At 36.1% G+C, this 62,013-nt stretch overlaps 2 protein-coding genes across 4 annotated transcripts; one reads left to right on the top strand and one right to left on the bottom strand.

The window, feature by feature from the left end:
* Positions 1-5,826: 5,826 nt before the first annotated feature.
* PROSER1 (proline and serine rich 1) lies at positions 5,827-33,491 on the bottom strand. 3 transcript variants are annotated; one of them, XM_063102446.1, is made up of 13 exons: positions 32,681-33,491; positions 29,808-29,873; positions 27,456-27,524; positions 25,257-25,351; positions 23,776-23,869; positions 21,789-21,899; positions 20,054-20,137; positions 18,607-18,685; positions 17,883-17,978; positions 13,509-13,553; positions 8,408-10,193; positions 7,765-7,915; positions 5,827-7,092 (listed from the first exon to the last, which is right to left on the bottom strand). In XM_063102446.1, the coding sequence occupies exons 1-13, from the start codon at positions 32,723-32,725 to the stop codon at positions 6,970-6,972; spliced, it is 2,844 nt and encodes a 947-aa protein (XP_062958516.1). In that variant the 5' UTR covers positions 32,726-33,491; the 3' UTR covers positions 5,827-6,969. The 3 variants fall into 3 exon arrangements, with proteins under 3 accessions (XP_062958516.1, XP_062958517.1, XP_062958518.1); XM_063102447.1 differs by lacking the exons at positions 29,808-29,873; positions 32,681-33,491 and adding an exon at positions 25,968-26,004 and having other exon boundaries at positions 27,456-27,526; XM_063102448.1 differs by lacking the exons at positions 25,257-25,351; positions 27,456-27,524; positions 32,681-33,491 and having other exon boundaries at positions 29,808-29,848.
* Positions 33,492-33,831: 340 nt separating this feature from the next.
* Positions 33,832-44,294, top strand: NHLRC3 (NHL repeat containing 3). The gene is made up of 7 exons (XM_063103335.1): positions 33,832-34,176; positions 34,595-34,747; positions 35,026-35,173; positions 37,473-37,673; positions 39,344-39,435; positions 42,789-42,901; positions 43,490-44,294. The coding sequence occupies exons 1-7, from the start codon at positions 34,093-34,095 to the stop codon at positions 43,740-43,742; spliced, it is 1,044 nt and encodes a 347-aa protein (XP_062959405.1). The 5' UTR covers positions 33,832-34,092; the 3' UTR covers positions 43,743-44,294.
* The last annotated feature ends 17,719 nt before the right edge of the window (positions 44,295-62,013 follow it).

Genomic DNA, 62,013 nt, shown 5'->3' with positions numbered 1-62,013 from the left:
AGAAGGTTCAAAACAACAAAAAACAGTAATTGTTCCCTTGAGGAAGCTGGAAAGAGCCTCAGGGGTGCTCCCTACAAATATGTCCCCTTGGAAGATGACTAAACAACTGTTTTTGTTCTTCCTGCAAAATGTTCCAAATATCTCAGCCTAGAATGCAAGAATGGCTTCAGCAAGTAATGAATACCTTTAATAAGCCGTGTCTGCACAGCTGGGCCTTGAGAAATGAATGAGGCAGGAGCCAGTTTTCAAAGTTTCCTCTGCCTTTGTCTACAAAATATGAACTATCAGGCCCAGATGATGAATTCTCACCATCTGTGGGCCACATTAAAGGAATTTCCTCTCCTTTATCATGGAGGAGTGAAGTTGGTGGAATCGCTGGAAGGCGCTCCAGATGATGATTTTTTCTGGTGTTTCTACAATTTTATTCTATCAATTCCTGCACTAGTGAAAGTCCTGAAATGTGGACAGCTGTGTCTTTAAAAGCTCTAATTCTAGTCTCACTCTTGATATACAGGACATCCAACCTTAAGTGCTTATATTTACTTTTCCATGAATGTTCCTCTTAGAGCACAAACCCTCTCGCCAGACTATCCATTCTAGCCTAGAACTTTTTCCTTTCCTAAGCCTCTGGTTTCAGGAACACTCTTCAACTAGACCTCTTCCACCACCATTTTTTGCTAAGATGCACACACGTGTTCCAGGACATTTGCTGCTCTCTCAGGAAAACATTCCCTTTTCTTTAAATGAAGGGGTTCTCTAATTTTATTAACTTTTTACACACACATCATTCGTTCTATCTTATTTATCCTCATTCATACAATTCTTGAATTCTTACATTTTTAAATAAAAAATTCAGTCCCCGGATCTGGAAGGATAGTTGCAGTTTGGGATATTTATATCTACTCTGGCCTAGACCACATCTCTACATAAATGTCTTCCCAATTAAATATTGTATAGGTTAGAAAGTGATCTGCTGAATAGACATTCTCATTATGGAAATTTTATTGATGTATGTGAAATAATATATACAATGTATGTATGTATATCTACTATGTGTGTGTATATATTTATTGAATAAAATAAACAATCATGAATAAACTACCCAACTTCACAACTAGAACATTACCAATATAACTGAAACTGAAGCTACTTGAGTAATCCTCTCAGTGCTCGTATCCACCTTTCCATAACCACAATCCATGATTTTGTTGATTATTCTCTTGCTTTCAAAATATAGTTTATTACATATCGTATTTCTAAGTATTATTTAACTTTATTTGCTTTTGGCATGTGTAAAAATACTCATGCAGTCAGTCTTGTGATTGCTTTTACCACTCCATATTGTGTTTCTAAGACTCATCCACATTGCTGCATGAAGGCACTGCTTGTTAATTTTCAGTGCCACTTAATATATCATAGTGTAAATAGGCCACCATTCATCTACTTAAAAATATTTTTAGGTTTTTGTCATTACAAATAATGCTACTGTGAATGTTTTTATACATATCTCCTGGCACCTATACATGCAAGAGTTTCTCTAGGCCATAAGATCAGGGTGTATATATCCAGAAATGGGATTGCAAGATTTTAAGTTCAACTTTACAGGACTGTCATAAACGATTTTGCAAAATTATTTTCCACAGTGGTTTGTTGGCATTAATTTAATCTCATTTACAGGGTACAAGTATTCCCTTTGTTCCACATCACTGATGCCACTTGATACTGTTAGGCCTTTTAATATTTGACCATCTAGTGGGTGTGAAATAGTACTTCATTATCTGAATTTAGATTTTCCTAAATTTTAATGAGGCTGAACAACTTCCACATGGCTGTCTACAATTCATGTTTTCTCCTTGGTGAATTGCATATACATGTCTTTTGCTCATTTTGGGGGCGGCATTTTTCCTACTAATCTATAGGTAGTTTTTATATATACTTGACATATATAATATGCATATATATATATATACACGTATATGCAATGGGTGTATATACATACATGTACTTTATACATTATACATACTTATGTGTATGTGATACTTGACAGCTATGTGAGTGGCAAATATATTTTCCCAGTTGTGGCTAATCTTTTCACCTTTTTTTTATAATGTATTTAATATTAAATATATAAAGCTTCAATATTTTTAGTACTTGGTGTGTCTTGGTTAAAAATCCTTCTTTTCCTAAAGTCTTAAAGATCTCAAAGACCTAAATATCAAGTCTTGATATGTGGTAGAGCAGGTCCCTCCACCATTGTCTTCAGAAATGTTTTTATTTTTCATTCTTTGGTTGTTCACATAGATTTTAGAATAAGCTTGTAAAACTTACTGAAAACTCTATTGGGGTTTTGACTGGAATTCCATTTAATTCAGAGATTAAATTGAGAGATATGGCAGCCTAAGGATACCTATTGAATTCATAAGTATGATCATTGCGAATTCCCCATTTAAATAGGTTTTCTTTAATGATTCTCATAGTTTTTTAAAAAAAATTCTCCATAAAGTTGTTATTCATCTTTTGTTGGATATATTCCTAGGTAACATGTCACCATTTTCTCTTTTTGAAAAGAACATTCTGTCAATCATGTTTGAAAATACAATGAACTTTGAATAGAATTAATTAATTCTATTAATTTGTCACCTCTGAATATCATTAGTTTATTGTATTTTTAAATTTTTTTATTGAAACAATTGATTATACATATTTGTGTGATGCAATCACAATACTTGTGTACAATATATGATGGATAATTAGTTTACTTATCATTACATTATGTAACCATTCTTTGTGTCCACTAGTCAATTTCTCACTGTCCCTCCTCCACGTCCCCCTTTTCCACTTCTAGTCAGTTCTGTTCTCTCCTACTGAAAGTTCAAGTTATTATTGATTGTTGTCTCTTTCCTTCTTATTTTCTCTCTTTCTCTTTCCTCCCTTTCTCGTTTTCTTTCTTTCTCTTTAAGTTTTAGCTCCCACTTATTTCTCTTTCTGTACCTGGTTTATTTCACTTATAATTTTTTCCAAGCGCATCCATGTTGCTGCAAATGGCAGAATTCCATTTTTTTTTTATGGCCGAGTAGTATTCCATTATGTATATATACCACATTTTTCTTATCCAGTTGTCTGTTGATGGACATTTAGGTTGGTACCGACTCTTGGCTACTGTAAATAGAGTCGCAATAAATATGGGAGTGCACGTATCCCTTCAACATGATTTCCATTCTTTGGATATATACCCAGTAGCTGAATTGCTGGAATGTATGGCAGTTCTATTTGTAGTCTGAGAAACCTCCCTACTGTTTTCCATAATGGCTGTACTAATTTGCAGTCCCCTTTCTTTGCATCCGTGCCAGCATTTGTTATTCTGTGGTTTTGATAATAGCCAGTATAACTGGAGTGAGATGATATCTTAAAGTGGTTTTGATTTGCATTTCCCTGATATGGAGCATTTTTTCATATCCTGTTTATATATTTCCTTCCAACTTTTACATTTTTTTATTTTTTGTATCTCACTGCACTAGTTAGGATGTCTAGTACAATATGCTGAATTCCTTTCCTTGATCAATCTCTGATTTTAAAGGGGTATTTCTAACACTTTATAATTAAAAATAAAAGTACTTCTATAGATTTCGTTTACTTAATAGTTTCTTTCTTTACCTAGTTGGCTATTTTTTTTGTAATCATTATGGTGGTTGAATTTTAAGAAATGTTTTTTATCCTTAGACTGAGAATATGATTTTCCTCCATTTGTTAATGTAGTTAATTGTACTTTTAGAGTTCCTATTTTATCCTTGCACTCCTGATATAAAACCAACTTGATTACGGGTATCACTCTTAAAAAAAAAAAAAAAAAAAAGCTCTGTATTGCTAATAATTTGAGTTTTTACTATTCTCTTAAGTTTGATTTGTATTTTTGATTTTTCATACTATTCTGAATTTTGGTATTGTGGTTAAACTGATCTTTAAGAACATTTGACTGGAGGAGTGCTATCTCATTCTGTTCTCTTGGAAGTTTATATGTCCTTGAAATGACCCACCCCTCAAAGTTCAGTAGTATGAGACTGAAAAACCTGAGATTGCTGCTTGCCTTCCATCTGTGATTACTGATACTCACACACAGGGAAGTCTAGCTAACGTCTTTCTTACCGTGTGCTTTTTATGTCTTCTTTCTGTGCCTTTCTTCTTTCTTGCCTTCTTTTGGATGTTTCTTCTTATTCCAATTTCCTTCTTTACCATTTAGGGGTTATAAATATCACTTTTTAGCTCTCACTATGAAATTTTACGAGGGATATTTAAATTTAAAAATTAGTATCATAATGTCTCATCTGAATATGAGAACTTTAGAAACATTTTAATTTTGATAACTCTTCTCAACTTACTTGCTAATGTTCAATATTTAATCATGTAACTGATCAAATTAGACATCGTTTACCAGTATGTTGTGTCACCTTTAAATACAACAGAGGCTCATTAAATTTGACTTGAAGTAAAGTCTTTCCTAACATTTTGACACCAACTATATTTTATAAGTATACCGACTAAACTCATCTGGCAAATCAAATGAGGCAGCTTAAAATTAAGGTTAATCAATTACATGAATTAACAGCTTTGGGGAATCCTATACTATCAGGCTTCATGAAAAGGGAATAGAGAGCAACATTCTATTCCCTTTCCATAATGCCAATTCTTACTCTCTTCATTTTCGGATTTCCACAATATCCATCCAGTTTACTACCTCTAATCCAACCTGCAGCCTACGTGTTTCTTTCTGAAGAGTTTTCTACTAAATTTCCAAACTGCTAACCACGGAACAAATTCCCAACTCCTCTGCATGGTTTACAAGGTCTTTCATGATTAGGGCCCTCTCTTGCTTTTCATTCAAACTACCTACTATGCTATATCCAGTTATATAATTATATTACTATGCTATTCGGTCACACTTTGTGCCTCTGTAAAGTATGTTAATTCTTATGCATCCTTTAAGAATTTAAAGTCACTGAGAAATCTTTCTGTATTCCCTTAGGTAGTAACGTACTTCCTCCACTCCTTGCCAATGTTTTCTTACCACTTAGTAGTACAAGTAGCCTGGTATTCACAGTAAATGCGTGGTTCAAATTTACCACTTATGCATTGCCTGACTTACATTTTGGCTTCTTTATCTACTTAATTAGGTTACTAGTACTTATTTCACAGGGTTGTGAAATAGATACATAAAACTAGTTCCCAGTAACTAGTCCAAGTATTCCAAAAATGTTCTCGTTACTTCTACATAAACCTTTGAGTGCCCAATATGTGCAAGATGCCAGGAATACATCTAAAACATAAACAGGATATAGTTCTGCTGAGGGGAATCATAGGATAGCAGAAAGTAGCATCCCACTGTATAAAAATTACTCATCCAATAACTTTTTAAAATAAATGATCAACATATATAAGCAATACAATATAATCTTAAAGTTTTATGAGTAGAGACTTAAAAAGAACAAATGAAAACTTCTAACAACTGGTATCAGATTGACTATAGGTTACAATCTGTGTTCAAAGATAATTAAAGGCATAAATCAGTCTGTTTCAAGTGTTGGTTATAATATGACTTTTGTATATTATTTAAACAAATGTGGAATCAGTAGTATAAACTGGGTTTCAACTAAATTCAGACAAAAACATTCAATATATTAGCTCTAGCACATATAAAAAATTAAAAAGGCTATCCAAACATTTAATAAAACACTTATAAAATATTTATCATATCCATAAAGTTTATTTTAAAAAATTGTTAAAAACCATACAGGAATATTTATTAATATACTTAAAAAGTTTGTTCCCCATGTTGAAGGAAAATACATTAGCAACATCTTCCAGACACAATCTTTATAAAAGTAAAACTTCTAGATGCTGAAATGTACTACAGTAGATTCTCTAGTTTACACTTTTAATCACACAGGATTGGAATTCATTCTCCCTACTCCACCCCTCCCACAAATGTGGCAGTTCTTATTCTTAAATAATTGACATTCAATCATATGATACTATCTTAGACCCTTGAATACAGTAAACACTGCATATATACTAACAGAGGAAGTCTTCTTATTTGTTGCCACATAGTTATTTCAGATAAGCATTTCACTTTAAGTACAAATAGAAATACTACATCTCATGATTGTAAACATTCACCAAGAACTTCCAGAGTTCAACGAGTAATAGAGCTGGCCCAAGAGTCAGACAAATGTTCCTCACTCATTTGGATACTGCTGAGATTTGGAAACATGTTTTGAAGGCAAATTATCATAAGCCTTCCTTGTATTTCTGTAAGAATGCAGTTCTGGATATGTATTTTTAGTCAAAAACACCTGAAAGTCATCCTAAAGACTACATTAAGCACCATTTTCACTTACCTGAAATATATTGAGTTAAACTCAGCAGTATGATAGGTGATATCAGAAATTTAAAATTACTGTGGGTTTCAAGTCCCTTTTGTGGACACATACGGAGTACTGAGTTCCAGCTGATGCTAATAGGAACCATTCATGAAAACCAAGGGTAGTAACTCCCTCAGGGCCACATGTAACCCATAAGTCTGAGGCACAACTATTACCTCTGTCAATGGATGCTATACAAATAGATTTAAGGCTATATTCGGCTATAAAGAGTTCAATCTCCTCTTTAATATTTTTTCTACATAAATCACATACACAATTCAAAATTTCATTGGATGGGAGGTGAAAAATCCCAAACACTTTTTAAATACTATTCTCCATACAATTTACTGTCAGCAAATTTACATAGGGGAGTGTTCATACTTAAAATCATTTTAAAAAACGCAACCAGGACTTTTAAACTTCCGTCACAATTTCACCAGGATTATCCTCATACTCATTTTCTGACTGTTGGCCAACTTCACATTTGTCAGATTGTTCACTGCAGTCCTAGGCAATTCTGATGTTGCTCCGAAAAATAAAAATTAAAATATATTCACTGCCACCCACTTTGGGACAGGCCTGGTTGCAAAGAAAATGGTGTTCCTGGTGCTGAAGGGTAACTAGGAAACCCATCGGGCTGAGCTGGATAGTTTTCCAGAGCTGAAGCTGAATGAACCTGAGAGAAAGACGAACATGTAGTTTAGCAGAGTGCCAAATTCAATCAAGTCTTGTTTTTGTCCATGCCACACTATAGATATTCAGAACAGAAAAGAAAGTAAAAACTTTGGCACAAGATAAAGTCTACTGGGTCTCCTAAACTTTTTCTTTTCTTTTTTTTTTTTGGTGGCTGGACGGTACGGGGATCCGAGAGTCTCTTCGATATTTTAAGAAATGTTCAAACTTCCTCAGGTGGAGAAGACACATAGAAATGCCATCAAAGTATTCAGTATTCTTACAAAGAAAACTCAGTAGGTTTTCTAGAGACAATTTGCTTTAATGGTCCATTATTTTAGTTTAAATCTTAGAAGACAAGTGAAAATTTAAAACTGTCATGAATAAAGGTTCCATTTTATTAAGTAAAATCCCCAAACTGAGATTTTTAAATTCTATAAGCAGGAAAAACAATTCATACAGATGACTATATCCTACCACCTTTTTTACTCTTCTGAAAGAAGACAGGCATAACTTGCAAATTTGGGGAGAACTAATTATCAAAGCCCCAGACATTCTGCAAAAAGAGACATTTCTTGCCAATGTTAGGATATCACAATTGGTATCGCAATGCTATTGCTACAGAAGTCACTTAGACGTGTTGCCATCTTACTCACGCCAGACACTGTCTGCTTACCTGCTGTAACAAAGCAGACTGTGCAGCCGCATTATGCTGTAATTCTTGTAAGGATGATTGTGACGGAGTCTGGGAAAACCCAGGGATACCTGGGAGGGACAGAAGACCTGGAAAAACAGAACCGCCTGCAGCTTGAAGTCCAGATGACAAACTAAAACAATCAATAGAAAAACAGGTCAAAATGCAAATAAGACATAAAAACCACTGCTTCCATATTGGTCAAATACTTATTTTAACATGTTAAAAACAAAGCAAAACAAAAAAACTTAGAATTTATTCCTCTGTTGGAGGAAACCATAAGTCAGCCAGCCATTCACTAATGTAAAACTTACTTTCTATTTTAAAGTACATTATTCAGAATTCAATGTCTGTTTTGCATATAATGCTTTCTGCTATTTTACAAGCAAGTTAAATTACCAAATACGAATTCAAAAATCATGTGACCAGGCATTAATATTTTATATATTTATCTTAACACAGTTTAAGAAGCATAAAATATTTGTGAGCACTGAAGTCTTGGCCCAGAAAAAAAAAAAATTAGCACCATCAAATTAGATTTTGACATTCATCTGAATGACTTAAGACTATTAACCACAAGTTTGGTGAAAAATGCCTTCACCCTATTTGCAAACTATTCATATACCTGGCTTGTGCAACGAGAGCAGAGTTGAAATTAGAACTAAATGCTGAAGCGAATCCTGGGAGGACGGGAGCCGGTGATGGGGCTGTGGCAGCCACAGGTAGTGGTGTGACAGCTGCAACTGTAGAGGGCGCCTGCAGCCCCGGGAATGAAGGGAGAGCAGGAGTGACGCTTGGGGTATTAGAGACAGAAAAGCCAGGGTAGGAGGGGTTTGAAGATGGCAGGGGTCCTTGGGTGACTGAAAAAAGCGAGGGGACAGCTGTAGACAAGTTGAGGGGAAAAGGCGCTGCTGAGACTGGTGCTGAGGCAGAAAGCCCTGAGAGAACAGCTGCTGTAGAGCTGGGATGAGGGAGAGATGTGGAGGTGACAGTGGTAGATGAGGTGACTATTAATGACCCTGGAAGAGACACAGGGGGATTAAGAGAGGGTTTGCCAGTTAAAGGAAAATTATTGGTCAAAGAAGTAAAAGGAGGAAGAGCAGTGAATACCGGAGCGATAGGAGTGGAGGAACCATGTGGTGGAAGGGAAATAGAAGAAAGGGGATTGGAACCATTTAAGGGAGTACTCAAACCGGAGAGACCTGATAATGTAGGATTAAGGCAGGTAGATAAACTGATGGGCACTGATGTTGAAGTATATGCACGGCCCAATGTCCCTGACAAACCTAAAGTGCCATGAGAGGGATTCACTGAATGAGATGGGCCTTTGAAAGCTGAGGGAGTAGGACTGGTGGGCTCAGTTTTGATCATGACAGGAAGAGTTGTTACAGCAGGAGTAGATGAAACATGCAGGTCGGAGGTACCCAGGTGGGGGCCGTGCAAAAGGGCAGCTGAGGAGCCACAGCTAACTGGCACTGATGTTGAAGCTGACGTAGGAGTAGCTAAAGGAGACTGTACAGGCAAAGTCGGGGGAGTGGACGTTGAGTTAGCCACAGGAGATGGCAGGCCGGGGAACATGGCCAGCCCTGGAGTGGAAGACCGTTGTGCGGTGGAAATGGCTGATGGGGCATAGCACTTGTTAGGGGCTGAAGCAGGAGAATCAGAGTTTTGATTAGTAAGGGAAGATAATGAAGCCAGCCCACTTGTAACAGCAGAGGAGAAAGCAGAGGAGTTGATTAAATTGGTGTCATTTGATGTCAGAAAGCCTTTTAAAGCAGACAGAAGAGGACTGTTTACACCAAGTGGACCAGCAACGCCGGGAGCAGAACCACCAGCAATTACAGAAGGAGTAGGGTTGGAGACACCTTGGGATGCTGGTGTTAAAGGCAAAGGGAGACCTGCAAATACTGATGACAATGAAGTAGAATTTGGGTTGTTGGCAGAAGCAGCAGTAGAGTTGGCCGAAAAGGGGAGGCTAGTGAAAGGAGTGGAAGTAGAAGCAAATGTTTCATTGGAAGCAAGAGTGGTCCGAGGTGTAGATGTAGCCTGAGGGGCTGGGGTAGGAGTAGCAGAAACACCTGGCAGTGGTACTAGGCCAGAAAAAACAGAAGGAACAGCAGTGGATGTTGTACTGTGAACGGAAGTAACAGCTGCAGTAGGCAATGAAGGCATTCTGATAACTGTTGGGTTTGGCATTGAAGGCTGAGGTGCATGAATGGCTGAGGAGACCTGTCCTGGGAACACAGGGAGGACAGTATTCAGCATGTTCATTCCAGAAACAGTGCCAGCTGCTGATGCTGATGGATGATTTACTGCCTTCACTGGTGATGCAGTAGGAACGTGAGGTGCAGCAGGTGTTGAAGGATTAGAACCATGAGGAGAAAACAGTTGACTTGCTGAAGTGGAAAATGCTGCAGGAGGGGGGGAAAAAAGGCAAGAATTTATCATCATGCGGAAATGTCAAATTTTAACTCAAGAGAAATACATAATAATTTTTGTAATATTTAACAAATTCCAAAGAAGACCTATGATGGGTACTACAGGCTCTTGCAATGTTTAAACTGCTGGATTCCATTTCCCTGATCTTCACTCTGGAGCCTGTCAGATCCAGTTTTATTGCAGGCCCTGCTCAGAACAGCCTCCAATTCAGGGAGAAAATCTTAAGACGCTCGCAAACAAACTTTCCTTTAATGTATTTCCATGTTATTAAAATTCAAAGAATTTACCTTAATTGTGATTAGCATTGATGCACTGACTTTACCTCTAATTCTTTCAAACCACTTTCTAGAGTACTAATCACAGGTCAGTCCACCTCTTAGAGCTTTCAGAACATCACTCCCCATTTAGGGGCATACGAGGCCTTTCAGGATTCATGCCCATCTCTCTAGTACTGTCTGTTACCACTCTGTGAGCTGAATTTAATATTCCAGAGTATTAATCTGTGCAGTTCGCCCCCCGCCCCATGCATTGGTTCACACTGACCACTCTATACTACACTAACACCATCTTTACCTGGCTAGTCCTGGGAACTCTTTTAGGGACAGAAGCTGTGTCTAATTCATCTCTACAGTCTCAGCACCCAACACAGAGCAGGGCACCTGCATATTCAGTGTTTCCTGCACTGGACACATCACAATTACCTCAAAATACAGTTCCCAAACCCAACTGAGGACTATCCTCAACACTATTTCTAGAATTTGCTACGATATTTTTATTCTGATAAACTCTACAAATAATTAATATAAGCATTTTTGGAGATGACTTGGGTTCCTCCCTGTATGGATTCAATGACTATGTCTGCCCGTGATAATCTTTATGGTACCAAATAGAAAGCATGACTTAGCTAACGCATAATGACAACTATCATCCGATACTGCCCTCACATCAAATTCTGTTTCAGTTGTAAAAGAGAATGTTCCATTGCAGTGATAATCAAGTGACAGACATTCTCACATACTAAGATATTTTTAAATCTATGCACAATCAAGATTCTTTCGACATAAGGAAGCTGACATGGTCAATAAATTAATGCACTATGTTAATGATGGGTGGGAAAGGGGCAATAGAAAAAGAATAGAGATAAATGATGTATACATCTTTAATTGTATTAAATGAAGGCCAAAGGGTGCCACATCGGGCTAAACAATTTTTTTTTTTTTTTTTTTTTTAAAAGGTGACCGGTAAGGGGATCTTAACCCTTGACTTGGTGTTGTCAGCACCACGCTCAGCCAGTGAGCAAACCAGCCATCCCTATATGGGATCCGAACCCATGGCCTTTGTGTTATCAGCACCACACTCTCCCGAGTGAGCCACGGGCTGGCCCCGGGGCTGAACAAATTTTGCAGTTGTTTTAGAAAAGAAATATGGTAGGAAAACTGACAAACAGTAATATATAAATATATAAACTGCAAACTCAAAAGGCCTAAAGTCTATACCATATTCATGTGGTAAGGAGTGATTTAGTTTCCAGAAAATAAGATTAGCTATCATTTTAAATTTAGAGTGTCTATGAGAATGGATTTGTATGTTTTTTGTATTTAGTTTGTTTTATAAGAACTAGAAGCATAAGGAATATATACCCAATTTTATTGGTAAATAATGTAAATAATATAAGAACTAGAAGCATAAGGATTATATACCTAATTTTGTGTTTGTAAATACTTTTTCAAAAAAAGTATTTAAGTCCACAGTGGTCAGAAAACATCTGAGAATTCATTATCTTATTTAACTACATGCTGAAGACAATGCAGTTAATGACCAATCTCAAAGTAAAACTGAGCTCTCCTAGAGTGCTGTGTGTAACAGCCTCTGTTGGAAATCGTTTTATATAATAAAGCCAAAAAAAAAAAAAAAAAAAAAGAAAAACAAAATCAAACCTAGAAAACCCCAACCACAAACCATGATAAACATCACTTTTCTGTCATTTAATTTGGTTATTAATCATAAAATACTACCTGTCAGAACCTGTACTAAGTACTTTATGTCCATCATGTCATTTGTCCTCACAAAAGTCCTCTAAGATAGATACTAACACCCTCATTTTGTAGTTGGGCAATCTGAGGCTTGGTGTGGCTAAGCAACTTGCTAAAAGATCATGTAGCTATTAAGTGGCAGAGCCATGATTTGACCCAGGTCTATCAGACCGATGTTCTTAACCACTATACTAGTTTGTCTTTACTTTTATTTCTTAATATGGTTCAAAAAGGAAAAAAAAATCTTAATCATGCTAACATAATATAGGAAAACTGAGAATGCTATTACTACTAATGGTCTTTAGGATATTTAACCTGATTACTCCCTTCAAAAACAGATCTATTATTGAAGTTGAATGTAAAGCCTGAAATTCTTTCAATCTCATCTTCATAGAAATTAAAGACTTGCTCAAGGTCACAAAGCTAGGTGGTGCCAGAGCCAGGATAAGAGACTGGATGAACCGGACATCTCACTTAGAGTTCTTTCCACCCACCAATGCTACCTCCTTTAGAAACCAACTCAAAAGCACCCATCAGGCAACTTCTCAGGAAACAGAGTTCTCTCCCTAAGACTCCTAACAATGTGCCATAATAGTTAGATTCATGAGCTACTTTGCTACACAAGAACTGATGCCAATTTTTGTCTCATACCAGAAAGCATTTCCTTCCTGACTACACAGGTCCTCCACTCGGGGAAGAAAACAATGTCACAGTGCTGCTGCCATCTGGAGGCACCATGTAGGCCATGTTTTATCTTCATTTTCAATTCCATTTTCTGCTTTGGCGCCTCTATTTTCTCCATTGTTATGCTTAATAATACTTACTGAAATAATTAAATCTAAAAGTAGAATCTAACATAGCATTTGTAAAAAAGGATTTTTATCATCCTTTTTTATCCTTTATAAACACCCATGTGTTTATAGCAAAAAAGAAACAAGGCTTCAAATATCACAGAATGTCAAGCGAATGTGGACATAATGCTACACAGCACTTAGATTACATTGCAGATTTGCAAATAGGACATGAAGTCATAAGGTTAATTTCAAGTTTAATAAACACGTGCATTTAATGTGTAAATAAAATGTATCATTAAGCCACTTTTAGCAAGTATTAATTAATTACCTTCTTTAATCAAGAACTTTTCCTAAAACATAAAAAATTCCAAATACACTGAACTCCAATTGTTCTCAGTGAGTAACAGAGCAGACAACCATGACAGACATCAGTCATCTCTGGATCAAATTTGGTACTTACTTTGATTCTGTGTAGATTTTGACTGATTAGAAAGGTCTTCATTTTCTATATAAAAAATAAATAAAAGTTGATTTCAAGCTTTAATCAAATTATTCACCACTAAAATAATCAGAAATTGAGGTTAAAAAAAAAAAACCCCAGAATATAAATATATATAAGCATATTGTATTAGAAAACACAGTGTATGTATATGGAAAAAAGAAAGGAAATGAATAAAAATAGTAGTAATCATATGAAGATTGAGAGGATTATGAGCAATTGCTCTTTTCCTCCCACCCCTTGGCTTTAGCTTGTCAGGTTTTAAATACTCATTGCTATTTCATAGATATATTTAAGAAACTGTAGCACACCGCTAGATTACACAGAGGACCACTGCCTACAGGAGCAGGAACACTGGAAAGTGAGAGGTGGCTGCTAGGTGAATGAGTGCAGAATCTACTGCCATCTGAAGGGGCCCAATCTCACCAGCCAAGTGGATCACTCAAGCCAAAAGAAAGAAACTGCCCAGCCCACTTTGCTGTACTCAGCTCTGGGAAAGGCCATATGCTAGGAGCTGTCATGGAGGACTAGCCTAGCTGAGGCTGCCTGTGAAAGTGAAAACCTAAAGCACGCTCCTCCTCACCCTCCAAGGGAAAGGACCTGTCCAACCAGCTCATTAGCGGAGGATACAAAGAAGGAAAAAAGTTACCCTCTCATGGCTTGACAATAACTGCCCAAAAAACCAACACTGTGACAGGCATAAGGTGCAAAGGGAACCCACAAGCACTGACAAGGTAAGCAAAGAAAAAACCTAGCTCGTTTAAGGGACTTACTAGTTTGACCAAGGGAACAACAAATAACAACCAGAACAATGCAGATTCAATTAAAGAAAGAAAAATAACTTCTAAAACCTATAATACAAATTAAGAACACACACACACACACACACACACACACACACACACACACACACACACACACACACACTACTTACTGCAAGGAAATAAACAGAGAAGGTGAAGGCTTTTAGATACAAAAATCTGATTACAAGTTAGTGCAAAGAATGGTGAAGAGTAGAAAAAAATACTACTAAAAGCTAAACTCCTTAGCTGGAAACAAGAAACAAACAAATCCCACTTGAAGTGCCAAAAGTACTAACAAAAAAAAAAAAAAGATGGCATAAACGCATAGGTAAGGGCTTAGAAGGCAAATAAAGAAAATCTAATAAATTCAAGATAAGAGTACCAGAAGGAGAAAAAAGGGCTGGCCAGTTAGCTTAGTTGGTTAGAGCACAATGCTGATAACACCAAGGTCCAGGGTTCAATCCCCGTATCAGCAAGCTGCCAGAAAAAAAAAAAAATTCCCAGAAGGAGAAAAAAGAAGAGATGAAAATACAACAACTAAAGGAACAATAAACACAAAATTTTCCTAAGATTCAAAGATTTGAATTTTCACATCCAAAGGGCTCACGCCTAGACATCCTGGTGAAAATTCTGAAATCCAAAGATAAGAAATCTTTTCTCTGTAAGCATACAAAAAGAGACCAATTTTCTAATAAAGAAAATTAACTGAAACTGGAAAGTGAGAGGTGGCTGCTAGGTGAATGAGTGCAGAATCTACTGCCATCTGAAGGGGCCCAATCTCCAACTCTACACATGTGCCCTTTCCAAAGAAAATTCTTAGACATTTTCTACCAAAAAAAAATTAGAACAAACATATCAGTACAAGAAATCAAAGAACAGAAGAAACAGTAACAAGTCATGATTAGAGACAATTTTAAAGAAAAACTAAATATCAGAAGAAAAAATGTATACTATTCCAACAAAACACACAAATTGATGAAAATGGAGAAAGTATAAAAGTAAAATGGTGGAGTATAGAGTAGTTTTTTTAGTTTTTGTATACTAACAACCATTAAGAATATGAGGGTAATCACTAGTAATACTAAAGATAAAATTTCTAAGTTTGGGCAGGGACAAGGAGAGAACAGCTGTTATTAAAAAATAAAATGGCAATTTGATCAATCAAATTAAGCAAAGGTAAGAAAAATAAAAACTGGAATAAAAAATAAATATAAAACAAAATGGAAGGACTAAGAGCAAATGTGTGATTTTATGATTACTGGAAATTCCTATTAGACGTCTCTCCCACTGGTTTAAAAATAGAAATTCAGCTGTATTTAATTCACAAAACCAACCAACCAACCAAACAAATAAAACCCTGGAATAAAAGTTGAAAATAAATCTACAAGCAAAATATTTTACAAAAATAAAAAGAAGGACAACATTATTGCTCAATAAGGCCTAGGAAAAAAAGAAAATTTTTATAATAAGAATATAACTCAGGTGATATTATTTGATACCTACAAAACTCAAAAGACAGGTCATTAGTAATATGCCGCTAGAAATGAAGCATTCCATTTACAATTGTAACAAAAAATACCTCTAAAATCCATTGAGACAAACTAAAGGCACAGAATCTATAAAATAGAAAACCACGATATTCTTGAAAGGGATAAAATAAACCCTGGGGAAGAAAATGCCAGCGACTTGACATGACATAAAGACATACACATGATTGAATGCTGAAACTTTAATATCATAAAAATGTCAATTATCCCAAAATTACTATATTAATCCCTCCACCTATGCGTATATATTCAACTGTTATTTTTAATTGCATAAAATGATCTTAAAGTTTGGATGGAAAAATAAATTTCTATAAATAGATAAGAAAATATAAAAATATATGAGAGGGAGCTAAGAAAAATGTGAAAATATGAGGGGGAGCTTGCCTTATCAAATATTACAACACACTATACATCTGCTAATCAAATCAATATGGTTTAAACATAAAATAAAATAAGTATACTGGAACAGAATAAAGAACCCAAAGTTATAACCGTGTGTGTAAGAAAAGAAAAATGTGCTATTTCAAATGAGCAGGGAAAATAGATTAGTTAACAAATGGTGTTGGCACAACTGGCTACCATCTGGAAAAAAGTTTAGATGAACCTCTACTTCATGCTCTGTATGAAAATAAATTCCAGATGGAGTAGGAGCCTACAAGATTTAGAATACCTGGGCTACCTACAGATAAGACTATCTCAACCAAGAAAACTTGGTTCTGTCTTTTCTTTCATGGTCTGTATTTGTCTATATAAAAATGTAAAATTCCAAGGGCAAAAGATATGATAAAAAAGGTCAAGAAACAGAATAACCACAAAAGTTCCTTGTACTATTTAAGTCAAAGTGAACAGATATGATGTGGGGGGAAGGGGGAGGAGAGGAACGGGTAAAGGGGCATGAAAATCAACTGATGTATATTGAGAAGTAAAATAAAAATACATATTAAAAAAAATAATAATAATAAATTTTAAAATTTTAAAAATTAAAAAATTTAAAAAAAGATCAAGAAACAAAACAATGTATTTTGGAAAAAATGTTTTGCAACTGTCATCAGTCAGACTACTCAACAGAATCCACTCTGGACTAGTAAAAGATAAAAAGAATTTATTAAACATTGTCAAGTAACTTAGAGTCTCTGGGAAGGGCAGAAAAAATAACTAAGTTCTAGTCCTACCCCACACATGTACAAAAATATATATAAATGATAAATGGATTAAAAGCTATATATTAAAAAAGAATCACTATAAAAATAATTAGAGAATATACACTTATATGATATTTTCATACTGTTTAGTGGGGGAAGAGTTTCCTAAGACACAAAATGAGTCAAAAAATCAATAACTGATCTGAATAAAAATTAAACTTTCACTAAAAAAACACAAAAACATAAGCTAAATTAGTCTATTAGATAGCCGAAGTTAAAAAACTGGTAACGTCCCATGTTGAAACGGTGTGAAGAAACTGTAAGTTCATATACTCTAATGGACAGGTATAAATTGTTGGAGGGATTTTGGAGAATAGTTTGGCAATATATGACAAAATACTTATTCTTAGCCCATGTTCCCAGCAGACACAGAGAAAAAGGCTGGACTAGCAGATGCTGGGGAGTTTTAGCCCTTCTCACAGACCACCTTCTTATAAGCTGTTCCTCCACACATAGGAAGTAGTAATTTGCCCAAATGGTGGCATTCATTGAGTCAATTTTACTTCTCCATAGCTCGTCAAAGTTTATCGCTCATGTCATTAAAAAGTGAATGGGGAGACAACCACGCCAAGTGGCAGTGGAACTCAGGCTACAGCGGGCTAGATTCTAGCCCTCTCCCTGCAGATTATGAAAACTGCCCAGTGTTACCAAGCATTCACTCCCAGATGCATTAGCCTCTGAAGCTTGTGCTCTTTCTGTTAGACACACCATGTCCCCTCAAAGTGCGCATCTCTGTATGAATAAGTTAGTTACTTTTAACACCCCATAATAACATGACTTTACCTGTTGCTAGTGGATTAGGAGTATACGGAGGTGGAGGGGGTACACCTGGTGCTATGACATTGGCTAATGGTACCAGACCTGCATTGTTATAAGCACCTAAAATAAAAATATAACAAAAAATACAAATAGAATTTAGTATCATTCTGTGGCCAGGAGTTCAAACTATATTAATGCAGCTATCCAATTTATTTTTAAAACTGTTATATAATAGAGTTGCATCTTACATGAAGGTTTTGTCTAAGGTTACATGAAAATTGAGACCAAACAAGACAACCGGAGATTCCTATATCCCACTGCATGCTCATTCCAGGCATAATCTCACTGAATGTCATGGCAGGCAGAACCTGCTGTACTTAAATTATTTTTCTCTTCTGAGAAAATATATATATATATTTTCTCTATATATATTTGACTTTTTTAAGTTAAATGCCTTAATGATGCCTCTGAACACCAATTACCAAAAAGAATTTTACCAAAGTGAAAACCATAATAATATAGAATGATTAAACATAATCTGTAATTAATTTATCAAAAGGAAAATATCCTAAATAAACTCTGCCTGCTACAGTATTGTAGACCAGGACTCCAGTAGCTATGGGTAAAACTAAATTCATCGTAACATTTCATAAGTGCTGCAGATTTCCCAAGCACACAGACCAGCACTTACTGTTAATAAAAAAATAGCAAGAAAGAAAAACAAGTAAAAAATAAAAGAACCCCTTACTTGGTGCAATAGTTGCATGTGGCCTGCATGGAGGTATTGGATAAGGAACAGGTTTATGTGGATTATATGTTGAAGGAGGCTAGATGAGGAGGAAAAGTACAGCAGTTAGGAAAAAACCAAGTAAGCTATCTCCTGGCAAAATAAAATCCACTTATCTTTCAAAATATTTAGTCCTAATGGGCTAAAATTGCCCCAGCATATCAAATGCTACTGAACTAAAACATGGCACAAATGGGGGACTTTTCTTTGCCTTAATAAATGTGGTTCCTATTAAATTCCAAAGGTAAACTCTGCCAAAAATGGCGGTGGAGGTATTTATTTTTTATTTCAGTACTAAATTATCTCCAATAAAGGATCAGACTTTATCTGAAATAGCAAACTCCTCTCTGATCCAGCCTAGGTGAATCCAAGAATTCCTATCTCTTCCTACATTAAGTCACATAAGAAGTCTGCCAGGTTCTGGATCTCAGCTTAGCAACACAAGAACCCTCAATCGCAACATCTTCCTAACTCACTGGAAATTCGTCCTGTCATTTCCAATCTCTTTCCTTCTTCTGGAAGAAAAAAGCATTCGGCATTCTGACAACTTTTCTTTAGCAATGGGCATTCTGACAACTCTAGTAGAATGTAGACTGGAATGAGGAATTCAATATTCCAGTTGTTTTGCCTTTTAAAACCCATAAATCCACAAATACTTTATTTTACAGTTGATGGAATTTATACAAGTAAAAAAGAGCATTCAAAGAATTAAGTCTTTAGGGAGCTAAAGTATCCAAAGTTAAGCCAAATGCTGTACTTTTACCTAGAGAGAGAGGGAGAGAGAATGTGCCTGTGAGTCGGGAGAGGAGATCCACTGGTGGTAAGGGACCCAGACTCTTTCTAGCTCTCATAATGGTGGCACTACCTGAAGCACTAGTCTTGTACAAGGACTATGATCTGTGTGTCATAAACAACTGCCACTGGAGTTCTTGTCACGTGGATGGATAGGGACTGCAAGGTGGCTATGTGTAGGCCTCTAGTACTTCAACCCCAACAATCCTTCAACCCACAGGCTTGTCTTCCCTTGTCCAGTTTACATTCCAATCACTATAATCACTCCCTTGAAAATACTCTCAACCTCCTGGCTCCATACTTGTTTCACGAATACTAATTCAGCCAAATCACAACCTTAATTAAAGCAAATTCTCCACACTCCATAACTCCAACTGAACAGCTGAATGTGTCTAGAGAAAAATACAAAAGCAATTTGGTCTCACTTTAAAATAAAATGCTTAATCTCAAAGGGACCTTAACACTTATATTTCCTTAGACAATTCACTCTCCCACTCCCCTAGAATTTCTAGCCTATTTTTAAACTTTGCGACACAAACGTTAAACTTATGCTTTGAATAGACAGAAAACTACATGTAGAAGTTGACTTGTTTCATTATTTATTTTCGAAACATACAGGTTTGGATGGTCCAAGAATCCGTGCAGCTATTCCTTTGCCTTCATTAGCACATTCTTCACCATCTTTTTTCAAAGGGGTTCCCTATTCAACAACAAAAAAAAAGGTAATTGAGACTTAAAAAAAAAAATCCAAACCAAAAACAACAACAAACAATTTCACTGAAGAGAAGGACCTGAAGAAAAGGACTTGGTAAGAGTGTAAAGACTTGGATTCCAGAAACAATTTTGCCCTGGCTATCTGCATGACCTTGACAAGGTCTCAATCCTCCTGCGCTATGGAACCCTCATAACATGTACAAAGTTACTCAGCAGTAAACACACAATACATAGAGGGGATAACAGAAGGGGAAAATAAGTCTGTTCTAATTTTTTTTTTTCCACCACGAAAAGGAGCAACCAGAAATAGATTTCTGATGCCACAGTATGTATAACGCTCAAAATCAAAAAGAGTACCTGTATTACAGTTGAAAATAGAAGTGAAAAAACAGTGTTCTTTATAACCATTAACTGTCAAAGGTAAATGAGACCTCATTCAAGACTGCTGTAATTAACAGATCAGAATAAGCTAATAAATTAGTGTCTCTAACAGTATGTCCCTAAATAATATACAATAGTATGAAAGATAAGTTCCAAAATGGTGTCCACTGATCCTCCCCTCCCACATGCCCTTGTCCAGTTCTATTGGGATGAGAAAGGCTGATCCGTTTAACAAATAGGATACTGAAGAAATGGTGGCATTTGACTCCCAAGGCTAAGTTATACGAGACACTGCAGCTTCTACCTGCCCTCTCCCAGATTACTTGCTCTGGTGGAAGCCAGCTGCCATAAAATGAGGATATTTACATAGCACCATGGAAGAGTCCTTGTGGTGAGGATCAAAGGTCCCTGTCGACCACCAACACTGACTTGTCAGGTAAGTGAGCCACTAAAGAGCATATTCTTGAGTTCCAATCAAGCTTTCAGATGAATGTAACCTCATGAGAAACTCTGAGCCAGAATTACCCAGTTAAGCCACTCCCAGATTCCTGACACATAGAAATTATGTGAGATAATAAATATTTATTGTTTTAATCCACTAAGCTTTTGGGTTATTTATTACACAGCAATAGAAATATAATATTCTTTGAAACAGTTAATTTACAAAGAAGTTTGAGAAACAGTGGGTGATATTAAAAAAACAAGTTTCGAGGCTGGCTGGTTAGCTCACTTGTTTACAGCATGCTGCTGACAACACCAAGGTCAAGGGTTTGGATCCCTGTACTGGCCAGCGGCCAAAACAAAAACAAGTAAAAAACAAAACAAAACAAGTGTCTTTCTTACAGGACTTCTCAGAGCCTTTGTTATGCAACATGATTCTCCAGGAAGGAAACATTGCATGTAGAGTTTCCCAAATGTGCTTAGCTATAAAACTGTCTGAAGAATACTGAGAATCTGAGAAACATTCCTTTACCAATTATAAGTCAGTGCTTCTAGAATACTTGGAAAAATAAAATAAACCAAAATCATCTTCTTTTCTCTTTTGCTTGCTCTGTAGATTTTACACATACTATAATGGACTTTATACATAAACTTTTTCAATCAGTGGTGAATCTATGAATTAAGTTGCTAACATCAAAAAATTCCTCTCCTCTGAAGAAGCATCAACTGGCAATTTCTTTAAATGTCATTAACATATGCTATATTTCATACTTAACCTTGAGAAGTTTCATATACCACCATAAAAGTATGCTTACTGGGAAAATTCCATTTATGCGACTAGGTTTTCCTTTGGGATATGGATTTCCTGGGATCGTTCCACAAGAAGATATCATAGCATGAGGAGCTTTGCAGCCCCCCTTGAAAGCCTGTGATATAAAAAAGAAGAAGGTGGTAAAAATAAATAAATAAATAAATTCATAAAGTTAAGTATTCTGGATATTGGGAAGCCCAGCTAAAAAACTTAAAAGAATTACAGATTGAATGTGAATTACAGAACAGATCACATCAGTCAGCATTTACAGTGGTGAACATCACCAAAAGTAATAATAAAATCACTTTATTTAAATGAAATTATTAAAATGTTAACATAGTAATGTTAATGTTGCAAGAAACAGACTCTCATACAATCTTTACAGTGGATTTTATAAATGATGTGCAAAAAAAGCCTATTTATTATTCAATCTGTCCCACTTTTCCAACCATCAACACATGACAGTCTAAATCTATAAACACCAAGCTCATGCTACAGTCAAAGCAAGGAGGACACAAAGATAAAGAGCCAAAGCTCTGCTCTAAAGAAGTTTACAACCTAGTGGAGAAAACACAAACAAATGACATTGGACACTGGGTGTCCAAAGATCTATACTGTCGAAAAAGCAAGTTATTTGGACACACACTGTTCAATATAATGTGACATAATTATGAAATATAGTGAGGGAAGGGATTTGTGGTCTAGACTGTTTATTACTGCATCCCCTAGCATCTAAAATGATGCCTCTCACATACTGAGTTGGTGCTCAACAAATATTATTAAATGAATGAAAAACACTATATTAGGCAACATTAGATCCAATGCATCTATAATGAATTATAGCAACATCCAGTTATCTACCTATCTATCTTTTACAAATCTATGTGATGTTATATATTTTGTGTGAGTTACATTAATTTTTTTAATTAATTCACAACACATATAATTTCATTAGTTTTATAACCCAGCCCCTTACTAAACACCCTAACTCTAAAAATCCTCTCAATTTTTGGCTATTATAAATAGTACTGGGATGATGTTCTTATATATGAATTTGTGTATTTCTACTTATTTCCTTAGAATAAATTCCTAGAAGTATAACTTTTGGGGCAAAAGGTAAGAACATTTTAAAGGCTCCTCAAGTTTAACTTCCAGAAAAGTTGTACTAATTTACATTGACCAGAGGGTCTACTCCACAGAACATTCAGGCCCCAGAATATTTCTGAGAAGGAAAGTGACATGTGTAAGAAAGAAAAACTACAGCAGTTATATACATGATGCCTTAAAGATTTTAGTCAGGAAAACCAATGACAAAGTTATTAAAGTAAGGAAATGTAGGCTCAGATCTTGCCTCTGCTACAATAATGTATGATTAAGGCAAAGCTGCCTACCCTCCCTGAGCTTAGAGGAGGTTGTGATGATTAAACACGACTGAGCTGCAAGGCCCTAGGAGAGTAATCACATCTTCCTCAAGCAGGTTTCTAATTATTAATTCATTTTCCAGCCATTACAATACTAGGAAATAAATGACAAATCAAGTGTTCTACGCTTGAACAAGTACTACTTCTCCTCCTCTCTTAGGTTTTAAACTAATAAACTAGAATTTTGCTTCAAAATTCATCTCTTATGAATTTGATTAACATAAATCTAATAACAAGGCAAATCTGAAAAGTTAAGACCCTAAATACATAAAGTCAAAAGCTTGGAGCCATGTCAAAGTTATCAAGGAGAAAGACACAAACGCCCAGTGAGGCTCAAGCTGAGTGGCCAACTGACTTCTCACTTTCAAGCCATCTCTTCCCCCTCCCGTTTTGCCTTCAACCAGCTCTACTTCTGCTTCATAGACTGCAAGGATGTTTATGTTTAATCCATCGCATAAAGCATTCAGGTTATTCATCAAAGTTAACATAGGAAGAAGATAGGTACATTTTTCTTCATCAACATTCAGAAAAACCAGCCTACCATTTACAGAGCAATCTTGAGAAAATTACCTGTTCAAGTACTCTCTTGCACCGTTTCTTCTCAGACATATTTATTCTGAATAAATCTTCAATGGCACGAGAATTCTGTGCATCCACAATGTTTCTACCAAGGAAACGCAATTTAGGTTTTCATTTAAGAAACTGGACATAAAGACGCTCCTCAATTTCCGATGGGGTTATGTCCTAACAAACTCATCATAAGTTGAAACTATGGTAAGTAGAAAATGGGTGTTTTGTAGACATCATGGTATGCAAAAACACAAAATGCAATATCCAAAAAACGCTGCCAACACAGTACACTGTAGAGTATCAGTTGTTTATCCTCGTGATTGTGTGGCTGACTGAAAGCTGTGATTGCTGCCACTGCTCAGCATCATGAGAGCACCATACTGCATATAGCTAGCCCAGGAAAAGATCAAAATTCAAAGCCCAATTTCTACTGAATGCTTATTGCTTTTGCACTATCATAAAATAAAAAAATCACAAGCTGAAAAATTTTAAGTAGAACCATCCTAAGTCAGGGCCCATTCTGTATATACAAAGATCAGCAATCTTTACTGCACAAACCTATCAGAGTAAGCTTTCACCATGACATAGGAGAAAAGTGTGATTAATCATTTATTCTTAAAATGTCAATTCAAATAACATGTTTATACAAAAATGATAAATATGATAACTGAACTGAGGTTTATCTAACCGATTACTGGAAAATAACAAAGTAATACTACAAATAAAAATAATTATTCTGAGATTTTTGAAAATACATCCTCTTCAATGAGTGTTAAGAGAGTTATGGCAATAGAACCAACCCATGTGTTAAATGCACAAAAATCATGGTTGATCTAAAAATGAAGTTTTGCTTATGTTTTATTTTAACTTTGTATTTTTTGAACATCTATAAATACATAAGGGACTTACAAATGCATGTGCTATAAATAAACAACAACTTACATGCTCTTCAATTATGCAGAGGTGTAGGTTCCTTTTCTTTTTGAGCTTACATTCATTATGATCATCTATCAAATGCTGTGCTAGGTGCCTTCACATACCCTACAGTATTTAAGGTTCATATACTCTACTAAGTAGGTGGGATCCTTATTTTAACTATTGAGGGAATAAGGCTCAGAAACCTTGCCAAAAAAATATGTTGCATCAATAAATGGTAGAACCTCTGTTTAACTCTTAAAGTCCTACATCTTTACTAACATGCCTTGAAAGGTACTCAGAGTACGAAGGCAAAGCAAGTTACTGAAATACAGAAAAAATCAAATTAATCTTTATAAGCCCCATTATTTTGTAAGTTACAACACTAGATATTTATTTTACATGAAGAAATCTGAATCCATCACTATGCTTTCATAGACTATACTTTATTAAGAGTTCCATTTACTAATATAATTGACACATTAACACATACTAATGAGTTAAAAGATTGTTAAAAGGCTTCCAAATTTTTCTCCAATGAAGGAAAAAGAAAAAGAAATACTTACGAAGCTAACAGTTCAAGAGCAACTAATTTGTCTTTACTGAAGGTGAAACAGTTAAGTATATTGACCACTTCTGCTGGGTGAACAGCCACCATTTTCTATTAATATAAAAAACAATTTTATTTTCAGCATGTGAAATTTTCATGCCAGAAACTGCCCTTTTTGGGAAATACAGTTAAATACTTTTAATATAAATATTTTAGGTAAAATATTTCACATTTTAATTAATACTTCACATTTTAGGTGAAAACTATTTGAACAATAGTAAGACTAAGGAACTCAAAAGGAAGTTCTAAAAATATGTGAATTATACTTACACTCTTTCAATGTAACTACTTCAGTTGAAGATCTAAGTTCTCCTATAAAGTCTTTTTTTAATCCACATATCTCAACTTGTTCATTTACAGAATAAATAAAAAATGTACAAGTCTCCTTTCCTTAGAAATGTTACATTAAAAGATATTTATACATACAGGTCATTAAATTGCTCAAGAAGTGAGAAAAAAATTATCATATTCCCCAGTTAGCGGGGATAGGTATGCTCTAGATCAGTGCTTCTCAAAGAATAGTACATGGTACTAAATAGTATTACACACACAAGAGTACACTAGCCATGTAAGTTAGAAAAAACTGGGTTAAACAGGTTTCTTCACTGCAAAATTATCTTAAGGGTCTTATGTTAATGTGTATTGTGACACTCCAAGACTAGGGTACCTTCAATTTTGAAGAGCATCCAGAAGATTTGGCCAATCTATAGATGTTAATAGTGAAGGAAATTCAAAAGCAAAGGTAACATAAGAAGTAAGATTGGTTAGAATCCACATCCAGTTGTTCTTAAAATCTGAAGCAGTGGTTTTCAATCACTTTTATTAATGTACTACCAAAAGAATTGATAGAACTCTGTACATGTTACATAAAACTCCTTTGCATGTTTTTAAATTGACATCTAAAGGTTTTTATCAGAAGTTTAAATACTTTCAGAAGATCAATATTCTTATATATATATTTATTTATCTGTAAAAACTTTGGAACTACTAATCTAGCTCCTTTCACTTATGGAAATGTTCATTTGGTAACCTAACTGGCACAGTCAGTCTTGAGTGTGAAAACAATCAGTCAAATCAGACTGACTTTGTCATTAAAAGTCAGACAATTTAATTCAAGTAACTGTATTGAGTTGTCTCTGTGATACCCTTCTCACCTCTGAATCTTAATCATAAAGTACAGAGACAGGCAAGCAGGCATCAGAGCTTATCATGAGTTTTTCCTCTTGATAAAATAAGGCAAAGCATTCATCAGTACTCCTTACAGAAGCTCTCTTTTCTTTGCTCTCTCTCTCTCTTTCATGAGCAAAAGCATTGTCTCTTTGCAACGTGGAGAAAGATTTTTGCCCCTAGGGGATGGACAATATAACCCTTTCTCTAGTAAAGTAGAAAAAAAGCAACAAGTGTTAAAGGAGAGGTGGGCAAGAAGCACTAACAGACTCAGACACCTTCTTAGGTAGATCTGCTTAGGAAGTTAAGGATCTGTAAATTGTTTCCATTAAAGATATCCATGTGTGATACTCCTTAGGAAATCTTCCTATATAGCCAGATGCTCCTGTGTGATCTAGAATCCCCTGTTTATCTAGGCTCTAGAATTATACTATCTAATACAGTAGCCACTAGGCACATGTGCCTATTTAAACTAACTACTATTAAATAAAACTAAAAATACAGTTCCTCAGACAGACTAGGCACATTTTAAGTGCTTAATAGCCACAGGTGGCCAGTGGCTACCATAATGGACAGTGCATACATAAACATTACCATCACTGTTGAAAATTCATTTGGACAGTGCTGGTCTAAAGAATGTAAGCATAACCCATCTGAAGACTAAATGCAAGAAAAAAAATAGGAGGAAGTGCATTAAAAACACTTAAGAATTCAAATCCTATATTTTGCTTGCCAGTGAATATTTTTTTCCTCCAATTTGCCAATTGGGATACTGTGGTATACAATTTAGAAGTACAGTACATACATTTAAATTTATGCTTTAGAAAGTTTTGTTTTTTAACACAGCTATTTTGAATATTCAAAGTATAATAAAATTTAGGATTAGCTTTTCTGATGCAAACAGATCACAACTTGAAATGAATACGGTAAGCTGGGACAACTAAAAATACTTAAGTACTACATTGAAAGGAAAAAATAAGTTACTTACATGTTGTAATGCTTTCATTGCTTTCAACTGAGGCTCAGCCCAGGAAAAATATCTCAGTAAATCAACCACCTGAAAGCAAAGAGCTAAATTAGAGCTACTAATTTAGCTCTAATGACACTGTGTTTGCAAACATTTCTATAAGATTTATTTCAGTACTTAGAATTACTAATCAACATGTGCAGCCGGGCCCAGGTGACGCACGGCATGGGAGGCAAAGTGCTAACAGAGTAGCCATGCATGGCTATGTAATTTGAAATCAATTAAAAATCAAATAAAATTTAAAAGTTCAGTTCCATAGTGGCACAAGCCACATTTCACATGTTCAATAGCCAAATGAAGCTGATAGTAACCAGAAAGGACAGTGCAGATAGAGAACATTTCCAACATCACAGAAAGTTCCGTTGGATAGCACTAGTCTAGAAAGAAAAGAAAATACAAGAAAACCAAAGTATGCTAATAAGAAAAGGAAGGTGAAAAGTACTAGATGGAGATAATACGTTGGCTGAAGAATACATGTTGTGAATGGAAAACTTTAAAACATTAGTGAAGAGTGACAGGTTTATCAATTGCAAGGGTGTGGTGGTGTGGTTTAGTGTAAGTTCTCTAACTTCTACCCTTTTACTTGAATCTGGAAGGCATAACACTCATATCACACATCTTTTCCTTAAATATGTAAGAATCACCATGAATTACTTCAGCAGCTTTTAAACAGTTAGTCACTTTGAGAGTTCTGATAGCCCAGCTCTCACCAGCTCCCACCACCACCCACCACTACCATAGACACTGTGGGATGGCCAGTAAGAGATGAGTAGGGCATCAAGATCCCATCATGAAAGTGTATGATCACCACCACCACCTCAGTCTGCTGCCTCCGAGGATATTCCAAAAGAAAAAGAAGTGACTCAGGAAGAGATTGTCATAAAATCTGGGTTAATTATTTTACTGTGTGAGTTCCTAAAAATGTGTTAAGGTTTCAATATTTCAACAAAGCAAGATTAATGGTGCAAACTGGAGTGGTATGTGAAGAGAGGGAAGATATTTTTACTCCTTATAAAGAGATACATAAATAGCAAACAGGTATTATGCATACTTTCTAATTAATTGATAAGATTCTATGTCCTTACTTTTTTATGGGAATAATGTTCTTACTACATAGTAAATGCTATACTTTGCCAACTATAAAACTTTACAAACTATCATGTTTGATACGGGAAGAAAAACCTTTAATAAGTAAGTAGGCTTAGATTGTCTCGCTTAGAAAGTAGCTTAATAAAGTTTTTAATGACTTTAGCAAAGCAGAATCTTATTAAGGGAATACATTTTTGACAAAATTTTACCAAAAAAGAAAAGCTATTAGCTATGCAAAATTATAAATCTTTTCAAAATGTTTAAATTTTGCTTAAAAAGCATAAGGTGATTTTGAAAAGCAATGGGATAGCTGAAAAACACTCACTGAAAAGGCAGCAACAAATGCAAATCCTAGAGTAGCTCTTAGGAATTTAGAAGACAGGACTTCTACAGGCTTATATCATTCGCACTTTCAAATTTTGAAGCTCTTGAGAAAGATATGAAAAGGAGAATTTCTAACTCAATCTATAGATTCACCCATTGTCCACCATTTCTAGAACTGTTCTCCATATGTAGATTTCTATGTCTGCCTAACTTCTCTATCAAGTATTTTCCAAATGTCCCTCAAAAATCCTCCCATTCTCCATATGTACATATGTATATACACATACATATTTTTTTTCAAATCAGCAAACTCCCCCAAAGTGGTGTAAAATTTTTTACTAAACTATCGTGCTTAAAACATTAGTCTTCTGGCAGTTACAGAAACTACTTATTAGACATTGTTTATATTTTTCTTATTGCTGAAATTTTTATTTAGTGGTTTTACATAAGAACATATTTTATCATTTATTCAAGTTTTCTTTTATACTATGTAATGAATTTTGCAATTACTGTCTTATAGATACTGTACATATTTGGGTAAGTTTACCATGACAAATTTATAGATTTTTGATATTATGCTCAGAATGATAAACACTTTGAATGCTTTTTCGGGGAGCAATTGTATTTTAAAATCATGTTAGAATATGATATTATGGAGAAACTCTCCTTTTCATATCTTTCTCAAGAGCTTCAAAATTTGAAAGCGTGAATCACTTTAAAAATGCCTTTGAACTATAAACTCTATAACGTTTTCTGCCAAATCTGAAAGTTTCTGAAGTTCCGGAATAAGTACAGCAACAAAAATAAAAGACATTCTGAATTTGACCAGCAGGTAAGTAGGCATTAACAAGAGCACTGGTGTAAGAAGGTGTCTTTGTTTAAACAAATAATGAAGAATACCTGTTCACTGGAGAAGTATCCATGTACATATTCAATTGCTTTCAATTTGTACTCTGTCAAAACAGCCTTAAAAAAACATAGAAAATCAGCATTAATATATGTAATCAGCACAGTAATATGCGTATATCAAAACCACCTAAGCAACTAAACAGGGGCAGGCCCCCCTTTAGCCCTGGCATGCAGAAGAGCAACTAAGGTCACTGTGATGACATGACCTTCTACCTTTCCAGGTTCCATATTGCAAGGGATATACTGAGACAGCAGGAAGACCTCCTGGGCCTCCCTACTGATTCCTACACAGAAAGGGAATAAAATTGTAATAGATAAGATTCAACATTAGTGGAAATTACATATAGAATTCCTGAATATGTAGTTAAAGAGTTTCAAAACATCCCAAATCCTACCAAATTGTCATTTTTTAAGTCAAATATATCAGATGTTATTCATTCATCAATTACTTATTGAGTACCTATTATGTGCTAATTGATAGAGAAATAAGAATAAAGCAAGGTGTGGTTGAGGCTGTCAGTATTTCCACAGGGATATGAGAACCCAAGGAGGCAAAAAGACACTTAATTCAATGTCTGTGCCTGCCACTAACTGGTAGTGTGGCCTTTGGGAGGCATTTTAATTACCCTGAGAGCTTCCTCACTCATAAAAGAGAACATTACTCACTACCCACTTCAAAGAGTCACTGTGAAGGTTACAATAGTCAACATTAGACCTGACACATAACAGGTATTCAGTAAATGACGGTTCCTTTTCTCTAAGGAGAAAAGGTGAGAGGGAAATTGGTGGTCTTGACCCAGCATTATCTAGAGCTGATTCGAATTACATCTTCTTCCCTTGCAGATATTTGCCAAGCTTAGAGGTAAAAAAACCAGGCTATCATAATTTGGTAGCCACTAATAATTAAAAATTAACTAATCCATTTGGTTTTACTTCAAGACAATTATATTTGTACTTTCCACGTGTATCATTTTCCTAGAAGAAAATATTATGACCAGTCAACTAAAACATCCAAGGTGATCAGTAGTTTAGTTTTCAATGAAAAGGTATAAAAATGGCTATCTGGAAAATTTACACTTAGGAGTTTATCATTAACATTATTGGACACACACAAAAGCAAGTTTCTGGACCAAATCGTGGATTGTGAAGATGCCAAGACATGTCTCAATTCTTTCATCAATGCCTGATGGGCACAGCTCTGTCCCCGGGCATGACAGCATGGGAGCTCTGGAGTCAAGAGTTTGAAAACTGGACCCCCCACTCAGAGACTAGGTTTGCCATCTGTAAAATGAGTATAGCACCTACCTCATGGGCTGTTAGGAGGAACAAATAATATATAAAGTGTTCAGAACAGGCTCGCACAATAAGTGCTCACTAATTAACAGCTGTTTAATTTAATTTTTGAAAAACAAATTCAACATTACTTTTTCCCCTTTCTTCCCGATTTCCTCTTTCTTTTCTTAGTGTCCTCTTACATGCCTCTACTTTAAATAACAGTCAGTATTATCTATAGACCCATAGTGAAACTCAGGAAAAGATGAGCTGCTTTAAACTAAGAGAATGTTGATGTATATAATCATTTGGTAAAGCCACCAAAAAACATATTTTGACTGCAGACCACAAATATGGACTTAGTAAGTTGCCATCTCATGTGAATTTTCACCTCTAGAAAATGTTCTATTCCTCTCATTTTTTACAACACTTAGAAGGGAGAGAATATGCACACTGACTCTGTATCTTCCAAAAGTAGAAATCTGCTGGTCTACTTGAACTTAGAAATTATTTTCTCAGTTAAAAATCAGCTCATTAACAAATTGTGACAAATTCTAAGTATACAGTAGGCAAACCAACATTTTATTTCAAATCTTAATTGGCCAAATTGGGTTTGCAAAACAGAAATTTGTTCAAAAATTCAACATTGTCAAACGTGAAAAATTAAACAGGTCAATTTGAAAATTTTAAAAAAGCCTTATATAAAACAAAGTAAAACAGCAAGTCCAGAGGTAATAATTTCATAAGCTGAAATAAATAAAAAGTAGCAGACTATATAGTAACACTTCCTTCCGTTTCAGTTAAGGGTGGTAAAATCATGGAAATGCCGAAATAATAATTGACCAGAAGGCCTAACCAAAGCATGCTGTGTGGACTAACGGTACGGCAAGTTCTAAATAGGTAACCTCTATTTTATTTTTGCTCTTGAGATACTGTTAGGGTCAAGACTACATTCGAAAATTTTTGCTGTCTGGTTTATTCCAAGAGGTAGGATACATACGACAGTCTCAAAAAGAAGCAAAAACCTGGAAAGCAGGAGAAAAAAAAGATTTTGAAATTAAAGTTACTTCCAGCCAATTTCTAAGAATGTGACTTTAATCTTAATGCCACACTTGTCAATAAGACACTAATTTTGTCTGGCCAAGGTAAAAAATGTAGTCTGCCTATCCTTAGATTTGAAAAACCCGTCATAATAATTACCATAAAGTCAACTTTCCACTTATTACTTGTAGTTTTCAGTTACTCCTGCGTTACTGAAAGATGAGGAAATAGACTCAGAAATACAAAACCAATTATCCAAAAGTGCAGAGCTATTAAGAATTTGTAGAGCCTTCTTCGGAATCGCGGATTATCTGAATATAATTCCCAAAACACCACACTGATTCTCAAGATTAGCGTTTACATAACTTTATTTCTACTTATATCGTGTACCGTGTCAAGAAATAAGGTCCCACACTACGCGTGAAAATTCAAACCACTCTGGCAATCTTAGGACTCTTACTATGCGCAATCTACACACACACACTACCCCAGAGAATAAACCATAAGAATTCGTATCTCATAGAATAATTGAAGGAATCAAGGGTAATTACCTTTCTAATTTCATCCAGCACCATTTCAAAGGACTTTTTGTCCATCTTGGCTACTATCTCGGCGTGGTTGTAACAGTCACACTTTCAATTACAAAACTTGCATCCCTGGTCTGATCTGCTGGTAGTAAAAATGTTGACAGCTGAGGAAAAGGACTTCAGGAGCAGGAAAAAGGATGCGAAGAGGTAGAGAGTAGTGCAAAATCCGCAAAAATTTCTAAAAACGGAGACTTAGAAAAACTTTTTATTAAAAACAAAAACCACAAGCGTCAGGCTTCCCCAGCTTCTTCACACAAAGCTTCAGAGCACCTCGGGGAAGAGTCGGATCCTCTGAGTCCCGCAGAGAACCCGGGGTTCGGCGGCCGGGACTGAGCGCCGTTTCTTTGCAGCTAAGGGCCAGGAGCCCCGGGAGAAGGTCGTGAAGCCACTTTCCCAGCTGCAGCGGCCGGGAGACCACAGGCACCGGCGCCCGGAGCACCGCGCGGGCGGTGCAGTGGGAGCGGCGGCCTCTCGGCCCACACCAGCCTCGGCCGCCGGCCGCGCCCCTCACCGCCGCGAACCCCGACTCATGGCCCGGTTCGCGCTCGCCCCCAGCCGCTCCGCGCGACTCCTGGGGCCCTCAGTCCGGGCAGCAGGCGGCCCGGCAGGCTCTTTGTTATCAGCTGCCGCGGCTTCCGGGAGCGGGCCGGCGGCTGGAGAGCACCGGGAGCCGGGCGAAGAGGGGCACAGCCTCGCCGAGGGGGACTCCCGAACACCGCGGCGCCTGCAGCACCAGGAACCCTAACCGGTTACCCCTCCAGCCCCCGCCGGCTCATAGGGACCTTCGATAACGCCCGTCGCGCCCGAATAAACTCAACTTGGCGCCGTCAGCTTGGGCCGCTGTTTCCTGGAAGCCAGTAGAGGGGGGCCTGGTGTGGGAACGTAGGCGTCCATAGCGGGCGCCTGTATGCCACGGAATCGGATGTAGCTGAAATCTCTCCCAGAGTCCGGCAGTCATTTTATAAATGTCACCCTCGCTTAGGCCTCGTGTTTCCGTGTTCTATTTTTTGGTTGTTGAACCAGAATTTAAAAGAATGAACGGCGAGATGATAAGGCATATCTACGGGCGCCCCTATTTTGGTGGCCCGAGAAAGTCCGCGTTGTCCACCGCCTCGAGGGGAGCGGAAGGTGGTCACAGGGTCAGCTCGAGGCGCCTGATGAGGGGGCGCACCCGGGGAATGCGGAACTGGTCCTTTTTTATTTTCTTTCGTCCTGCTCTCTGCTCCTTTGCGTTCTCAAAGCCAGCGCCTCCAGGGAGGGGGATTGGAGATCGGTACTTCGGCCCGGGAACCCGAACCTCCCAGGCGTGAGGCTGTCAGGCTGCCCGCAGCCACCCGCAGACCCTCCTCCTCCCTCGGCCGGCTTCCCGTCTGGTCATGGCGAGATTCTGGGTCTGCGCGGCCGGTGCCGTCTTCTTTCTTGCATTTCTGGTTTTGCATTTGCGGTTTTGTGGCACTCCAGTGAGTTGAGTAGTGAGGATAATGACTGGTGGGTGTATGGGTGGCAGGGCTGGGAGGAGACGCAGCGGTCATGGGAATGAAGGTGGCGACCCCTGGCCCCCTCACTAGCTCGTCTCAAAGCACCTGGGTGGGACTGAACCTCCGAGGTGTTGCCTTGCTCTCATAGTCTTAAAAACTTTGTATACGGTACATCGCCTTTTTCCTTATTTTCTCGTCTTCCGCAGTTCCTACTACAACTTCATATAATTTTGGTCTTTAGCCTATTTCTTTGGAATCATTTCAGTTCAGCAAACTTCTGGTTGTCAAGACATGCTTAGAATAACTCTCCCCAACCCTCCCCCCACCCACCCACCTACCCCCCCTTTTTCCCCCTTACCTAGAGGGTAAACTCAATCTTAACCTTCTGATTTTATTTAAGGTTTTAAGGAAATTTGCTTCTCAAATTTCCTGGAGAACTGAAAAACTTTTTTACCGGCTGGATTTGGGTTGGCCTAAGCATTCAGAATATTTTACTGGAGCAACATTTGGTGTTGCAGTTGACTCACTCAATGGATTGGTTTACATAGTCCAAGTAAGTAAAATTGGGATTTAAAAAAAAAAATTATGAACACCAAGGAAACAACAATCTGTTTTACTGTAATAACTAACCATATGCATTTGTTATGCTAATTGTGCAATTTATTTTTGAGTTGGTTTCAAGTATTTTGTTTTGAATGAGATAGATGTTAATACTGTTAGGTTTTAAAGTTGGTTTTCAAACGTTAACCTTTAATTTTTGTTTCTCTTTGCCAAAGATTACCTTTCCTTAAAACTGAACTTATCTAAGCAGTTATCTTTGTATACCTTCAGAGAGGGGATAACATCCCAAAGGTATTAGTGTTCACAGAGGATGGATATTTTCTACGAGCCTGGAATTATACAGTTGATACACCTCATGGTATATTTGCAGCCAGTACACTACATGAGCAATCCGTCTGGATCACGGATGTAGGAAGTGGTATGTGTAGTAATATCTATTAAATTATCTTGCTAGAAATCACATCTTTGCCCATGTTCTTGCTTGTACCGTCTAAAATCAGAGTTATCAAATCTGATCATAATTTCTTTAATGATTCGTGAAATTACTTGTTTCTAAAAATCTTTATATAGTACTTCTGCAGAATCAAGACATTTTACAAGGAGGCTCTTATTCCTTGAACTTGTCAAAAGGATGTTTTCTCCTTAAAGCATCAATTGCTCTTCTCAGATTAAATAACTAATACTCTTGCGAAGCCAGATAAAATGGCAGTCTCTGAAAGCAAATGAATGGAATCCTTGACTCTCGTTTTCCTTTACTGGTTCTCTGTGAAAAGAGATTGTGCTAAGAAACCATAACTGCATTGTTGCCCAAAGGTGCAAAGATTTGCAGAAGCTGGTTTTAACGTTTTTGAAGTTCTACTGACTGAAGTATGTCTTCAATCTTCCCTCCTTCAAATATTTTTAGTAGAAAATGCTGAAAAATGAAGTAAGCACAATTTAATTTACAGCTATAGAGAAAGTTTCCCAAGAAAGCAGTTTATCTGCTTGTGGCTTAAGATGAGACAGTACCAGAGACAGCCTGGCATCACCTTAGGAACTGAGGGAGAAATGGGAGGATTAAGACAATACAAGCGTTCTTCAAAAAGTTCGTGGAGACATTTGTGTTGTCTTTTAATTCTATTGCTGCGTGAAGTACCCTTGTATTTCTAGTATTCTTTGGCTCAGTGATGTTCTTGATTTAAAGGAAATCCTGTTGCCCCAATTCTGTCTAATTCAGATACCATGTTTTGGAATTAATGAAGTCTCAGTTTTTATATGTAGTGCCATTACCACATCTGTTCTCAGAACCCAAAAGATTTCTGGGCCTTAGCTGATGACTCATTTATTTCAAGCTATGTTTTAGATGTAAGATCTGGTTAAACGAAAACATGTAATCATTCTAATAAGATTTGACTATTGTCACTTTTTTCCCCCAGGATTCTCCATTAATGACCTTTACTATTAGTTCTATTCATTTATGCGATCCATTTTCTATTGACTTCACTGATTCCCAGAAACAAAAAGAACACAGATGATCTCTTCATTCTTTCCATTATAGCTTGTTTTCCAACCCACAGATCTAAAGACAGTTTTTATGTTCCTTCCCATTTTTAGAAGGTATACATTTCCTCTAATGAAAATATGGCAAAAATCAGCCATTTTTTAACAAAACATTATTTACTGATATTTTGTCCCTTTCTTCGTTTCTTTAGAAATGAGATTTGCGTATTCTCTTATTGCTATAAACTTTAGCTCGTGTCCAAATCAAGTATAATAATAAATACATTTTTCAAGATAGAATTGTAATGGAAGCTGATTCATTTTATTTCTGGTAAGCTCAGTGTATCCACTTTGTCTTTTGAACACCTTTCAATAGTTTGGTTTTATGTGCCTTCAAGTTGATTTCTGTTAAGCTGTATGATTTTCCCTTATTGATGTTATATTTTATGCTTTTTTTGCAAGATCATTTTAACTTAAAGAAATTTTAGCATAAGTGAGACAGTAAGATACTAGTGATTTGGAGAGATTATTTCCTTCTTAGGAAAGCGAAATTAATGGATTGAATTGGATTTGTTTCTACTAGGAGAAAGTAGTTTTAAAAATCCTGTATTATGGGGCCAGCCCCATGGCTCACTCGGGAGAGTGCGGCGCTGGTAGCACCGAGGCCTTGGGTTCGGATCTTATATAGGGATGGCCGGTGCACTCACTGGCTGAGCATGGTGAGGACCACACCGTGCCGAAGGTTGCAATCCCCTTACCAGTCAAAAAAAAAAAAAAAACTGTGTTATGAAGACCTTTTTTGTTGACCTACTGAAATTTGTCTGTATGTAAATGATTGAAATAACAGTTTTAAATATAGGTTGTTCCTTTCACAGTTCCTTCTTGTTTTTCTTTTACAAGAAATGCTTGTTCAAGATCATGAGATTAAATAGAACATGGTGCACCAGTAATTTAACATCATGAGCTTTCTGTACAATGAGTAAATTTTTTTGTTTGGTTTTATTTATTTGAGTTTAGAATCAATCAATTTATTTTGGAATAGTTGAGATTTTAATTCATAAACAAATTTGACTGTAACTTATGAAGAACTTCTATTGCTTATCAATTATAACATTTAATTATCTAAGCCCATCAACCTTTTCTAACTGTTCTATCAAGTTTTTACTCTCAGCTTATTTGAAAAATGTGAATTTTGTACTTTGGCTTTATTTGTGAAATGTGTATGTCTATCTTTACAGGATCCTTCGGTCATACTGTTAAAAAATACAATTCCTTTGGTGATCTTGTTCAAGTCTTGGGTACCCCAGGCAAAAAAGGCATTGGTTTGAATCCCCTGCAGTTTGATAACCCCGCAGAATTATATGTAGAGGACACAGGAGAAATTTACATTGTGGATGGAGATGGAGGATTGAATAACAGATTGATCAAACTTTCCCAAGGTAAATGGGACAATTTACAATTTATTTAACAATAAATCACTCTGATGACAGGCCTGCTTATTCTTCACCAAAGGCTAGGAGTTTCCTGCAAAAGGAACTGGAGATAGTATGTGAATTTACAGTGGGCTTAAGAGGTGAGTGGGTATCCATTCAATTAAGAATGGAAAATTCAGGAACCTGGAATCCCAGTGTCAGGTATCCTGCAAGCTGATTAATCAGCAGGTGGTTTGTTGGGTGCCCTGCTCTGTTTCCTCAGTAGTATTAATAGATGCAAATCTGTTACATATGAAACAATTAAATTTGATCTATGGTACTGATTGTTAAAGTAAAATAGGAATCAGAAGAAGGAGAAACTAAGTTGACTGGAGAAATAAGATTACATGAAGGAAGTAGTTCTTGAACTAAACTGGTTTTGGTGAGAAGACAAGAAGAGTGGGTGGAGAATTCATGGAGGTTTTATCTTACCAGGTCTACAGGTGGTCACTAGCAGAAGAATTGCTGAAAGTGCAGTTTTGAACAGTGGAAAATAAGATTTGAGATGTCCTTGAAAACTTATCTGAGGATTTTTGAAACTGTATTTTTGCCTATGAAGAATCTTTAAGGTTTTTTACTAGGAAAGTGATGTTACAGAAGCAGAGTCTTTACAAGACACAATGCTGTATCAGATTATATTTTGAGCGAGCTCTGTCATTTGGAGACTATGTAGTCAGTTTATCACTTAGGAACTGAATTTGGTTGGTAACAGTTAAAGGGAGGTAGGGTGGGGATAAAACAAGAATCCAAAATATTCTGTAAAAGAAAGAAACAACCAAATTTGGTAGACAGATTGAATATGGGTATATTAGCTTCCTGTGACTGCCATAACAAATAGTCACAAACTAGGTGGCTTTAAACAACAGAAATTTATTCTCACAGTTTTGGAATCCAGAAGTCTGAAATCTGTAGGATAGGCCATACTTTTTCTAAAGGCTTTAGGAAAGGAAAATTCTTCCTTCCATCTTCTAGCTTCTGGTGCCTCTGGCATCCCTTGGCTTGTAGCAACATAACTCCAATTTCTGCCTCCATCTTCACATGGCTCCTTTGTGAGACTTTGTGTCTCAAATCATTCTCTTCTTTCTCTCATAAGGATTTAGGGCTCACCTTAAATCCCAGATGACCTCATCTCAAGATCCCTAACTTAACTATACCTCAAAGACTGTATTTCCAAATAAGGTCATATTCATGGGTATTTGAGATTAGGATTTGGATGTATCTTTTGGAGGACCATATAGTTCAATGCAGTACAGTGGGTAATAAAGGAGACAGACTATAAAAACATAATATGAATTTTAAAGCTCAGCGAGTAATAATAGCAAACAACAGATAAGTTGGGAAGGGGAACAGATTTTATGGTCAGGATGACATGAACCCTAAACAATGATTTTGAAGCAATCATGAGAAATTCAAGTGGAGGTAATAAATAAAGAAGTACATTAATTGCTTCAGGCAGTTTTTTTGTAAAGCATAAGAAATAAGCAAATGGGTGTATAGACAGGAAGCCAGGAAAGCATAGTCAAGTCAACTGGGGGTATGATCAAATAGTTTTTTGCAACTTTTATCACAAAATATAACATGCAAATGCATAAGACATTCTATGTGTTACTCTGACCATATATATTTACTGTTTATAGATTTCATGATCCTTTGGCTGCATGGAGAAAATGGTACAAGGCCTACTGAGTTCAGCATACCTCACAGTGTTACAGTTGATCCAACTGGTCGGGTAAAAATACAGTGTCATTTTATCTGGGACTGAGTGTCTGAATGTGTGTGCTTACATGTATCTAGGTGTGTATGGGCATATATAGATAGATCATGGTGTGCATGTGTGTGTCTGGTCATGTGGATATGTATGTGTATTAGTGGGTTTGTCTGGGCAGTTACTCTGGAGCTGGGTATACATACATTCTCTTACAAATGTTTGGGCCTATAGTGAGAGGGTTTCTTAAATATTTAGAAATAAGCAAAATAGATTTTCTATATCGTTTAAAGGATACAAGGAACCAATAATGGATCCAAACATAATTCAAGTTACCTGGAAAAAAAAAAAGTTGCTCTCCTCCTTGGATAGCTCTACTATAAGTGTTTGAATATATTTTCAATCCTCTAGAAAAAAATGTGTTGATCAAAGGGAAAGGTTGGAAAGGTTAACCTTGAAACTTGAAAAAGAGAGCCACCTAAGCAAATTCTCATTCTAACTACCTCTACTCTGTTTGGGGAACAGAAAGCCTTAACCAACAAATTTCAATCATTTTCTCTCTTTCACACATCCACTATCACCTCTTTTGCTTTTACTCACCTTTTTTTTTTTTTTTAAACCAGTAAGGGGATCGCAACCCTCGGCATGGTGTCGTCTGCACCACACTCAGCCAGTGAGCGCACCAGCCATCCCTATATAGGATCCGAACCCGCGGCCTCGGTGCTACCAGCGCCGCACTCTCCCGAGTGAGTCACGGAGTGGGCCCTTTATTCACCTTTTAAACATAGGTATCACTTCTTTGAGGTTACCTTTCAAACAACCAAACCCCCACCAAAATTTTTTGTATTAGTTTCTCATATGTTTTTCTGCAGTAGCCTGTACTGCTCCAGTATTGTAACTATCATGCAGTATTATAATCATTTATCTGTCTCCCCTAATAGATTATAGGCTGTATGAGGGCACATACTGAATCTCTTTTGCTTTATGTCTTAGTGCTTAGCACTTAGTAGTCATTTTATACATATTTGTTAAATGACTGAATGTCTTGATGTACAATGTATACATAAGGTTACCTGCCTTCATGCTGTTAAACATTTAAGCCATTTCCACTTCTGATTCTTTGCTCGGCAAGCAACCTTCTAATTATGGTTTGGCTTCCTATGTTGACAAAGTGAGAATGTTTTGATCATTAAATCTTTCTTTCCACCATAAGAAATTAACTGATCATGTGAGAACTCGTATGTAAATTGGGAACTAGAAATTGGAATTCTGGTTTTACAAATTCTCTCCTGAGCTTGGTTAATTACTCCTCTTCTGGGCTAAGAAAACGATTTCAGAGCCTATGAGACCTAGACCCAAGTAAATTTACCATGGTGAGGAATGTCCTTCTAAGAGGCCTTGGAGATCATTTGATGGGGATACTCTGGCATTACTGAGTGATGAAAAATGAGAATGTTAATTTATACATACTTGTTTTTTAATAACAACAGCAGTACTGTTGTGAACATTTTACATGATTAACTCATTTAATCATCACCACACCTTATATGAGTATAAAAAGTTAATTAGTTTCACAATTAAAGACTTGTTGTTTTTGTTTCTTAAACAGGATTTCCCATAATCAAAAATTTTTAAGTGTTGAATAGGGAAGATAATGTTAACAATCTAACATATTCTTTAATCCTAGAGTCTAAACTATATTTCCTCCTTGGTCATTTGTCTGAGAAACTGATCCCCTAATCTTTAAGGAAATCAGCCCTCAGTAAAGAATCATAGATCAGGAAAAGACCTTGAGAAATTAACTTATTTAGGCATCAGCAACCTCTCTAAAATGGTATAATGAGTCTTCATTTGTTTCTGCTTGAAGATGAATTCAGTGGCCACTAAAATTCGCACACATTTACAAATATATGAGTATAGTTAGGATTATTCTTTCTTTCTTTCTTTCTTTCTTTCTTTCTTTCTTTCTTTCTTTCTTTCTTTCTTTCTTTCTTTCTTTTTCTTTCTTTCTTTCTGTCTATCTTCCTGTCTTCCTCCCTCCCTCCCTCCCTCCCTCCCGTTGATTATTGTGGCCCATTACCAAAACCTCCCTCCTTCCTCCCTCTTCTCCCTCCCTCCCTACAACCTCATATCTGTTCACTTGTCATATCAACTTCAAGGAATTGTAATTGTTGTGTCTTCTTCCCCCCCCCCCCCCCCAGGTTATTTGTGTATGTATTTATTTATTTTTAGCTCCCACAAATAAGTGAGAAAATGTGATATTTCTCTTTCTGTGCCTGACTCGTTTCACTTAATATAATTCTCTCTAGGTCCATCCATGTTGTTGCAAATGGCAGTATTTCATTCTTTTTATAGCAGAGTTGTATTCCATTGTGTAGATATACCACATTTTCCGTATCCACTCATCTGATGATGGACATTTGGGCTGTTTCCAACTCTTAGCTATTGTAAATAGTACTGCAATGAACATTGGCAAACAGGAATATACCCAGAGGAAAGGATTATTCTTAAAAATAGTCCCTGAATCTACAGACCCAAGAAATCCAAAGGACCGGAAGCAGGGAGATTAGGTCATCGGGGTTGGCCCTCCCCTCCAGTCCATTCTTTCATACCTCTCTGCAGCCCTAGCCACATGTCATCAAAAACCATCTCACTTTTTGTTTGCCATAAGTTGCATACATACAATACGTGAAATGTCATTTAGAATGAAACTAACTTCCAGTTTTATAATAGTTCCTTAATAACACATTACAGCCTATAACAAGCATAAATTAAACCTATTATTATTCTTTATGTGTTACTAAGACCTCCCAAACTTCCTCTTTAAGTGGTTCAGCACTTTGGATGTACCTTGGTAATAGCAGGTATCAGTTTAATGATATTACAGTATGAACGAATACCTCACTTCCTGCTATCCTGAACTCTGAGAAGTAAGACTGGTTCTTTTTGTCTTGTTGCCTGGCGCAGGAACTGATAACCTGGCAGTAATTACTGAGAGTCAATGCTTGTTAGAGGACTGAATGAATGTTGTCACTTTTTGGTATCTACTAATCCTCTGCATTACAGTGGAGTACTACACTTTTTTAGTTATTCAATGTTTAGTACAGTAGAGCATTATAGGTTTTGGGTTAAGACAGATGGCCATTTAGATTGCGGCTATCACACTTGTAAGCTCACTTGAGACAAGGCGTTTAACCTTTCTGAACTTTAGTTTTTCCCTGTCTGAAAATGAGGCTTATAATGCTTTCTTCTTTGGGTTCCTCTAAGTACTAAGTGAGATGATGTGTATGAAACTAGTGAAAATAAACATTCGTTCTCTCCCCTTCTTTCTTTTCATGTTGTGTATCTTTTTCAATTAACATTTTTTGGTTTCTCAGGTGTGGGTTGCTGACCGGGGAAATAAAAGAATCCAAGTATTCGATAAAGACACTGGGGAGTGGTTAGGAGAATGGACTAGTTGTTTCACAGAAGAAGGACCTTCTTCAGTCAGGTAATTGTTTCTTTTTATTTTAAAATGCTTGTTTCAATCACTTTATGTTACTTACTTCCTCTGAATATCTAGCTGAAAGTTGAAAATACTTCCTGTTAATTTTAAGAACAGGAGAAATAGAAGCAAGTGTACAGAGAAATTAGAAAACTGAAATTTTCAAATCCCAGATAAAGTCAAACTTAAATTTCCAGTGCTCTGTGGAAACCCAATATCAGAGATAATATATACCTGATCTATCCTACAGCCTTTACCCTGGAGATACATTTGGTAAATTTTTAAATACAGGATGAAAATCAAAATCTGAGTCTGTATTTTGAGATCAAGCCTAACACCATTCTCCATTAGTTTTATTTTGTGTCGAACTATAATACTGATTTTTTTTTTAAATTTAAGCTAATCTTTGTGTCTACCATCACAGACCTCTTACTCCTTCATAAACAGAGTTAGATCAAATTTAAATTCTTTTCAAAAGAATCAAGTAGGTAGGTGCTTCCTCCTGTTTAGTACTGTAGGAGATTAAAATGTTGAAAAATAAACATTTATATTTATTCTACACAAATTTATTATTTAAAATGTTTTTCTCTTTAGATTTACTCCTGATGGGAAGTACTTGATTGTAGCCCAGCTGAATCTTAGCAGGCTCTCTGTTGTGGCAGCACCCCCAGTAGGAGGCATTGGCGACTGTTCTGTGACCAGCACAATCCAACTAGCAAATCAAGTTTTGCCACATCTCTTAGAGGTCGATAGAAAGACTGGAGCAATCTATGTAGCAGAAATTGGAGCAAAACAAGTACAAAAATATGTCCCTCTGAATAACTGTATTCCTTCATTTGTTTCATAATCTTTCTTTTCCTGGAGATATTTCAAGTGGCAGTTCAGATTCTCAAACTGATTGTTAGTGCTTAAAATGATGTTCAATAATGTCCAAGATTTGTTTATGTTTACCTGATATAGAATCAGAAAGATTTGTTTTTATGTCATTAAGAATCATATGTTTTGTTGTCATTCTTCATACTTAGTTTTACTTATAAGTGCATAGGAATATTTTAATGAAAGAAATGTAATTTAAAAAATGGGGTCAGAAAGAGGAACTAAGGTTGTTATCTGGTCATTTGTCCTGGTAGATGAATTCTCTGGGTTAAAAATGGGAATAAAAATGAGTGCACAGAGTAACTCATTGAATTTCATGGGAAAGACTACAAACCTCTAGTTTGTTCGACTTACATAAAATGAAATGCTTGAGAGATTGTGAATGAGATGGGCAATTGATTAACTTGAGGACCCACAGAGTGTTAGGTCCTGAGGACTCAATATGAGGAAGCAGGATTGTCTGCCTTTTGAGCAGCATACAGCCCAGTGGGGAGACAAGTTGGCAGTCACAGCACAGTGGCAGCAGTGCGTGGGTGGGGTGGGACTTTTGGGAGGAGGAGCACTACATCTGGCTGAGGGATTCATGGAGACTTTGCAGGGGAAATCATTTCGAGCTTGGACTTGAAAACCGAGGACGAGCTTACCAAGGAGGAGAAAACAAGTGGTCCAGGTGGAAGAAAAAAGTTATAAAAAGTTATCAACTTGCTGTGAACTTTGGTAAACTTTTAGGCTTCTTTAACAACCCAACTTGGCTTTGGTTTTTTAGCCATAAGGTAATTAATATCAACCTTTAAATGTAGGAATAAAATGACTGGTGTCTAAGTACATTACTGAAAGGGATGTTTACAAATAACTAGAATGTTTTTTAAATGAAGCATTAAAAATAGGGCTTCTCCTCAATGCTTCCTTTTCTTTTCTTTTCTTTCTATTTTCTTTAACATGAACTCAGTTCATTCCTAACATTTGTCTACCTCAAAGAAGTGTCAGAATTATTTACATGGGAATGTGCCAAACACTTTGAGCTATTAAGATGAATAATTTCCTGCTTTTCTGTTTCTACATCTCTTTTTTCCCCACATTGGTCTTAATATTGGCTTCCCAATTAAGACTGTTTTTCTTCCATTTGGTCTAGTTTATTCTAGGTTTTGGTGGAAGCTTGCCATATTATGATCTTTCAAATCATTCTTTCCCCTTTGTCGCATCAGCTGCCCTCGTCATCCTAGCATTTTATTGTAAATTTGTAGCACAGGAGAAATCTTGAGCTGACTTTGCTTATCACCCATTAAGGCTGAAGTCTGTTTTCCAGACCTGAAGGAGCTCACACTTGTTTTGATGCTTGGATAGTTGTCTTAAAACAGTTAGGAAGGGCCGAGCCTGCGGCGCACTCGGGAGAGTGCGGCGCTGGGAGCACGGCGACGCTCCCGCCGCGGGTTCGGATCCTATATAGGAATGGGCGGTGCACTCACTGGCTGAGTGCCGGTCACGAAAAAGACAAAAAAAAAAAAAAAAAAAAAACAGTTAGGAAGGTAAGTCTACCAACAAGAAACCCTATCCCATATCCCAAGGCCACTGATAAATGTGTGTGTGCCACTGATGAGACTATGTGATATTGACTAAGTCTCCTCAGTTTTCTCTTCAGGAAGGTAGATCATCGTTGTGTTTCCCCCACGAATGCTGTGAGGATCAGGGTGCAACAGTGCAGAAGTGCTCTTTGAAGTCTGTAGCCACAGGTGCATTTGAGGTATTTTATTAACAAAGCTCCTTCTAAATGTACTGTTTGCCTGATACCAGCAGCCAGGTTTGCCTTCATTTTGTGTTTATGTCTTTTATGAAAATATATTTTTGTGGACTTTATGCAGTTTAACTAAATAGTCAACTGATTCAGATGAAAGAAAGAAATTTGAGGTTTTGTTAGTTTGTTTTTAAGCCAGGACAAGAAGAACAAGTGCCTCGCCTCTTGGAAGGAGTATAGGTTAGGTAAACTGATTTTCTCACTTCTAAAATGTTTTATTTAACTTTGTTTTATAACAGATTCTTATAAAATTTGCTGAAAATATTGTTTCTATGTATCTTGCAAAAAGTGTTTATTAGCATACATGTAATCATTGTATTTCACTTTTTTCCTTTGAATTAATTGGTTAAATGAATGTGAAATGGGTTGTCTATTAAAAAACAAATTAAAACTTTGTAAAGAAAAGGCTATATTATTATCTGGCTCCCCAATTAAAGTTTGATTTTATTGTCACAAAAGCAGTATGTAACTTCTTATTCCAGTAAAGAATTTCAGTAATCATGAGATCACAGGTTGATGCTGAGAGAATATCCCCATCTTCATACACGTGTAAAGTGTAAGCTGACATGCGTAAATAATGCTACAGGTTGCTTGGGAGTTAAACACGTGGCTTCCTTTGAGATGGTGTGTGCAAGTGACTGACAGTAATAACTAGCTAATTGTCTATTTCTGCATTAAAAGTTGAACCTCTTTGTGCCTCTACTTTCTAGGTCTGTTCTTCCGGTAGGGAAGGGGAAGACACGTTCCAAATTAACAAACAAAGGCTATGGGTATCTTACCTTATCTCTGCTAAAAGACTGAGTCTTTAAAATGGAATATTTGTCAGTCACAGTAAACTTGGATGCAGAGCTTCTTAGGTTCACCAAAATAAATCAGAATCACAAAAAAAATTATAAATTTATGTGACTTTTAATTGCTTTATTCTCTGCTATATATTTTCAGCAGTAATCAAAGAAACTTTTCTAAAAAGTCTGAAGAAATCAGCTTGATTCATTCAGCAAAAGTTTATGAGACAGGAAATGTGTGAAGGCATTTAGTTGGCAAGTGTCCTCTGCCATAGTAGTTGGCTGCCAAGTTGGAAAAACAACTTACTTAAACCACTGCCTTTCTTTCAGTACTTCCTCTAGGTACCCTGTTTTGGCACTTGCGTTACATTCTTGATACAAAAGAGGGCAGTAGAGATCTTCTTAATGATAAGCATGTCTTAAACTCAATGGTGGGCTCATATAGACATTCTTTATACTTTTTTAAATTGAAGCTGCAGAGTCAACCATACTTTTAATTTTTTCTGTTTTATTGCAGCTTGCTTACATCTTGGGGAAATTTGTTTGTAGATGACACATTTTGCAAGGGTTGTTGGAAAATTTTCCCACTGTTTAAAAAGAAAAGTATAAACCTTTTCAATAATTCAGACTAACAGCAAGAAGTTAATAACTCATTTTAAACAAAGGTGAAACTATAATCTGAATATGTAAATTTAGTACAATAGAAAATGTATTCGTATTAGCAGGGAATTACTGTTTTTCTCCCTACTAGTTTTTTTTTTGTTTGTTTTTTTAAAGAATTTTGCCTTGTGGTTGCTGATTATTTTGCAAGTAAGAAAAATGGGTCATTTATAACAGGCTAAATCATTTCTCCACAGAGCAACTATTCATAGAATCCATGCATTTATAGAGTAAATTAATCCTCCAAACATGTCATGACATGTAGATACTCCTTTTGTATGTAAGAACTGAATAGAATTTGAGCAATGAAAAATAGCACATCTTGGGGACTTCCGATCAAGATGGCAGAAGAGATGGTCCCCAGCGTCACCCTCTCCCACAACCAACCAATATACAACTATTAAAAAACAACACCTGCCAATCAAGGGCCACTAGAGCTCAGGTGAAGAGGATGAGACATCTATAGAGTTCATGAAGGTGAGAGAAGCCATGACGAGAGAAAGGAAAGACCACTGACCATTTCGAGCCCTGGCCATTTCAAGACTGGCCCTAGTGAGCACATGGAGCAAGAGCTGGCAAAAGCCACAGCTGTGCCCTTTGTGTGACGTTTCTTGTGTGATGAATCTGCAGGGGAGAAGAGTGCCCTGGTGGGCCCGAGGCCAGCAATACCATTAACGGGGTTCCCATGGAACCACATAGGGGTGAAGGGCCTCAGACAACGGAAAAAATGAGCCACTTAGAGGTTGATGAGTCAACACAATGGACCAGCACATGGCCTGCACCATGGGAAGTGTTTGGAGTGCAGGGATTGAGGGAGATGGGCCTCCTGGGGGAGCACTGGGGTACAACACAGACAGCTGATCTGCCCTCCAGTCAGCACAGGCAAACTCAGTGGAGACCGGTCAGGAATATAGAACTGCAGGGGTGCAGTTTGTGGAGAAGACTCAGGCCCAGACCAGAGTTTCCTCACAACCCAGATATATGGGACCTCATAAAAGCCAGGAGTGCTCACAAGGTCAAAAATTAAAACCTGAGCTGCACAAAAAGCCTTCCCCAGGGAATCAGCAAAGCAGCAATTTAGCTCAATCACACAGCTCAAGTGCTGGTTCCCGCAGGAAGTTCCCCCACTTTAGAAGTAAGCAAAGGACAACAAATTTGTTCCAGTGCAGAGTTTAAGTGATGGGGTAGCTACTAATCCAAGACAACAAAGAAAAACAAAATACCCACAGATCAGAGAGAAAATTCTGATATTAACCAGTAAAGGTCTTAACACCACCAAAGAACATCTATAAAACCTAGAAGAACCAGAAGCCCCCTGGGCTCCCAAGCTGGCAGGAGGCGGGGGGGGGGGGGGGCAGGTAGGCCAAGGGCCTCAGCTATGCCCCCCCAGACATCCACATCTAGCCTGGCTACAACCCAACCCAACCATCACCGGAAGTACCCCAGGCATTCAAGCCAGGGTTAAGGGTGCTGAGGACCTCATCAACATTTGTTATTTTATGTTTTGTTTTTTTGGTAGTGGCCATTGTAATCCCTCCATCATAGACTGGAAGAGCGAGGCACTTGCTTCCTCTGCCAGCCTAGCATCTAGGGATAACTATACATCATGGTTCTGGCCCATGCAATATAAATGAAAGTCTACTGTAGACTTCTGGAAAAGCATTTGCTTTTTAGACTACAAAACAAACAAAAACCATGTTTATCTAGTACCTTTGCCTTATCCCCTTCTTCTCTGCCTTGAACTTGAATGGGATGCCTGGAGCTGCAACAGCCACCTCAGAAATATAAAGTACCAAACTAACACTGTTAAGGAAGGCAGAAAAATAAAAGGAGTTTTGGTTCTTAGGATATTGGGGGATGACTGTATTGGCCTTGTATTTCCTTTCTCCAGACTTTTTTATATAAAATAATTAAATGTTTTTGTAACTTAAGCCACTGTTAGTTGAATGTTTTCTTGCAGGTGAAAACATTCCTAAGAAATAGTTCATTGAATTCAACTGCATTAATTTAGAAAGGCTGGATTTTATATGGTGTTAAGATTCTGCATCCAGGAATATGTCATTCTACTTAATAAACTATTACTAATTTTAATGAGCTGTTGTAGACATTTGGATTTTCTAGGTATACCACTCTGAAAATAAAGATAACCATACATCTTTCAATATTGGTACTGTTTGTTTGATTTAAAATTTTTTATTACATTAGCTATACTATTCAAAACAGTGTTGAATGATAGTTTTGATAGGGTATATCCTTATTTCTAATTTTAATGGAAATGTTAGTACTTCACCAATTAATAATTAAGTTTTGGGAATTTTCATATTTAAGTCTTTCTTAATCTCTTGGAGTTTTATTAAGATAATTACTTAATAAAATGGCTTTTGACATTGATGTAGAAAATATGTTGATGTAATGAATATTAGAGATTTTTTTCTAATGTTTATTGGAAAAAACTTTACTTGGTCATAATGTCTTGCTTGGGACTTTTATTCTTGAAACAAAGAGGGCAGTAGAGTTCTATTCACGTAGAATTTATTAATTACGCTTTATCCATCTCTAAGAGGAATTTGAATTTTCTTACGATAAATTCTTAGAGTACATTAAAATAGGGTAATGTCAGAAATATGGGGGCAAGCAAAGTAAATGTATTCAAAACCTGGATTAGTAATACAGCAGTTAAACATTAGTTGAGTTTTCTTGTAGCTGTGACAAAGGAGGAAATATAGATATGTAATTCTCATCTGATAAAAGGAAATAGAGCTATTCTTTAGAAAGCAAAAACTTTTTCCTGTTTTCATTGCAGTGATTCTTATAGGTGAAACAAAACAGCATATCTTCAACAAAATTTAATATAACATAAAGAAACTTTCACTTTCTTATATGATGAAAAATTAAGGATGATAAAGAATGGGATTGGGTCTTTAAACCAGTAACTCAGTAAATCATAAGTATTCATATTTTGGAGCACACACCACTGATTGGATGCGTAGTCTTCAGCACCATTAAGTAGAAGTTATGATGGTAATGTTCTATCTCTCTGCTATCCAGTATGGTAGCCCCTAGCTCTTGTGGTTATTGAGCACTTGAAATATAGCTTGTGTGTCTCATGAATTGAATTTCCTACCATGTTTTAAATTAATTTTAATTTAAATTGTCGTATGTAGCTATTGGCTGCTATATTGGATAACATACCAGGTTACTAGGTTTTCATAATAATGACAAATAACTTGTTTTCACTGGATATCCTTGTTGTTTTGTGTAATTTGCCTTCTCCTGCCAACCCCTTGAGGTCATGGATTATCCAGCATGACCTCCCTGCTTACAAATTTGGAGTTGCAGCTATTGGGACTGTTTTCACCGTGTAAAGTGGATGGCAACAGACCGGATGGACCAATAATCTTCACAAAAGTCATCTCTGGATCTGAAACAAAATGAATTTCTGAATTACTATGCCAGAGTGTAAATGACACAGATCTTTACCTACTTATTCCTTACTGAGGCAATATTAACCAAGAAAACTTTAAGAGAAGGTGGTGTCTTATACTTACTTTTACAAGGAGTTCTGATTTTGAGTAACACCCCCCTGAATGAGACTATCAGATTGAGTTAGCTATAAAAATGTAGATAACTGAACAAATTGAATTGTGAATGGGTTTTTAATATTTTTTATCTGAACTTTAGAAAATATCTGCACCTCCCCCCAGTGATTTTCGTTTTGCCATGATAATACTGTACTCCTTATTCCTAAGAGTAATTACAAAACAGTTTGTTGTTGCCTGAGGCCACTCCTTACACCTAATAGTAAAGCCACATTATCATCCTTGAGGGAGAGAAATTTTACTTATTTGGCATTTTTTAGCACATGCCTTCTGCCAGGCTTTGAGGTTTTTTTCCTTTTTTTAAATTTTTAATTGTGGTTAAAAAAATTAGATAGATAGATAGATAGATAGATAGATAGATAGATAGATAGATAGATAGATAGACAGATAGATAGACAGATAGATAGATAGATGATAGATAGATAGAATTTACACCCTTAATTGTTTTACTCATGTTGTATAACAGATCTTTAGAATTTTTCATACTGAAGAATTGAAACTCTGTACTCATCAAACAACTTCCCTTCCTCTCGCCCCCCCGGTCCCTATCAACCACCATTGTACTTTCTGTTTTCTTGATTTTGACTACTCTAGATATCTCAGATAAGTGGAATCATACGGTATTCTTCCTTTTGTGACTGGGTTATTTCACTTAGCATAATATGCTCAAGGTCCATCCATTTTGTAGCATGTAATACGACTTTATTTTTAAAGGCTGAATAATATTTCACTGTATGTGTATACCACATTTTCTTTATCCATGTGTTGGTGGACATCTGGGCTGATTCTATCTGTTGGCTGTTGTGAATATGATACTGCAATGAACATGGGTGTACAAATATCTCTTCCAGATCCTGCTTTTAATTCTTTAGCATGTATACCCAGAAATGGGATTGCTGAATTATATGGTGATTCTATTTTTAAGTTTTTAATGAAACTCCATACTGTTTTCCACAGTAGCTGCACCATTTTATAATCTCACCAGCAGTGCACAAGGATTCTTTATATCCTCATCAACATTTGGTATTTTATGTTTGGTTTTTTTGGTAGTGGCCATTCTAATAGGTATGAAGAGATATCTCATTGTAGTTTTGGTGTGCATTTCTCCAATACTTAGTGATGTGAACATCTTTTCCCATGATTGTTGGCCATTTGTATATCTGCTGTGGATTAATTGGATTGTGTCCCCCTAGGTTCATTTATCAGAAGCTTAGCCTCCACTGTAACTGTTGAGGGTGGGAAATTCTATTATGGTAATTGAAAGATGGTGCCTTGAAGAGGTGATTAGATTGTAGTACCATGTTATAGTAAATGAATTAAAAATGGTGGTGAGGGGTGTGGTTCGGAGGGCTTTAGAAGGAGAGAGAGAGGAAAGTCTGTCTCTCTGTGCTCTCTCCTGCTCTCTGTTCCACAGTTTTGCAATGTGTTACTTTGCTATCACTGTCACCACCACCAAGGCCTTCACCAGATGTGTTCCCTGGACTTTGGACTTCCAAGCCTCAGAAACTAAAAGCAATAAATTCTATTTTCTTTATAAAATACCCAGTTCTGTGTATTTTGTTATAAGCAACAGAAACAGACTAATACAATATATTCTTTGGAGAAATATCTACTCAGATCCTTTGCCCATTTTTTAATCAGGTTACTTGTTTTCTTGTTGTTGAGTTGTAGAAGTTTGTTATACATTCTGGTTATTAACCCCCTATCAGATATATGATTTGCCACTATTTTTTTCTAATTTGATGGGTTGCCTTTTTACTTTATTGATTGTTTCCTTTGATGTGCAAAAGTTTTTAAGTTTGCTGCAGTCCTATTTGCCTATTTTTGCTTGCATTGCTTGTGTTTTTGATGTCATATCCAAGAAATCATTGCCAAATCCCATGTAATGAAATTTTCTTCTGTATTTTCTTCTGTGAGTTTTATAGTTTTAGGTCTTAATGTTTCAGTCTTTAATCCACTTTGAATTAATTTTTGTATATGGTGTAAGGTAGGGGTCCAATTTTATTCTTTTGTACTTGGATATTCAGTTTCTCAGCACCATTTGTTAAAGAGACTGTCCTTTGCCCCATTGTGTATTTGTGGCAACCTTGTCAAAGATTATTATTATTTCTGGGCTCTCTGCTTTCTTCCATTGGCCTATACATCTGTCTTTATGCTAGTGCCACACTATGTTGATTACTGTAGCTTAGCAGTATGTTTTGAAATCAGGAAGTGTGAGGTCTCTAACTTCGTTCTCTTTCAAGACTGTTTTGGCAATTTGGAGTTCCTTGAGATACTATATGACTTTGAAGGCTTTTTTCTATTTCTACAAAAAAAAAAAAAAAAAAGCCATTAGAATTTTTATAGGGATTGCACTGAATCCATAGATCACTTTGGGTATTATGTATAGTTTAACAGTATAATTCTTCCAATCCATAAACATGGGATGTCTTTCCATTTATTTGTGTCTTTTCTTCCGGTGATGTTTTGTAGTTTTTAGTATCTTTTGCCTTCTTTATTAAGTTTACTCTTATGTACTTTATTCTTTCGATGCTATTGTGAATGGAATTATTAATTTCCTTCTCAAATTGTTCATCATCATTAGTGTATAGAAATGCAACTGATTTTTGTGTGCTGATTTTGCATTCAGCAACCTTGCTGAATTTATTAGTTCTAACAGTGTGTGTGTGTGTATAATGTTTAGGGTTTTCTACATATAAGATTATATCATCTGTGAACAGAGATTATTGCGCTTCTTTCTTTCCTCTTTGGATGCCTTTTATCTCTTTTTCTTGCCTAATTTCTCTGGCTAGGATATCTAGTACCTTACTGAATAGCACACACTGAAGATTTTGAGGAATAAAAGATGGTACCTTTCCTCAGGAACTTTCCTGATTTAGAGGAGGACACATTTCTGATCCAGTGTTGAGCAGTGCTTAGGTAGAAGTATGGACCAAGAATATTAAAACAAAGAAAAAGGAATATTAGAATATGGAGGATAATGGAAGAATTCACACACAAAGTGACATCTGAGTTCAGTATGGAATAATAAGTGGAATTTGGACTGTTGAAGAGCATGAAGCTGAAGAGAAGTCTTGAAGATACCATCTATTTGGCCTAACACCATTTTTCCTCAGACAAACAGTCTTAGAGGCAGAAATTAGTAGAAAAGCTAGGATAGATACCAGGTCTGTCACTTCAGCAGTGTTCTGTCAGCTCAGCCAGTCTGTCTTCCTTTTTACCTTGTCAAGCAATACCTTTCCTGATTAAAAGAATATGTACACTGATCGCAATCCACAAATGATTTATTGTATCATATTCCTTCCTGTTCTAGGCAGTTATTTTTCACACAGAGTGCATCTAGTACTTAAGCAAATTTTCATTATCTTTAGTTTGAAGATTGTGCTATACCTAAGCATTTTGTATATTTTGAAACATATTTAAATTTAATTATAATATAAATATGTATATATTACCACATATATATGAAAGAATGCTACCTCAAGGTGTAGAAAAATGAAAGTTGAGTAAAATGGGACTTAAATTAAGACAAGCAAAAGACTAAATGAAATAGTATCAAGTAACTATTTTGAAAGTTCAAATAAAATGATTAGAAAAATAATGACACTAGCAATTAAATGCAATTAATTTACTTCCATTAGTAAAATAAATGAGAAGAAACCCCACAATGAATTATCACTTTTAATGTAGTTATAGTAATAAATGTTGATTAGGATGTGGTGGAATGGTACTCTTACTTCATATAGTTAATAAAATTAATATAATATTTCGATGATTTAATTTAGTAATGTGTTAAAAGCTATAAAAATTTAATAATGCTTGAGCAAATAATTGTTCTTTTATAAAATTGTATACTTTGGGATAGTCTTCAAAATAAAATAATAGTTGAAATTTATTGAATAATTACTAATTGGCAAGCATTGCTCTAAGCACTTACCATTTATTAACTCACTTAATTTTCACAATGGCCTTCGAGGTAAGCAAGCATTATTAGATGAGGAAATCATCACAGCGAGGATGAACAACCTACCGCAGCTGCTAGACTGCAGAGATGGGATTCAAACCCCAGGTAGAGTGGCTCTATAGCCTGTGCTCCAACCACTACACTAATCTGCTTTTCTCTCAGAGGGATACTCACATATGTGCACAAATGTTTGAGTATATTAAGGAATACCTAGAACTGTGCTGTTTGTTAATTAAATAGCAAAAATTTAGAAGTCAAAGTGTTACAAGACAGCAATGAATAAAGTATAGTCTGTTTATCCTATATAGACCATTATGTAGCCTTTATAAATGATTATGAAGAGTGAGAAGCCACATGGAAGATGATTATGACATAAAATGAAGTGGGAAAGATTTGTAGGAATGGAAGACTATAAGATATCCATTATGCTTATATGGTTATAACTAAATGACAACATGCATAGTACTTCCTCTGTACCAAGTACTGTTCTAAGGACTCTGTGTATTATCTCATTTAGTCCTTACAAAAATCCTGTGAGTAGATATTATTACCTTCATTTTATACATGAGGGAACTGAGCTGTAGAAACAGACTAAGGTTATGTCTCACAACAGTAAATGAAGAGCCATGACTTGAACCCAGGCAATCCACCTCCAGAATCTACATGCTGAACTTATGGTCTATGCTTATATCAACAAATTCCAGAAGAGTTCAAAACAACACTAGCGGTATTATGTTGTGGAATTATGGGAAAGTTGTATTGTTCTACGTACTCCCAGAGGTTTCAGTCTTCGCAATAAACACCCAATAGAGCAAAAAGCAGAACTGCAACCCTCCGAGGCAAACTTCTTTGGCTACTTTCCTTTTCCATCTCCTTTCTGAAAGCCACTTTAGTCTAGCACTCCCTGATAATTCAGAGTAGAATTATTTTAAATATAATATAAGATAATTTTACTAGTAAAGATTATAAAATTGATTATAAAGTTGGCCTGATTTTCCAAATTACATATCCTTGAGACACATTCTTTACAGGGCTTCCAGGGTCCCACATTCTTCTGGACTCATTTTTACCTCACTGATTCTTTCCCAGTGTCTTTATTTTTGGTTGCTTCTCTCTTTCTGACTTCTGATGTTCAAGTTCCTTACAGATCAGTGCTTGTTCCTGCTTTCTATTCATACTCATCCCACTATATCCAATCCAATGAAATTGATTACATCTAAATGCTAATGACTCCCAAATTAACAACTGTGGTTCAAGGTGCTCTTCTGTGCTATGGACTTGGATAGACAGTTACCTCCTTGACATTTCCACCTGGATGTGTATCAGTTATCTCAAACTTAACTGTCCAAAATTAAATTCCAAAGTATGTTTGGAATTTTTCTCTTTGTTAGGGATATGGGGTTGAAATGTGAAGTATTTAGAAAGCAAACATCAAGTTGTGGGAAGTCATTTTGATTACTTGAATACTCTTGTAAGCATTAAGTAAAAACAAAAGTAGTAGTTTAACTAATTTATTATGCTGTAATTTCAGACAACATAAGGATGAGTAGTTTTTGCTATACTTTCACCAAGTGGTAAATATAATAGCCATTGAAGATAGTGAAAGTTCATTGCAAAGAAACATATAACTTTTATTGTTTCTTTATGGCATACTCTGGTACTAACCAAAAAAAGTGAGAAAAGTAGTGCCCTCGATGTGTAGTCAAGATGACAAATCTTAAGATTAGGAAAGCTCTAAACAGGCTTAATGATTATTCAAGGATATTGTTCCTGATAAATGATGTTTCATGAAATAAAGTGCAAGTGATGATATGTGAAGACTGGGGCAGAATGATTTTTAAAAAGGAAAAAGATGAAAGAAGATGACTAGACACTTTTAAGGAACAACATCAAACTATAAATCCATTCAGTGGGTTGTAGAGCAGATATATATTTAATCTAATTTAGACTTTAAGAAAAAAGAGTTAATTTAGAATTCTTTAACCAGCAAATATTCATTTAAAAGTGAAGGCAAATGACATTTCAAATTAGCAAAAGTAAAGACAAAGAGAGAATCCTAAAAACAGCAAGATAAAAGCGTCAAGCCATGTATAAGGGAGCCCCCACCAGACTAACAGTATATTTCTCAGCAGAAACCTTACAGGCCAGGAGAGAATGAGATGATATATTCTAAGTATTGAAAGAAAAAAACCTGCCAGCCAAGAATACTATACCCAGAAAGGTTATACTTCAAAAATGAAGAGGAAATAGTGTATTTCCAGACAAACAAAACTGTGGGAGTTCACCATCCCAGGACCAGACCTGCAAGAAATCCTCATGAGAGTCCTGTATCTGGAATCCAAAAAATGATAAATCACCACTGTAAATACATGAGCTAGAACAAAACCCACTGGTAGCACAGCTATGCAATTGAGAAAGAGAAAGAAATTATATATTACCATTTCATAAAAACAACAAACACCAAAGATAAACAATAAAAAGTAAAGAAAGGAACAAAAGATATTTAAAACAACCATACAAAAATCACTAAAATGCCATGAGTTAAACAATACCTTTCAATAAAAACCCTAAATATAAATGGATTGAATTCACCATTCAAAAGATATAGACTAGCTGAATGCATTAAAAATAAGACTCAACTGTATGCTGCCTATAAGAAACTCACCTCACCTGTAAAGACTAATAGTGAAAGGATGGAAAAAGATATACCATGCAGAATAAAACCCAAACTGAGCAGGATTAACTATTCTTATATTGGATAAAATATACTTTAAACTAAAAACTATAAAAAGACACAAAGACGGCCATTATATAATGATAAATGGATCTATCCAGCAAGAGGATATAACAATCACAAATATATACACACCTAACATCAGAGCACCTAGAAAAATAAAGCAAACACTATTAGACCTAAAGAGAGAGATAGACTCCAATACAATAATAGTTGGAGACCAAAACACCCCTCTCTCAACAATGGACGTCTAATCATGTAGGCAACAGATCAGCAGAGAAACACAGGATTTAAACTACACTTTAGACCAATTGGACATTGCAGACATCTATAGAACATTTCATCCAATAACTACAGAATGTATATTCTTCTCATCAGCACATGGAACATTCTCCAGGATAGACTACATGTTAGATCACAAATCAAGCCTCAACAAATTTCTAAAAATTGAAATCATTTCAAGTATCTTTTTAGGCCACAATGGATTAAAACTAGAAATCAATAACATGAAATTTTGGAAACTATACAAATACATGGTAATTAAACAACATGTTCCTGAATGACCTATGGGTCAAAGAAGAAATTGAAAAGGAAATCAAAAAGTTTCTTAAAACTCATGAAAATAAAGGCACATCCAAAACCTATGGGAGACTGCAAAAGCAGTGCTAAGGGAGAAGTTTATTACAATAAATGCTTCAAAAGAATAAAAAGACACCAAATAAACAACCTAACATTACACCTCAAAGAATTAGAAAAACAAGAATAATTCAGTCTTTAAATTAGCAGATTGGAAGAAGTAATTAACATCAGAACAGAACTAAATGAAATAGAAACCTCAAAAATGATGCAAAAAATCAACAACAAAAAAAAAGCTGGTTTTTTGAAAAGGTAAACAAAATATACAAAATAGACAAACCATTTGACTAACTAAAAAAGAAGAGAGAAGATCCAAATAACAAAAATTGGAAATGAAAAAGGAGACATTACAACTGAAACCACAGAAATACAAAGAATTATTAGAGACTAATTTATGAACAGCTACATGCCAACAAATTTGAAAACCTAGAGAAATTTAATAAATTTCTGCACACATGCAAACTACCAAGAGAAGAAATAGAAAGACCTAAACAGATCAATAATAAGCAATGAGACTGAAGTAATGATCGGCAATCTTCAAGCAAAGAAATCTCCAGGACTAGAGGGCTTCACTGCTGAATTCCACCAAATGTTTGAAGAGGAATTAATACCAATCCTTTCCAAACTATTCCAAAATATTGAAACAGAGGCCATTCTCCCAAATGTATTCTATGAGGCCAGTATCACCCTGATACCAGAACAAGGCAGAGATTCAACAGCAAAAAAGGAAACTACAGGCCAATATCTGTGAGGAACATAGACACAAAAATTATCAACAAAATATTAGCAAAGAAAATATAGCAGCACATCAAAAAGATTATACATCATGATCAAGTGGGATTCATCCCAGGGATGCAAGGATGGTTCAACAAACACAAATCAACAAATGTGATACACCGCATCAACAAAATCAAGGACAAAACACATATGATCATTTCAACAGATGCAGAAAAAACATTTGACAAAATTCAACAGCCCTTCACAAGATTCTCAACAAATTAGATATAGAAGGAAAGTATCACAGCACAATAAAAGCCATATATGACAAACCCACCATGAATATCATCTTGAATGGAGAAAAGCTAAAATCTTTTCCTTTAAGAACTGGAAGAAGAAAAGGATGCCCACTCTCAGCACTCCTATATAACATAGTATAGGAATTTTAGGAAACCAGAGCAATCCAGCAAGAAAAAGAAATAAAGTGTATCCAAATTGGAAAAGATGAGGTCAAACTGTCCTTGTTTGCACATGACATGATCCTATATATAGAAAAACCTAAAGACTCTCCCCAAAATATATTAAAGCTGATAAATAAATTCAGGATACAAAATCTTCATAAAAAAATCAGTAGCATTTTTATTCATCAAAAATGAAATAGTAGAAAAGGAAATCAAGAAAGCAAGCCCATTTACAACAGCTACCAAAAAAATTAAATACCTGTGTTTATCTTTAACCAAGGAGCTAAAAGAGCTCTACAATAAGAACTACAAATTACTCCTAAAAGAAGTTAAAGTAGACACAAAAAAATGGACATTCCATGCTCTTGGATTAGAAGAATTAACATTGTGAAAATGCCCAGACTACCCAATGTGATCTACAGATTCAATGCAATCCCCATCAAAATGCCAATGACATTCTTCACAGAAACCGAAAAAACAATCCTAACATTCACATGGAAAAACAAAAATCCCAAATAGCCATAGCAATCCTAAGCAAAAATAATAAAGCTGGAGGCATAACACTACCTGACCTCAAATTATACTACAAAGCTATAGTTACCAAAACAGCATGGTACTGGCATAAAAACACTCAGACCAATGGAACAGAATAGAGAACCCAGAAGTCAATCCACACACTTTAGCCAACTAATCTTCAACAAAAGCACCAACAACATATATTGGGGAAAGGACAGCCTTTTCAATAAAATGGTGTTAGGAAAACTGGACATCCATATGTAGAAGAATGAAACCAGACCTATTCTTACCATATACCAAAATCAACTCAAACTGGATTAAAGACTTAAATATAAGACCTGTAACTGTAAAACTCCTAGAAGGAAACAGGGGAAACACTTCAGGATGTAGGACTGGGGAAAGACTATGAATAAGACCCCAAAAACAAAGGCAACAAAAGAAAATAATAAACAAATAGGGTAATATCAAACTAAAAAGCTTCTGCACAGCAAAGAAAACAATCAACAGTGTATTAGTCAGTTTCTGTTCCTTATAATGAAATCACTGTAACTGGGTTATTTATAAAGAAACAATATTTATTGCTTTCAGTTTTGGAGGCTGGGAAGTCCAAAGTCCAGGAAAGACATCTGGTGAGGGTCTTCTTTGGTGGTGGCTTTATAACAATGCAGGGGTCTCACATGGCAGAAAATTGCAGATTAGAGAGAGAGAGACTCTAACTTGCTCTTCTTTTAAAGCCCTCAGAAACACACCCCTGACCACCATTATTAATCCATTAATTAGGGCATGGTCCTACAATCTAATCACCTCTTCAAAGCCCCACCTTTCAATCATCACAATAGGATTTCCCACTCACTCAACACTGTCACAATAGGGGCCAAATTTCCAATACCTGGAACTTGGGGAGACACAATTTAAGCTTCATGAGTTTGGAGGAGACATTCAATCCACAGCAAACAGAGTGAAAAGACAACCTATAGAATGACAGAAAATATTTGCAAACTATACATCTGACGGGATTAACATACAGAATATACAAGTAACTCAAACAAGTAGTAAAAAAAACCAAATAACCCAATTAAAAAATGGAACTGAGTAGACATTTCTCAAAGGAAGACATACAAATGGCCAACAGGTACATGAAAAAATGTTCAACATCACTAATCATCAGGGAAATGCAAATCAAAACCACAATGAAGTATCATCTCACCCCAGTTAGACTGGATATCATCAGAAAGACAGAGAATGACATATGCCAGATAGAATGTGGAGAAAGGGGATACATTTGACACTGTTGGTGGGACTACAAATTAGTATAGCCATCATGGAAAACAGTATGGAGGTTTCTCAAACAACTACTGATAGAACTACCATTTGATCCAGCAATCCCACTACTAGCTATATACCCAAAATAATAGAAATCATGTCAAAGGGTTACGTGCATTCCCATATTTATTGCTCTATTTACGATAGTCAAGATATGGAGCCAACCTAAATGTCCATCAATGGACAACTAGATAAGGAAAATGTGGGGTGTGTGTGTGTGTGTGTGTGTGTGTGTGTGTGTGTGTGTGTGTACTTTATTTATTTATTTATTTATTTACTTACTTACTTACTTATTTATTTATTTATATACACACAGTGAAGTACTACTCAGCCATAAAAAAAAGAATGAAATTCTGCCATTCACAGCAACATGCATGAGCTTGGAGAAATTTAAGTTAAGTGAAATAAGCCAGGCACAGAAAGGGAAATTCCACATGTCCTCACTCATAAATGGGAGCTAAGAGAGGGAGAGAGGGAGGGAAGGGGAGATGGAGAGAGAGAGAGAGGAAAGAGAGAGAGAAACAACAATCACAATAACACATTGAACTTTCAGAAGACGATGCCAGAACTGTGGTTACTATAGGTAGGAAAGTGGGAGGGGAAGGGGGTTAGGTAAAATTCGGTTAATGGACACAAAGAATGATTGCATTTTACAATTATGAATATACAAATTATCCTGATTTGATCATCACATGTTGTACACAAATACAGACAGTAAACTCTGTACCCCACAAATATGTATAATCAATTCTGTTTCAATAAAAATAAATAAATAATATTTTAATTATGAAATATTTTTAAAAATCAAAATTAATGTGAAAAATTCATGATGAACAAAATATCAAACTTGTAATAAAGACAGGATCTGACAGGGCAAGTGAGGCTGGTCATGCAAGTGGAGGGGTTGGATTCTATCAATTTAAAATGTTGATATTTTATCATGTTCTTTTTGCATTAATTTTGATTTTTAAAAATATTGCATTATAATATTATTCTTCTTGATTACTGCATTTTGACAACGCTTTAAATTTTGTGCCTGAGCTGGGTGCCTCATT

This window comes from Cynocephalus volans, chromosome 7 (assembly GCF_027409185.1).
Source record: "Cynocephalus volans isolate mCynVol1 chromosome 7, mCynVol1.pri, whole genome shotgun sequence".
Lineage (NCBI taxonomy): Eukaryota > Metazoa > Chordata > Mammalia > Dermoptera > Cynocephalidae > Cynocephalus > Cynocephalus volans.
Note: the sequence above shows the minus strand (reverse complement) of the source record. Positions and strands in the feature narration are given on the sequence as shown.

Excerpts from the sequence above, each read along its gene's own strand:
- PROSER1 (XM_063102446.1), bottom strand. The coding sequence starts at position 32,725 with ATGGACAAAAAGTCCTTTGAAATGGTGCTGGATGAAATTAGAAAG. Across the intron at positions 23,870-25,256 it reads GCTCTTGAACTGTTAGCTTC|AAACATTGTGGATGCACAGA; the intron begins GTAAGTATTTCT and ends TTTCCTTGGTAG. Across the intron at positions 13,554-17,882 it reads TCCTAATCCACTAGCAACAG|AAAATGAAGACCTTTCTAAT; the intron begins GTAAAGTCATGT and ends TTTTTTATATAG.
- NHLRC3 (XM_063103335.1), top strand. The coding sequence starts at position 34,093 with ATGGCGAGATTCTGGGTCTGCGCGGCCGGTGCCGTCTTCTTTCTTGCA. Across the intron at positions 34,177-34,594 it reads TGCGGTTTTGTGGCACTCCA|GTTTTAAGGAAATTTGCTTC; the intron begins GTGAGTTGAGTA and ends ATTTTATTTAAG. Across the intron at positions 34,748-35,025 it reads GATTGGTTTACATAGTCCAA|AGAGGGGATAACATCCCAAA; the intron begins GTAAGTAAAATT and ends GTATACCTTCAG.